The sequence below is a fragment of the Polypterus senegalus genome, chromosome 17 (assembly GCF_016835505.1).
Source record: "Polypterus senegalus isolate Bchr_013 chromosome 17, ASM1683550v1, whole genome shotgun sequence".
In the NCBI taxonomy this organism is placed as follows: Eukaryota; Metazoa; Chordata; class Cladistia; order Polypteriformes; family Polypteridae; genus Polypterus; species Polypterus senegalus.
Genome location: NC_053170.1, coordinates 89,822,645 through 89,894,733, shown reverse-complemented (window position 1 = coordinate 89,894,733; position 72,089 = coordinate 89,822,645). Strand labels below are relative to the sequence as shown.

The 72,089-nt window shown below is 44.0% G+C and overlaps 1 long non-coding RNA gene across 1 annotated transcript; it reads left to right on the top strand.

The window, feature by feature from the left end:
* The first annotated feature begins 44,792 nt into the window (after positions 1 to 44,792).
* Positions 44,793 to 68,173, top strand: LOC120517828. The gene is made up of 3 exons (XR_005631112.1): positions 44,793 to 44,861; positions 67,307 to 67,526; positions 67,655 to 68,173. It is a non-coding gene; the product is annotated as an uncharacterized LOC120517828 (long non-coding RNA).
* Positions 68,174 to 72,089: the final 3,916 nt, after the last annotated feature.

The following is a 72,089-nucleotide window of genomic DNA, read 5'->3' as shown; positions in this document are numbered from 1 at the left end:
GGGTACCACGGAGGGGCCTGGGTGCAGCAGGGACTGGGGAGCCCTACTCCTTGGGTTCTACTGCCTTACTTAAAAGTGCTTTCAGACGACATGTGTGTAATACCGGAAATACTTTCAGGTGATAGATAAATGGAGCTCCTGCCTCAGAGTCATGAGGAAACTGGACGAAGCTTGTGAGGTGGAGTGGAGGAGGCAGTGACCGAGAGATGAAGAGCATATATGTGACAGAGAAGAGGAAAAGCGTTGCTGTGTGCTGCTTTTTGCTGTACTTATGCTTCATGGTGGGAAAGGCTTACTTGCAGAAACGTTTCCCACAATTAAAGACTCTTTTGCCTTTTAACTTGTGCCCGAGACTACTTGTGTTGGATGTTTGGTGAGCTGGAGTGCCCCCTGTCGCCCACAATCTATTTAACTGGATGTGTGCATGCCATTCTTGTGCGTGTGCCTGTGGTACTCCCTGAATGGATCCCTCCTCGCCATATCATGTGATTCAGAACCGATACCTTGGCTAAGCAGAGGAATGGGTTAGAGTTGAGTGACCTTCCCCTGCTTGACTAAACTATCGAGTACCCGGGACACCCCCCACAACACTGCTTGCTGAAGCGATTGAGTCTCCTGCTGATCCGGTGGTCTGTGTGCTGCACTGTTAGTAATGTGATCAACTCTCTATTAAGGAGCTACATCACCAAGAGACCTGTAGGGGTCTTAATCTGCCCACTGAGCCACTAAAGCCAAATTGACCAATCAGACTAAAGCCAAACCAGCCAATCAGATTGCCCCAAAGGACACACACACACCCACACACACACACAGATAGTAGCTTTTGATCAAACTGTATAGTACATTGCACCTCCACTGTGTGTTCATAATGGAGAAAATGACTGTCACTCTCCAATTGGGAGTTGTATTTTGTCAAGTGGTGAGACGCAGGGAAAAAGACCACTGTGACATTCATATAAGGGGAGACAAACATTGTGCCTATTACTAGGGAAATAAGTGGGGGTTAGAGGAAGTATGGTAATATTATGGGGGCAAGCAAGTGCAAAAAAGATAAAGAGATATGCGTCCAGAGGTCTGCACATTGACAGTCACTGGTAATGATCTTCTCCAAACCAGGCTGACCACCACAAGTCCATTTCAAAACATATAAAGATTTATGAACTTTGTCTACATGTAACCGGTCCCCAAAAACACCAAGCACCTCATAGTGGGGTGAAATGCTCTGACTGACTCCCCAAGTCCCCTCAGGTGGGGTAGTAGAAGAAGAAAAAAAAAATCCCTAATAAAATAAAGTCCCCTCCTTTATGTCTAATTGTTCATTAAGGCTTTCGCCATCTAAATTGCATTTGTGCAGTCTGCCTCGCTCGTCTCATTAAAACCATCCTGCCTTCCCTAAGACGAGTGATCGAGGGGAGCGGATTAGGCACAAGCAGGCCTGCAGGAGTTAAATTCTGCTTTTCGGAGATTTGTTTCTTACGAGTCGGGTAATGTGGCGTGATGCAAAGCTGAGGAGTTTATAACGATTTTAATTAGAAAAGGTACTGTTGGAGGGCCTCAGCCTATTTTATGGAAATGCTCGAACTCCAGGAGGCCTGGAGCCAATTAAACGCAGGCTGATTAAACCCCCGCAGCCCCGGCCCAGCAAAATCCCTTCTTTATTTTCACGAGGCGCACAGAGGAATCTCACAGAGAGAGAATCGGGCGCCATTTACTGTTAGCCTCCCTGAGGAGTGACACTGTATACGCCGTGTAGCTTGGCAAGCCGCACATCAAGGATGCCATCAGCTCAGCTCGGCTTGGCTCGGCTCAGCAACAGCCAGCATGGAAGGCCATACAAGTGAAACGAGAGGCAGGAGAAATTCCAACCAGCAGCCCCGAAGTTTCGAGAACATAGAGACCATTTCATGAAAATCAGGGGGCATAACCTTGAATGGTCTTCAATAGCGTGGTGTCCATCAAGACTGGTGTTCCATCAAGCATATACAACCTGGACGTAAGCTTTTGCTCTCCCAAACTAATCAGATGTCCATATCTTCATGATGGCAATCAGATCTAAAACAGAGGGATAATTTCCAGTCTAACTTATTAGTTTTTTTCTCTTGCTATATGGTTGCGAGACATGGACGTTGTCCAGTGACCTGAGAAGAAGACTGGACTCCTTTGGTACTGTGTCTTTTTGAAGAATCCTTGGGTACTGCTGGTTTGACTTTGTGTTGCTCATGCAGTCCTGAATGAGGCACATGACCTGCACTGTGAGGGAGCGTCAGTTACGGCACTACGGCCATGGGGCACGGTTCCCATAGGGTGATCTGGCTCACAGGATCCTCATTGTTGGACCAGGCCAAGGGGACATCCATGTAACACCTGGCTGTGGTACATAATGGGTCATTTCCAGAGAGAGGGACTGGACCGCGTGTCTGCCTGGTGGGCTGCTAACCAGGACGCCGAACAGCTTTGTTGTGAACTTATGTGCTGTAGCATTGCCTATTCCCCAACCTGACCTATCCTTGTTTCACCGGAGCCATCCTGACACTTCTGCCAAATTACCCGTTATAGAGCGAAGGTGGAAAGTGATGGGTGAGTCATCCTTAACAAGTTTACTCCAGCCTCCAGCTACGCCTTTTGGTGGTAGACACACGATTTTTGGATTCATTCATTCCTGGCAAGACATCCTTGGGTTATCGGTAGGATTTCAAGGCTTTCCCAGGCTACCTAAGAGATTCAACTCCTCCAATGTGCCCAAAGGTCCCCTCACAGTGGATGCTGCCATGTAAACGTTTAGTGAAAGGTAACTGTCAATCCTATTTATAGGATGTGGAAGGAAACCTGATTCTTCAGAGAAAACTCCATGTGAGAAGAAGAGATCTGGAGACAAGGGGGGTTTGAAGGGGTGAAGAAAAGGCAGAGTGAAGGAGAGGAAGCTTACGAGCTAAAGAAGAAAAGAAGCTTATGCAGAATAATGTAAAGGATGACTGGAATGGATTGGGCGTAATTACTGGACATAAGCAATCCACGACTCAGGTGCTAGAAGAGGATGTGAACCAAGTGAACGCTGTGAACATATTTTTAATAGATTTTCCCACCCATTGCCACCTTCTTCCTATGACCAGCCTCCCCACATCATCCCTACTGCTTCAATAACTCCCACCACACCAACTGAAATGGCCAGTGAGGAGTCCACCCCGACCATCAGTATAGATTGTCCATAACTGATGACCAAGTGAGGAGACAACTGAGGAGGCAACACACAGGATAAGGTACAAAGCCAAATGGAGTCAATCCTGGAGTTCTTATGGCCCATGCTGACCAACTTAGTGGTGTCCTCTGTCACCTGCTCAGTTTGTCGTTAAGGCTGCAAAAAAGTGTAGAAAACATAAAGAAGGCAACTCATGACTACAGACTAGCGGCACTTACATCTCACATCATCAAGACCTTTGAGTGGCTGGTCCTGAACTATGAGTCCTCATGTGGTAGACCACCTGGACCCACTGCAGTTGGCCTATCGGACAAAAATTGGAGGGGAGGATTAAACTACCTGTCTGCTGCACAAGGCTGGACAAATCCGGCAGCACTATGAAGATGTTTTTTGGTTTCTCATGTGCCTTCAACACCATCCAGCCATCCCTGTTAAGTTAAGGGGTAAACTCGGAGATAAGAAGGTGAATGAGCCTGTGGTGCCCTGAATGATGGACCATCTGTTGGGCAGAGCATAGATTGTGAGACCCAAGGACTGTAAGAGCAACACTGGAGCACCACCAAGAACAGGACTGCCTGCTTTAATCTTCATTTTTAACACCTCTGACTATAAATATAAGACCATTTCAGGTCATTAGATGATTCTGCACTTATGGGGTGCATTGATAAGGAGGATGAGACAGAGGAGGAGTCAGGGTGAGAACTCTGAGAATTGTCTGCAACTAAACATCAGCAAAACCAAGAAACTGTTTATTGACACTCACCACACCAACGAGTCTCTACGCCTGGTTGCTATTCAAGAAGTAGATGTAGAGGTGGTCGACTCCTACAAGTGTTTGGGGGTCCATGTCAATAACAGGCTGGACTGACCTCATAACACACAAGAACGATAGAAGAAAAGGTAGAGCAGAGATACTTAGGAGTCTGCAGTTCTGTAATTGGGTAGTGATGTCCTTCACATCTTCTACAACTCTGTGATGGCCAGTGTGGTGTGCTGGGCTAGTAACATCACCTCAAGAGCGGCCCACTGAATCAACAAGCTAATTAAAAGGGCAGGCTCAGTTATGGGATGCCCACTGGACCTGCTGGAGGTGGTGGTGGAGGAGACAATGAAGACAAAACTAAGTGCCATTATGAACAATGCGGTACATCCTCTCTGTAACACACTGGCGGGGGAGTGGGGGTGTTGGGAGTTTAGATGGGTGACAGAGATGTACTTTACCTCGTGCAGCATTAGTTCACGTAACCAAGTATCCCTGTTTCATTAATGCACAAAACTGACAGAGCCATTCACAACGCTCCACTCACTCTCCAGCTCACAAGCATCAGCACAACATCAGCCAAATTACATTTGACAGATGTTACGCCATGACCTTACACTTTGTCTTTATAAACCCATCTGCATGTTGCCTGCATTATAATGAGAAGGTTGTATTGATTTAAGCCCCTAAATCGTTTTCCGAGGTTGCTTTCTGTGGGTCCTCCTCACCCACCAGCATTTATAATTCACGTTCCTTTTTGTAGCTATTTGTACTTCTTCAGGTCATATCATAAAAAATGCTGAATTTAAATCAAGGAACGTTCTGCTCAAATTGTATCATGCACTCGGAAGACCACATCTGGAGTGTCGTGTGCAGTTCTGGCCACAAGAAAGACAAAGCAGCACTTGAAACTGCGAGGAGGAGAACAGCCAGATGCATCATGGGACTTAAGGACATGTCCTACTCTGACAGACACAGAGATTTAAACCTGTTTGGTTTCAAGCAGTGAAGACCACATGGGGACCTCACCCATGGATTTAAAATCCTCAAAAGCATTGATAAAGGCGGCAACATTCTGTCAGCCTCAGGGTGCACCACAGTGGAAAATGAAGGGGAAGTGCGCTGAAAACTGAAGCCAGGAAGCACTTCTTTACACACTTTGGAATAAACTACCGAGACATGAAGTCGAAGCGGCAGCCTTGGCAACCTTTAAGAAGATGTTGGAGGAGAGAAAGTAAGAGAGCTGAGCTATTAGCTAAACAAACGGGCTTGATGGGCCAAAAGGTCTCCTCTCGTTTGTCAAATGTCTTATGTTCTTCTTAATAAACCGCTCGTCCAGATTGGACTGCCCAGGTGTCTGCAGTTGACTTGTCTTCCACACTGCAGTAAAGAACGTTGGGTCCGCTCTGCCCTCCATTGAAGACATCTTTGTGAAGCGTTGTTTCTGCTCCTCGCACTGTTTCCTTGTCCTGCTTCTGGCAGAAGGTGCCACAGCATCTGCCGCAGTTCTACCAGGTTCTTCAACAGCTTGGCTGTCCGGACTCTGAATTCGGTGCTCCCCTCCTGCGGTCAAATCTGTCCCTATAGGGAATTCATATGCAGTACATTTGTTACACTTGTCACTACTGTTGATTCGTATTATTGTTTTACTGTTCATTACTATCTATTTCAAATTATTATATACCTATTATTTATTTTTTAGCTCTTTATCTATTACAATATAGTGTTTTACCTATCTTGCACTTGTCCTGTGTTCCTGTATATGTTGCACCGTGTTATTTCATGGCACTGCATTCTGCAATATGGCATGTGGATGGTACAACAATCAAGCCACCCGCCTTGAATTTTAGTGCCAACAATAAATTTCACAACTTTACCAGCTGTATCAGAATGCACGTCAGGTCATTTTCTAGCCTGCTTAATGGAGACCAATATCACACTGTTTTGGGGGTCCTGAAGCCTTTCCCAGGTAGCATAGGATACAAGGCTGGAAGAAACTCTGTGGACTGGATGCCAGTCCATAGCAGGGCGAACACACACACCAAATCCACAACTGGCATCGCCGGTATTCCTAATCTGCATTTCTCCAGATAGTGGGCGGAAACCCACACAGACATGGGGAGAACATGTAAACTCCATGTAGGAAGGACCCGGGAGCAGTGACGGGTGTTTAAAAGCGTTTAAAATATTTATAATTATTTTATATGAAATATTTACAATGAAACATACTTAATTTGAACTTTTTTGTTTAAGGCTAGCCTACATACTACTGTAACAACCATTTAATTGTCACCTGACGCCTTTATCCCAGGCGACTTACATTTATGACACAATCGGTTCCATTTCTTTCAGTTTTCCAATTAGAGCGCAGACCGGTCAGGTGACTTGCTGAGGGTCACACGATATGGATCTGAACCCACTACCTCAAGGTCTAAAGTCAAAAGCCTTAGCCGCTACACCACGCTGTCTGCCTTTTGGCTTACACTCTATTATAATTATTTTTTTGTAAATCCTTCTTATACTGTAGACACCCAGAATGTTTAAGCAATGTGGACTAAAGCCGCTTCGTGGATCCTGAAGCTTCATTAATTTCATAGCAGATTCGCTCCAGCCCGGGACGCGAACTCCGGTCCCCCTCACTGCGAGGCAGCACCGCTGTCCTAAAAATCCATCCATCCATTTTCCAACCCTGCTGAATCCAAACACAGGGTCACGGGGGTCTGCTGGAGCCAATCCCAGCCAACACAGGGCACAAGGCAGGAACCAACCCACCGCAGGACACACACCTACACACCAAGCACACATTAGGGCCAATTCAGAATCGCCAATCCACCTAACCGGCATGTCTTTGGACTGTGGGAGGAAACCGGAGCGCCCGGAGGAAACTCACGCACCGGGAGAACATGCAAACTCCACGCAGGGAGGACCCGGGAAGCGAACCCACAGGTCTCCTAACTGCGAGGCAACAGCGCTACTCACTGCGCCACCGTGCCGCCCTCCTAAAAATCCCATCGTTAATATAAATTAGAGACATTACCGGTCCTGGCTTTGATTCCACCTGAGAATCCCAGCATTACCCCACGAAGGGTATTCTGGTATTTGTACTCTTTGTCTCCAGCCAGTCTGAAACCCATCTCCTGGAGCTCTGAGGTAGCCACCGTGCCATCCAGCCATGACGAATCCATCCCCCTTTAAGGACGAGACGCTCGCACAGCCGATTGTGACTCTCCTAGCTGCTTCCACGATCGTCAGATCGCGATCCGTCAGGCCGTAGCCTGATAAGCAGCCCTCCAGCTCCCTCCCGGCTGTGGACGTCTTCAGGTATCAACGTGATGTCGAGGATGCTGATCCGTGATTATCCGTACTGCAAGTTGCCTTGGGCGCCTTTCCGAGTTCACGTTTCATTTGTGACGTTCTCTTGAATTAAGCGTTGCATGGCTCACGTATGCATGTGGCTGTCAAGCGCGCGTGCTACCTGAAGATCGTTTCATTTCTATTTTTTTTTTCTTCTTCTTTCTTCTATGAAGCTTCCAGCTGGCAGGTCCTTCCTACTTCTTGCCATGCATTCTTTTTAGTCAGAAGCCGCGGAATTTCCTCACCCGAAGCCCAGAGCCCACCTTCCTTCACGTCAATTAAACTAAACAAACGTTCGCTGCTGCCGAGGGGCTTCTCCGTGCAGCGTCAACATTCTGGCAAAAGGAGAAAAAAAGTGCCTGCAGTTGGCAAAAAAAAAAAAAAGCGAGGTCTCGGGGGCGCGCGAGCCCCACTGCTTGGGCTGCACACCTGGCAAGCGCGCTGTGTGGAGGGTCTGCGGCGCCGCGGAGACGTGAAGAGCCGCTGACACGGGGTGGGGGACAGCGGCGCTCTAATCGCGTCTCTGTGACTAAACGGGATAAGCGGGCGCGCTGGTAAGAGGCTCACGGTCTCCGCAGATTCCCCGCACTGATCTTTTCTAAATGATTTTATTGCTGTCAAAACATTTGTACTGGGATTAAACGAAAGCACTGTGGGATGCAGTTTGGAATAAATTAGAAATTTATAAAAAATAGTCCTTCTGGGCTGCTGCTGCTGCTGTTGAAAAAAAGCTGATTAATGACTTTTTTCCCTTCCTCTTTTTGATTTAACTGTATTTTATTTTTCAAATATTGCACACAGATGGGGAAAACAAGCCTAGAATTTAAAAGAAAAAAAAAAACATGCAAACTCCACTTAGCGGCATTTCACACACGTTTCGTACCTGCACCAAGCAAACTTCCAGCCCGTCAGGATTGCAAATGTGACACCCGAAGCCCACGCGACTGCTGTTCCACAAATAAAGCTGCCATCTTTCACCCGCTCTCGCACTGCCTGAGATCCAAATCTGTTACCTGTCACCCGCTCCCACTGTCCTCAAATAGAAAGCCATTATCTGAAACCCACTGTACTCCTGTCTCCAGAATAATCCATTATGTCACCTCCTCTAGTACTATTTCCAAGCGAATAACTCATCATGTCACCAGCTCGAGTATTGTTTCCAAAAAAAAAATCCATTATGCCACCTGCTAAATTACTGATAGCAGATCGTATATCTGTCAGTAGCTTTGCTTTTGTTGCCAATAAAAATCTGCTATATGCCCCTCACTCTACTGTCTTTAAACAGAAATCTGTCATCTGTCACACGCTGTATAGTACAGCTGGGGAAAAAAAAGTTTGTCACCCAAGACAGTACAGCCTCCAACTACAATTCACTCACCACTTTTGTCCCTGACAGTCTCTACTGTAGTGTCCTCTCCAATAAATATCTGTCACCCTCTCTAACTCCATCACCTGCTATTATGCTGTCTACAATAAAACTATGTCACCCTCTGCAGTACTGTTGCCAGTGACAATCCATTATGTCACCTGCACCAGCACTCTCCCCAAAAATAAATCTATTAGGACACCTGCCTCCCATAAAACCCCGTTTCATCACCCTCGGTACCGTCCCTAACATAATTCTTTTATAGCACTCACTCTGTTTTCTCCAATAAAATTCTATGATGTTACTAGCACCAGGACAGTCCCCAAAATAAATCAATTGTGACATCTGCTCCCGTAATGTCGCTAATAAAAGTCCTCAATGTTACCCATTATTGTACTGGCTTAGAATAAAAGTGTATTACTTGCGTGAATGCTGTCTGCAATAAAAATCCAATATGTCACCTGCACCAGCACCGTGCCCAAAATAAATCTGTGACGACACCTGCTGTAGCATTGCCTCCAATGAAATTCCATTTTGCGACTTGTTCCTTAATATATACAGGATTTTAAAAGTATGGAGGCCTCTTCAGTTTCTGCACATTTTACCGTCTTCTAGATTTCATTTATAAATGAATGAATTTGTCATTCCTGTCCATCAATCCAAGCTCATAACCCATAATGACAAACTGAAATCTATCATCTCTATAAGCATTCAGACCCTTTGCTGTAGCACTCCAGCTTGTGCTCAGGTGCCTCCCGTCTGCTTTAATCCTCCATGAGATGTTTCTAGAACTTAATTGGAGTACAATCGGGGGCAAACTGAATTGACTGGACATCGTTTAGAAAGGCACATGTGGACCTGTGCATAGAAAGTCCACAATTCACACAGCAGCCTAACCATAAAGTTCAAGGAACTCTTGGTGGACCTCAGACTGTGGTGAGGTACAAATCAGTTCAAGGAGATCAAACCGTGTCTAAATCTTTGCGTGTTCCCAGGAGCACAGAGGCCTCAATAGTAATGAAATGGAAGACGTTTGGAACCACCAGGACTCTTTGTAAAGTTGGCCATCCAACCAAACTGAGTAAGCAGGCAAGGAGAGCCTTGGTCAGGGAGGTGACCAAAAACCCAAGTGTCACTCCAACAGAGCATCAAAAGTCCTCTGCCGAGCTGGACAAACCTGTCAGAAGGTCGACCATCTCAGCAGCACTCCATCAATCAAGTGTTTATGGTGCAGCAGCTAGATGGAAGACACTCTTCAGTATGATTCACTTAAAGGACTCTGAGAGCTTAAGGAAAAAAAAAAGATTGTCTGGTCTGACGATACAAAAATTGAACTCTTTGGGCAGAACTCTCGGCATTATGTTTAACGAAGACCTGGCAATATTCCATCACCTGCCTAACACCAGCCCTATGGTGGATCATGGTGGTGCCAGCATTATGTTATGGTGATGCTGGGGCAGGAGGACTGGTCAGAACTGAAGAAAAGATGAATGACAGAGAGGTGTTTGAAGGCAATCGGTGTGGTTGCCAGTGTGCATGGGACCACAGACTGGGTGATGGTTCACCTTCCAGCATGACAATGACCTGACACTTAGAGCTATGACAACGCTGGAGTGGCTTTGGGACAGAGGGGCCCACCCAAAGCCCAGACTTAATCCCCATTGAACATGTGTGGAGAGACCTGAAGATGGCAGTTTATGGACATTTCCCATCCAATCTAATAGAGCTTGAGAGGATCTGCTGGTAAGAATGGGATAAACTGCCCAAATCTAGGGGTGCCAAATCTATAGAGACTTACCAAGAAGACTTGACGCCAGAATTGCTGCCAATGGGTCTTCTACAAATCACTAATTTAAGTGTATGAATATTTCTATCAATGAAAGATTTCAGTTTTTGATTTTTAATAAATTTGCGAACCTTTCTGATAACACATTTTCACTTTGACATTTAGGGTTATTGAACGTGGATTGATGGGCAAAAATGGCCAATGTATCCAATTAAAATAAACTCTGCAATACAACACAAGAAAGTGTGCAGAAAGTGATAAGGCCCAAACATTGTCTGAATCCACCGTTCCCCTATTTATAGCATTCGCTCTGTTGTCTCCAATAACAATCTATGATGCTACTAGCACCAGTATTGTCCCCAAAGTCAATCAATTGTGACATCTGCTCTAGTAAATGTCCTTAATAAAAGTCCACACTGTTACAGTCCACACTATTGCACCGGCTTACAATAAAACTGTATTACTGTCTGTCTCCAACAAAAATCTGTTATGTCACCTGCACTAGCACTGTCCCCCAAAATAAATCTGTGATGACACCTGTTCTAGCATTGCCTCGAAACAAATCTGCTATGTCACCATCAGTACTGTCACCAAAATAACTCCCGTATGGCACCCTTTCTTACATCATCTCCAATTTATTTTACCTTCGCCAGTACCATCGTCTAAGAGACTTGACTATAATATCCCCTCTAATGCCGTTACCAATGCCAGTCGACAATGTCACCCCCCTCTACAGTAAAACTTTGTCACCCGCTGTAGCACTGTCCACAAAGCGTTCTGATAAAAGCAGCAGAAATAATTTGAACAGAGGAGCAGAAGATGAAACGTACGTCAGGAAACAAGTTAAGCTCCTCAGCCAAGGATTCAAGTCGATCTTTCATGAAATCAGAAGAAAACACTGAATTGTAGTCAAAATAACTGGCAACAAAATCAGCCTGCCCAGATAAGGCTATACTGGAGACAGCCAGCCCCAACTACTACCTGCAGGCCTTGGCCTACACAGTTTCAAAATGGGGAACTGGCTGGAAAAATTCAAAAATACTTCTTGATGGTTGCAGCGTAAGCGATGGCTGCCTGATGGAATGTGAGCCCACCTATGAAGGAGTACCGTCAGGTACGTGAATTTTTTTTCCTTAGGTAGACCAGACCTGGTTTGCAATTCCCATCAACTTTCAACCCGGCAACTGTTTCTCCTGCCTATCGTTGCTGAAAAAGGTCCCCAAAAGTTGTCCCTTAGAGTGCTTTTTCACCACAACAATGCTCCAGCACACACAATGCACATAACAGAGGAAACATTACAAGAATGGAACTTTGAACTGTTGCCCTACCCTCCCTACTTCTTTCTGTGTCCTGCGTTGTTGCCATTTTGACACAGATCGATGCCATTATTGATGAGGTGGTGAAGTGGTGTGACTTGAAAAGTTTCATTTTTTTTACCCCCCTCCCAAAGCAACCAAAAGTTGGAACACTGGTGGTAGAAGTGCCCTTAGGGAGACAACCCTGAAAAAAATTCTAAAATGGCATTATGGAGTGACACTTCCATCTCAAGTATGCTCATTTCCCCATTAGATTCTCCTTGTACAGAAAAAAGGTGAGGGTAACCATAAACCTCTGGCATGCTGAGACATCCCAAAACAAAAGTATCTTTAGAGTTGGACTGGAGGTACATTTCGACTTGCCTTCATATCCTTCTCCTTGCTGCACTGCTATGGCTCCTTTATTGGTAGCAATTTCCATGCCGACATAACAGAAGTGTCCAATTTATAACATGGCGGTCACTTGGGGAACAACAGCATCAATGAAAATTTGAGTCTACCGGACGTGTTTGGCGCTTTGCTTTATGGCAGTGGCCACTAGATGGGTTATGGACTTAATCTTTTAATCTTGTGGGAGCTTCACACGTAAGGCCACGTCACTCTATGTAGCAACAAGTCGTGTCTGACGGCTGTGAGATTTAATAGTTTGAAAAAGAAGAGACCTTGAGAACCGTTGAGAAGTATTTGGATGAGGTATTGGGTAGGTTAGCTATTAGCTAAACAAACGAGTTTGATTTACTGAATGGTCTCCAAATTTCTTACTCAAAACTAACCGGAATCTGTACCTGGCGTGCAGTCGAGACTTGATTGTGAATTTCGCCACTAGGTATAGCATACCAACAGAATTCTGTGGCAGTCTGCCTAGTGGCGTTGTTCTGTATTGTTCATACGGCATTCTGTGTCTGTGTTTCCTGGTGCTTATTAAACGTGTTCTACGATTTTTGTGATAGGTGATCATAAAGATCAGCGAGTCTGCGTTAAATTGTGTTTTCTCGTAGGGAAAACAGCTGCTGAAACTGTAGTGATGCTTGAAATTGCTTTTAAAGAGGAAGCATTAAGTAAAACACAAGTCTACGAGTGGTGTTCGCGTTTCAAACAGGGGGAAATGTCACTTGATCTTTGGTCCGTGAAACTTTTTCTTTTCCCCGCATATGAAAAAAAGAACTCAAAGGAAAGCGTTTTTGTGCCGTGGAGGAAGTCAAAGAAAAACCACTGCAGGCACTGGACAACGTTCCTCTTCAGCAATTGTAAAAATGTTTCCAGTTGGGACAAGTGCATTCATTCACATGGAGAATACTTTGAAGGAGACTAAAGTTTCAGCAAGTAAAAACTATTAAAGGAATTTTTTCCCCCCAATTCCAGCTATTTTTGGGTACCCCCTCGTATTCATATGTGTTAATACTGCAGGAGATTGTGTCAAAAATAATGGCCAAGTGAGCTCCAGATGCTTAATGTGTTCATTTTTTGACACACTGGTGGTACATTTTGACTTGCCCTCATATCCTTCTTGCTGCACTGCTTTGGCTCCTTTATTGGCATCAATTTCCATGCCAACATAACAGAAGTGTCCTTTGGGGAACAACATCATCAATGAAAACTTGACGTGGTTGGCAGTGGCCATTGACTGAGTTTTCATTTTCCAGAACTTCATCGGAGCAGAATCACACTGAAATGATGAGTCATAGCAACTGTAAGGTCGCGTCACACTACGCGACTTTGAGTCGTGTCTGACGGCAGCAAGATTTAATAATTTGAAGAAGTAGAAGACCTTGAGGACCTTTAAGAAGAATCTGAATGTGATGTTGGGACAGCTGAGCGGTTTTCTAGACAGACAAGCTCGATGGACTAAATGGTCTCCTCTCGTTTGTCAAATTTCTTATGTTCTTAGGTTCAAATCCAGGCTGCTGCTGCTCCACTCTGCCGCCCGGTTTCTTCTGAACGTATGCCTCTTTCACAGAACTGAGATTTTGAGCGTTATGGTTCTTAAAATTTGAAAGGTGATTTGATTAGAGATTTTTGTTCCACAGTTTGGCGGGGTCTGATAATTCATCCTTCTCACTCTCACCTTTTCCCACCCCATTGTGGTAGTTTCATGGCGTTCTTCTCTGCAGTTCAAATCTTCACCTCCTTCTGATCGCCCAAGCTCTCTTTGTAGGCACCAACAGATTCCCCCTTTTTGAATCCTCCCGCCTGTCCCTCATGCGTCCTCTACAGATGCCGTCAGCCTAAACTTTAATGTCTGCGTGACTTCAAACGTCACATTTTGTTGCCCTCTGCACCCTGCTGGACTCCTAAACTGCCAACCATAAAGGACAAGTTGGACTTTGAGTTTTCAATGTGCTTACCGTGCTGATGAGCAAAGCCGTTAAAAGCAAGAGACCCCGAGTGTAAGAAATCGTTCAATTCTAAGACAAGCGGCACCTTGGAGGTAAAGTCTTCAAAAACGGGCAGACTTCTAATCAGCTCTTGCTGGAAGCAGATAAAAATGGAGTGCAGGCCCACTTTTCTCAGAATCTATATTACCCTTTCCATTTATCAACGCCTCATTGTCACTTTTTAATCATTTTCAATTTAAAAAAAAAATTGATTCTAAGGTCCTTAATTATTATGTAAATTCAGTGTTTCTTGTAGCTCCTTTTCCCTTTTTACCACAGTGAATGCATTGTGGGTGCCGGTGAGTGTTGGGAAGAAAAAAGGAGGATCACAATCTCGGCCGGTTTTGTTCTCCATACAATAAGGATTTAAACCCTCATTAACCCAACTAATTGGAGGCCGGGACACATGCGGAATTATTGTAGCATGACCTACATTCTGAGGGCCTTCAGGACACATGCTTGCGAATGCTAATAAGGAATCCCGTCCAGGCTGGACGGTAGACGCACCTTAGCCGGCGACGTGCCAGAGCTCCCCTCGTGGAGTCCGACTTGTCGTCTGCTCGCGAGTCGAGATTTCCAACGGGATTCATTCCAATTGTACAGACTGTTGATTTTGGCTCGTTTGAATCGGGAGAAGAGGAAATATCCATCACACAGTTCAGCGAGCGCTATTGTGGAGTGGAACGGTGGTTACAGATAGCGACTAACCACTCCAGGACGTTATGGTGTATCCTGCCTGGCTAATTTATTCACTTTGAATATCATTTTATAATGTCATGATCTGGATCTGGTTCGAAATTATGACAGCCTTTTCCTTGGCCTCTAAAAATAATGGAGATATTGTTTCGGGAGGTCTTAGTAGTTTAGGAATTGAATGGACATATCGTTTTTTTTGATTTAGTACATTTTTTTTTTTGGATGCTATTTATGAAATGCGTCTTCCTGCTGTGCTGTTTCGTTTTTATTGTGTGTACGGCTTGCCATGCAGGATTGCCAGGCTGGTCAGGCTGACTGGGATTGCGTGAGGTCATTACCGCGATGGCACTGGAACAATTGTGATGAGAACAGGCCATTCAGACCAACACGCTCATCCATCGTATTCTCCAAAATAACCTCGAGATTAGAAGGTTCCTACTGTTCACCATACTGCTTGTCCAAGCTTGTGGATTCGTCAATATCATTAAAACTAACTTACTCCATCATCATTCCAGATGAGGGGACAACAACTGCCCTTCATACAAGAGTTTGAATATCTCTGGATTTTGTTCATGAGTGACGGAAAAAGAGAGCCTGAGATCGGCAAGTGGATTGAAGCGGTGGCAGTAGTTCGGCTGGTGTTGTACCGGTCCATGGTGGAGAAGTGGGAGCAGAGTCGAACGATAAACCTCTCAGTTTACCAGTCATTCTACACCCCTGCCCAGATTTATGGTCAAGAGCTGTGAGTAATGAGCAAGAGAATGAGAATCACGAGTACAATCAGCAGATTTGCAGTTTCTGGGATGACTCATTGTGACTTCAGAAGAGGTCATCCACCTGAAGCTAAGCAGGCTTGGGCCTGGCCAGTACTTGGATGGTAGACCATCTTAGGAGAAGCTGCTGGAAGAGGTATTGTTGAGGCCAGCAGGGGGCTCTTACCCTGTGGTTTGAATGTGGATGGCAATGCCCCAGTACAGTAATGGGGACACTGTGCTGTAAAAACTGAGGTCCTAACTCTTTGTGGTCATTAACGATCCCTGGGTATCCTTCATAAAGAGTTGTGTGTATCCCAATGTCCTGGCTAAATGGCCCACCATGACTTAGTCATTCTGGCCTTTTAATTATTCCTGGTCTCTAATTGTCTCTCTCTCTCTCACCCCTTCACCACCTAACAGCTAATGTGTGGTGAGCATATTGGCACAAAATATCTGCTGTCGCATCATCCAGGTGGATGCCACACATTAGTGGTGGGTGAAGTGGCTCTCCCGTAACTGCAGGACTTTGATTAGTGAGAAACGCGCTATATAAATGTAAAGAATTATTATTTTTTAATTATGGTGAGAAGCTCAAAAATTCAGGAGAACTTCAGAGTAGAGCTGCTGCCTGGCATGTCATAATTACCGTGATGGAACTCGAATAATTATGATCAGAAAAGGTTATTGAGTCCAACAAGCTTGTATTCTCCAAAATAACATGAAGTTGCGATATGAATGTTCCTAAAGTCCTATACGATCCTCCTCACTGGTGGTCAAAGGTCATAGAGAAAACTACCTTGGGTCATGGTTGTCTCTCAGAATAGAGTGGATAAGTCAGTCCAGATGAGGAGGAAAATAACAACTTAGCGGAAGAATTTAAGAATCTCAGGATGTTGTTCACGAGTAACAGAAAAAGGGAGAGTGGTATCAAAAAAGTGGATTGGAGAAGCAGCAGGTGTTCTGAGGGTGTTGTACTGTGTGGTCAAGTTGTGGCCGAATCTAAAGACAAAACTCTCAGTTTGCCAGTCAACCTATATTCCGGTCCTCACCTATCGTCACAAGCTGTGGGTAATGGCAGAAAGAATGAGATCACAAGTACAATGCTGCAGAACTGAGATTTCTGGGCTGACACATTGCAATATGGTGAGAAGCTCAACAGTTTAGGAGAGCCTCAAAGTACAGAGTCGCTGTTTCTCTGAATTGAGAGGAGCCTGTTGAAGTGCTTTAGACTCGTAATAAGGATGGCTTCCCCCTATAGCTGCTCTGGTCACATCCTGGTGGACAGAGACCCTCTGGACACACTGGAGGGATTATATCTCACAATAGAGGATACCTGGGAGCTCTTCAGGAAAAGCTGGGATCTCAAGCTTGGAATAGAAAAGTCTGAGATGATCTGAAACTGAGATCGGAGGAGTTCTTCTGTTCGATTCCTGTTTACTTTCCCGATGTCCATTTACAAGCCCTAGTATGATTTTGATACTTTTGGGCTATTTTGTCATTTTTTCTATAACCCATTTTGATTTAAATCCTTTAGGCTTATATGATGTTCCTGGGGCATCCCAGATTGTAGGATCACACATGCTGCAGTTAAGAAAGACCTCACAGGCCCCCCCAATCCCAATAATTTTCTCATTCCACATTCTTCATTAAAGTCAATTACAGGGGCCCACTTTGGGGTTATGTTGGGTGAAACCCAAAGACCCTCCCATTCTGTGGCGATTAGCACATCTGGCTAAAACAACACACTCCATCACTGTGCGCTTAGTTACAGGGCCCCTAAACTGTGGAGTGGTCTGCCCTGCTACTATAAGAAATGCCCCTTTAGTCTCAGCTTTCAAATCCTGGCTGAAGACTCACTACTTCAGTTTAGCACACCCTGACTAGAGCTGCTGATTAATTGTATAGACTGTATCTCTGTTGTTAGTCATCAGCACTTAAACTTACAGTAAGTAATATAATAATTATAATTTGTTACTAACTCTCACCTATTCTGTTTTTCTTCTCAGTACTCAAATGTGGCATTTGGTGCCACTGCCCACTAGCCAGGTTGTTCTGCCTGCCTAAGGTAAACTCATCTCTGATGGAGGATCGCAGGAAATGTCGGGAAGAGGGGTCTTTTCATCGGATTGGCTGGCCCATCACCGACTCAGCTGTGGAATTGCCAATAGGGGGAGGCAGCTTGATGGCCGAGGTCTCCAGGACTCCGAACAAATCCAAATCGGATTATGGGACATCATCTACTGTTAAATTCGGCTCGGTACTTGTAATATTTTTTATGCCCTATTATACTGAGGATGACTTGTGTTCTGTTCTGTGTATTTTATTGTATTGACCCCCTTTTTTACGACATCCACTGCACGCCCAGCCTATCTGGAACCTATCTCTTTGAACCGCCTTTCCCAAGGTTTCTTCTATTTTTTTCCCCTACTAGGGTTTTTTGAGGAGTTTCTTCTTGTCTTCTTAGAGAGTCAAGACTGGGGGGCTGTCAAAAGGCAGGGCCTGTTAAAGCCCATTGCAGCACTTCTTGTGTGATTCTGGGCTATGTAAAAATAAATTGTATTGTATTGTAAATGTGGCTTCCCTTTCTACCATGCCCAGTATAATACCCCTTTCATGGTCAACCACTAGCCTAGCAAGCAGATGAGTGGTACGCTTTTTCACTATTTTCTGTTCAATCCTTGGACCTACATTTGAAACAGTAAACCTGCCAGCCGCCAAGAGACCCTGGTTTTTCAGTCTTCTTGGACCTTTCTCCTGGTCAGTTTCCTGTTGTCATGCTTCTTTCCTACTTAAGTCCAAGATACACAATTTACAAAACTGAAGCTGCCATCTTCTATTACTCCTAACCATTACTACACCCCTAAGCACTGAAGTGTACTGAAATGAGCACAGATGGCATTTAGATGGACCACCTCCAGACACTTGGGGACTCACCCTTAGCAGTACGATAGTCTTCATCCACCCTCATCATTGCTGACCCCATGGTGCTATTCTCTGTCCATCACAGTCAATTGCTATGGCTTCTCACTTCAACTCCCTGACAACGGCCCACCACAACCTGAAGGGTATCATCATGAGCCTTGGGGGAAGGGGGGGGTCACGCACTACGTCTTCTCCCCCCCAATGCATTACATTCTCAGCGTCCCATGACTGCAGACATAATGTGCGGCTTTTCCATTCACTGTGGCTCGTCACTCGAAGGCTTTCTTTGTAATTCTCCTGCTTCATTCACGGGCTCTCAGTGCCATCAATGGCTTTAATATCAAGCTACTCTGCGCTCTGGCATCATTAGAAGAGCTCTTTGTTCCTGTGCTGTTCCTGTTAGAAAGGGTAATGCACCTTTGGTGTTTGCAGTGAGCTGTGCACTGTTGTCACACACAATCTGCTCCGATCCCAAGGACAGCACTATTAAGGACTGAAGTGTTGCCGAGTAATCAAGGACTCCATTCTGCAACATCTCCACAATAAAGGTAAATTGGCACCTGCATTTTACGCCGAGGTGGAGGAAACAGGACGACTACAGAATAAAACAATCCACTGGCATTTGGTAATTCATTCAATGCATTTTTACTGTGGGTGGCAAACCGGTTATTGTTCATGCCAGTCTGCTCCAATGACTTGGATTCCATTGGTCAGCTGGCTGCTGAGAGGTTTGCATGTCCTCTTCACCCACATACCCTAGGTTGTGCATGAGGGTTCCACACAATGGAGTGGCATCCCATCCAATGTTGATGCCTGCCTGGTGCCTAATCCTGTCAAGACAGGCAGCAGTTCCCATTAACCTTGTCAAATGGAAGGATGGCTAACAGGTACCACATGAAACTCACAAGAAAATGATCAAGCACCTCAACTGTCAAGGCTTCATGTTTCCAGTTGTTACTCTTTAGCCAGAGTTGATATTATTTGAGTTTTGGTTGCTCTGCTTAATGCTTAATTATTATTTCAGCACAGTTTTTTTATCATTTTGTATTGTGATTATGGCAAAAGTTCTGACACTTTTTGTGTTTTATGGTTGGAGCCCCAGGAGGCAGGGCCACCCAGAGAACAACAATTATTTCTATAGCACCATTTCATACACTGCGGTGGGCTGGGGCCCTACCCGGGATTTGTTCTTGCCTCCAGCAGACCCCCCGTGACCCTGTGTTAGGATATAGCGGTTTGGATAATGACGGACTGCCTGACTGACCTATTCATACAGGCGATGTAGTTCAAAGTGCTTTACAAGATGACAAAAAGAAAGTTATATGAAACGAAAAGCAAATTAGATTAGGTAATAATGTTTCTTTATATATAATACGCTAAAGTAGCTGTCCATTTGTCTGTCCAGGATTCTAAGTCACCTGTAGCTCCCAAACCATTTGACCTATTGACCTGAAATTTGGTACACATGTACTACGTGAAGGATACTGACCGTTTTCGGAGTAATTATTCACCTCCAAGGTTATTACTCTTTTTATTTTATTTTATTGTAGAACTAGCAAAATACCCGCGCTTCGCAGCGGCGAAGTACTGCCTTAAAATTTTTATTAAGAAGAAAATTAAACCTTTTTAAACTGAGGGAAAATATACCAATAATTATTTAAGGATCTCTTTGTATACCACATTGTGAGTTCAGCCCTCCGGTTGTAATATGACCAAGCTGTTCACTGAGCTTACTCTTGAGCATGTAACGTACAGTCGGCCATGTGAACAGTAATCTTGTTTCAAATCTCACAACTTGGATTGCTGCTGTCGTAATCGGTTTGAGTTTCCTGGTTTGTTTCAATTACGACAGTATTTGTAGGACTTGTGTTAAAGTGACATTCGGCATCTGTCAAGCGTTGTAAGTATACAACCAGTTTCATCGATAACTTCACATCCAGCTTTAGAGAGTTTAAACATTCATAAACATCAAAGTGTCCACTACTGAAATCGTCACCTGTCAATCTAAGATGTTTAAGAGGCATTGGCGGTTGTCCAAAGGTGTAAAATATTTGGCCATTTTGGTACACTTAAAAGCGACAACTAAACAATTCAGCGGCAGCCATCAACTCACATGCAGAACCATAGGTGAAGGGCTTAAGCATTTCACTCTTCTAGTGCTCCTGTGTAGTCTAATTATCTCCTGTACCGTCATCAGTCCACACCTTGAATCTGTCCCAGTCATTCAATACATAAGACACAATGTTTCTCCAGATATCAAGAGTGAGCCTGATATGGCCGTGCAATATGTAACAAAGAGAATGGAAAAGGCAGGTGCCATCTCTGGGCATGGCAACCACTCGGTAAGTGACAGTTCTTTGATCAATGGTGATCACCTCGATAGACATGTTAATGGGGGTTGGAATGATAAAGGAAATGGGTACCTGAACAATGTAAAGTAAGTCTAAAATACCTACACAATAACTATAATCGTAATAAACGAACAATAAAACAGCGGAGAAGCCGTGGATTAAATAAAAAGGCTGTAGTTATCAGCAGGGAGACGTGAATCCCGTGGCGTAGCAAGGAAGGGAATGAAGAGACCGGAGCGACGGACGGATTTATATAGGCAGGCAGCCAACAACGTGCCTCATCCCAACGCCGCCTCACACGGTGACCGAGCTGCAGGCTATGGACGTATATATGTACGTAAGTAGGATTCAGTTAGCGTTGGGAACCCGCGTAACAAATTTCTTGAAGATGGGCCCATAAGTAACAAAGACCATTGAAAAGTTCAATATGGCGGCCGACAGTGGCATCATACCACCAAAATAAGTACGTACATTGGTTTCGGTTAGCGCCGGGAAGCCGCCTACCAAATTTTGTGAAGATGGGGCCATAAATAAAAAGTTCGACATGGCGGACGTTGTCGACCATTATGACCGTTATGCGTAGAATTTCAAAATGAAACCTGCTTAACCTTTGTAAGTAAGCTGTAAGGAATGAGCCTGCCAAACTTCAGCCTTCTACCTACACGGGAAGTTGGAGAATTAGTGACGTTGGAAAGTTCAATATGGCGGCCGACAATGGCGTCATACCACCGAAATAAGTACGTACATCGGTTTCGGTTAGCGCAGGGAAGCCACCTACCAAATTTCGTGAAGATGGGGCCATAAATAAGAAAGTTCAACATGGCGGACGTTGTCGACCGTTATGACCGTTACATGTAAAATTTCGAAATGAAACCTGCTTAACTTTTGTAAGTAAGCTGTAAGGAATGGGTCTGCCAAATTTCAGCCTTCTACCTACACGGGAAGTTGGAGAATTAGTGATGAGTGAGTGAGTCAGTCAGTCAGTCAGTGAGTGAGGGCTTTGCCTTTTATTAGTATAGATCAACTGAGGCAGGCGTACAGGCGCCATTCTCATCCCTACCACCTTCACTGTCACTTCCCCTGCCTCTTCATATCTTAAATAATTCATGAGGCAGATTGAAGTCTTATAGGGTAAGTGCCAGCTTAAGTGAGACATTAAAGAAAATGTACTAAGTAATTGCAACACAAACACTTATTAATCAGTTTTAACGCAAAAAGATGCTGACGAAAGAAGAGAAGAAGCCGGCCGCTAGGGTGGAAAAAAGAAGAGCTGCTCAGGAAGCAGCAAGCACATAGACGTCTGAGCAAATGAATGGTAAACGTACAGAGAAAGAGGATGAAAACTAGAAAGGCTCAGGTCAAGTGTATTCATGCAGTGTGCTGTTACTGGTAAAAGGCAAAAGGTAAGATCAGATGGCCGAGAGAGTCATAAAATGAAAGACCAAAAACCAAGCAAGTTATTAGTCAGGGAATGCCAAAATGGAATCTTTATTTCTTTTTGTTTACGGAAGTGAGCATTTCAGGAAAATGTTATAAAATGTAGTTTCCCGTCGTGAGCCTGCAGATTGCTTTGTACAATTTACGTACACGAAGTATTCTTGTTTTAAAAAATAAATCCCGTTCGATATTATTTTTTTTTTTCTGTAAGTTTCTTTCCAACGAACTCCAATGCCCCGCCCACCTATCCACGGTATCAATACGTCACAAACACGCACGGCAGTACACGCCTCCTGCTTCATTCATTCAGACAAATGTGTCTAACTTAGTTTAACAGCCGACACTAAAAATACACACCGCCATACTGCACACAAACCCAAGAAATGACGTGAAATATTCAGAAATATAACAGTCTTAATGTGAATGGAGGATAATGAAACTGCCCTTCCACATTTTTAATGCGTTTAGCAGGTCACCACCGGCTCACCACCCCCAACAGACCGCTTATCCAGCTCCCCATATTTCACCCACATTAGCCCATCGGCTCACCATAAATTAGCCCTTCCACATTCAGGCGTATTGAACAACATTCTGGAACTTCTAACACCAGTGGGCTGCACCGGTGATGATTTAGAGGTGTCATATTAAAGGGGGAGGGTTGATACTTAACTGATCACTTGTACCCATCCATTTCCCAACCCGGAAACGGAACGGAACTGATTGTATCCCAGCTTCTTGGATGAAGATGTCAGACAAACACTACTAATACTCCGAGCTTACTGGATGCTCACTGCACAGCACTGTTGGTTTTTGAGAGCTGTGCATATTTACAGTATATGTATAGAGAACTGTGTGTGTACTAGAACACAAAAGTAATGGCTTGGGAATATAAAGGTTAATAAAATGAACGACATGGGTGCAGATAACAAAGAGCTAAATGACAGGGTATAATAGAGAAGTAAGCACCCAGCTTTTAGAGCAGATGATTCTCAGAACTTCAAATCGTGGCTTTCATGGCTAAAATAAAAGTAAATCACCGCACCCAAACCCCCGTTGTCTTTTAAGCCGCTGACATTACTTCTTGTGTTTAGGGTCCTTGTGATAAAAAGGGCTGGCACCTTGGATTTGCGGGTATCAGGGTCTTAGCCCCCATTTTGATTTGAAATAGGTTCTTCTTGGCACTTAGAATGCTTTCGTAAAAGTAAATTAAATGGGTGGGGGTTGTCGTGTGCGTTCTTGATAATGAGTTATAATTTATAACGTAATAATAACCTTTATATATAATGAATCAAAAGGATCAGGAACTTGGGCGGCACGTTGGCGCAGCGGGTAGCGCTGCTGCCTCGCAGTTAGGAGACCCGGGTTCCCCCTGCGTGGAGTTTGCATGTCTCCCCCTGTCTGCGTGGGTTTCCTCCGGGTGCTCTGGTTTCCTCCCACAGTCCAAAGACATGCAGGTTAGGTGCGTTGGCGGTCCTAAATTGTCCCTAGTGTTTGCTTGGTGTGTGTGAGTGCGCCCTGTGGTGGGCTGGCGCCCTGCCCGGGGTTTGTTTCCTGCCTTGCGCCATGTGTTGGCTGGGATTGGCTCCAGCAGGACCCCGTGACCGTGTAGTTATAGGAGTCTTTTTGTTTTTGACGGCAACATTCGTCACCCGTGAAAGGCACTATATAAAACAAGTCTACTGAAACGAATGTACGCTCCCCGCTGTCTTTCATTTTATATAAAAATTCATTTCACTGATTGATGCCCTGCACTTCTTTCTTCTAACCTGACAACAGGCAGATTTGCCTTTACTCCGTGAAGTTTAACCCCGTGGGTCTAATGAAAGGAACATCACAGCAGCTCCATGCTAGCTTGGGTCCCAGGCAATTCTATCAGCCGCTCCTTTGGAGGCTTCGCTTTGGTGACGTGTATGCTTGATTTTGTTTTTTTTTTTTTTGTCTTCATGCTCTTTGTGTCCTTAAACAATATGTAAGTTTAGAAAGACATTTGAAAAATAAGGGAACTACAACAACCTAGCGGAGGCGAGGACGGTAATTTGCTGATTTTATTACAGGACCTGAGGGATGCACAGCCTTCACCCAGCACGCCTAAACCCACACACAGAGACACCGATAAGCAATAAATAATAAAGTATATATTCAAAAAACACAGAAGACAATATATATATATATATATATATATATATAAAACAAAAAACGCATACGCAGAAGACCTCCTCTGACGGCGATCATTATTTACATTCATGAAACCGAACGAAACACCTGACAATACTCAATAAACATTAACGATAAAGACAACATTAACGATAAAATCATAAAATCCACCTCCGTCAAGTACAGCATAACGGGTGCAGATGACGAAGGTGTGTAGAATGAAAACCCTCCTCTGAAGGAAATGTCAAGGTTTTTCCTACCAGGTTCAAGTTCCAGCGTGAAGTTTTGGCGACATTGGGAGCGTCCCAGACGAAATTCCAATAGACGAGCAGGCATAGGACAGCACATAGTACATTAAGAAAAAAATGTAATCCACTCGGTGTGTGTGTGTAATACGTAGAAGCAAATACAGACAGCTGATCGCGATTTCCTCGGCGTCTTGTTGGCTCCCTTTTAAAGAACCCGCGCGATCATTTTTTTCTACCCAGCAACCTCTGCGCCTTCCGAAACATTGGCGCAAAACTCCCAGGGCGGCTGGGAATTGTAGGCAACTTTAAGTAACGCAACTACAAAAATATATTTTAAAAATAGTTCGTGTGACCATCGGGTGCAGCGCTTATCGCGGAGTGTTAAAATGATAGCGATGAACGCACGGAGAGACGACAGCATTGTTTGTCCGCAGACTTATAACTTCTATATGGGAGCAAAAGAACATCTTTGTGTCTCAGAGCAACTGACCAGCGTACAGTAATCAAACATCTTAGACTAGCAATGTAAAATAAACGGGGGACCAGTTCAGCATCCATGCGTATCCCTCCCACATAATATCTGGTATTTCTGAAATGTTATTTTATTTAAGAGCTTTTCTAAACATTGTGTATAATTCCATTTGTGATGCTGTCTGTGCTTATTATTTTTCTCAGTGCAAAAAGAAAAGACTATCATTCTCAACTGATATCATGGAGACAGACTGGCCAAACCAATTAATGCCAATGTATCTCTTTAAGAGATTAAGTCACCCACCTGTATAAATTGGCCCAGGAGCAGTTTTAAGGCAGGTGTGTGAGGAGTGTAACGTTGAATCGGGTGGTTGTAGTAAGGAAGTGAAATCTGTGCCTTAACTGTTTGGTTTTACGGTAGGGTTTTATTATTTTTAAAGGGTTTTGTAGAGGGAATTTTAAGTATTTTGTATAGGTGTATATTAAGAGTCAAGATGTTGTAACTAATTTTAAGTTTTGTTTTGTTTTTTAGATAGGCCTACAAGGGAGCGTGTCACGTTTTTCCTTTACTCTTTTCACAATATTTTGTTAGATTAACGTGCCTTGTGTTATTGTTGTACTGTTTGTTCATAGATTTCTTTTTATTATTCATCATTTCACTAGTGTTTTTGGTTTGTGGGGTTTTCACGCATGTTATGAAGTTAATTTGTATTCATACAAGTCTTGACGAGTTATATTGTATCTAGCTATTTGCCTGTAATAAAAATTATGACTCTATAAGGGCATGAGTATTTGTTATAAATGCCGGGCTTGTGCTACAGAAATCTGGCGTAGTTGGTTTTTTATACTACCTAACAATTATTTGCTTCAAAATGTATTTTAATGAATGTTTATTAACACCTAACTGACTGCATTGGCATAGGTCATTCAGAGATTCATTCAAGTTCAAACTGAATTATTACCTGAGAATGAGGCCCATGATTCTTGTTCATTTGCTGAGAATGAGGCCCATGAGTCTTGTTCGTTTCATTTTTTTTTCAATTTTTTTTATTTTTTTTTTTAATTTTTGTACAAGTCAGGATTGGTAGTTAGAGAGAAGGTAACAATGTGACAAGCACTAAAGAGTCATCTGGGGAACGCTTGAAGATTTCAGGTAGTACTCTTGGACAGCAGACGTGGTGTTTTTGTAATGGAGGACCTGAAGCAACAACTCCAGGTGTTAATGGAGAGACCGGCAAAAGAGAAAATTGAAAAAGATGCTTTGCTGCAAGAAAATGAGAGACTGTCGGGTTTGGCTCAGGGAGGTTTCATGGAACCTGGTAAAGAGAAAGTGGTGGTGAAGTACACCGTTCCTCAATGTGGCGTTGATTTAGAAATATTCACCTGTGGATGGAGATGTTCAGATCTTGTGACAGAGAAGGCCATGAAATGAGAATGATACTAAAATTGGAGGAATGGCAGACACTGATGAGGCAACAATATAAGAAGACCTGGAAAAGCTCCAGAGCTGGGAGAACACCTGCAAAATGCAGTTTTAATGTAGAAAAGTGCAACATGTGGGCAAAAGGAATGTTGATTATGAACACAAGATGGGAGACACAAACCTACAGGAAGAGACCTCCGAAAAGGATTGAGTTTTATGTTGATACAGGGGCGGCACGGTGGCGCAGTGGTAGCGCTGCTGCCTCGCAGTTAGGAGACTCGGGTTCCTCCCTGCGTGGAGTTTGCATGCTCTCCCTGTGTCTGCGTGGATTTCCTCCGGGCGCTCCGGTTTCCTCCCACAATCCAAAGACATGCAGGTTAGGTGGATCGGCGATTCTAAATTGGCCCTTGTGTGTGCCCTGCGGTGGGTTGGCACCCTGCCCAGGATAGGTTCCTGCCTTGTGCCCTGTGTTGGCTGGGATTGGCAGCAGCAGACCCCCGTGACCCTGTGTTTGGACTCGGCGAGTTGGAAAATGGATGGCTGGATGTTGATACAGTGTTGTCATTGTCTGAGCAATGAGCAGAAGCGTTTTAAAAAGGTATATTGTAAAAAGTGTTGATTATGAATCAAGTAATGTAATGCTGAGTCTATATAATGCACTAGTGTGTGACAAACTGTGCAAGGAGTCTGTGGCGGTGTGTCATTTGATTTTATAAAAACAGTGCAGCTCAGGCTTGTAAATGTGGGTGCATGCTGCTGGAAAGCCATGGGGCATTCAGTAAAGCAGTGGTTCTCAACCTGTGGGGGCCCCCCTAGGGGGGCGCGAAGATGTGATAAAAAGAAAACCAGAATCAAAAATATGAAAAAAAAAACATCTGTTCAAACCAAAACAAATTAACTTTCTGATACTAGAACAATAAATATAGAGTTAGATACTGTAAATATCCATTAAAAGTAGTTATAATAAAATATGCATTGTCACACACGTGCGCATGGGAGGCAGCTAAAAGGCTTGAGTGAAGGCAGTTCTGAGGCATGCTGGGACGTGGCAGAGTGCACTGACTCTTTCTTCTTTCCTGTAGACCATTCCCGGGAGATTCCACTTGGCTCTCTTGACGTCACTTCTGGGACCGAACCAATGGAAATAGACCTTACCAGCTCCGGCCCCTCTGATGTCACGTCCGGGCTTGATCCAATGATTGATTGAACACGTGCCCGATCCTTATGACCTCACTTCCTGTCTTCCCCTTTAAAAGCCTGCCCTGTTTCCCTTTTCCCTCAGTCTTGTTTTGGACTCGGTTGTATGCACTTCAGTGCTCTGTATTTCTATAAAAGAACGACTTTGAAGCCAGGATACCAGATTATACGGGTGGCCGCCCCAAACCTTTATCTGAGTATGTCTCATTCTTGTGACAGCATCTACATTTCAAAAAAATGTTTGGGTGGGGGGGCGTAATTAAAACTGTTATCAAAACTCGGATCGCAAATATTTAAAGGTTGAGAAACGCTGCAGTAAAGAAATTGGCTGATTGCTCAGTGGTTGCTGAGACAAAAACTCGGGTGTGGAAGGAGTTTGGGGAGGCCATGGAGAACGACTTTCAGACGACTTCGAGGAGATTCTGCTCCACCATCTGGCGTCTCAGGAGGGGAAAACGGTGCGTGTCCACAAGTCAACACTGTGTATGGTGGGGATGGCGCACTGCTGACCTCGACTCGGGACGTTGTGGGTCAGTGGGAGGAGTACTTCAAAGACCTCCTCAGTCCCACTACTATGCCTTCCGATGAGAAAGTAGAGCCTGAGGACTCTGAGGTGGGCTCTCCCATCTCTGGGACTGTGGTCACCGAGGTGGTCAAAAAACTCCTTGGTGGCAGGGCCTTGGGGGTGGATAAGATACGCCCGGAGTTCCTCAAGGCTCTGGATGTTGTAGGACTGTCTTGGTTGACACGTCTCTGCAACATCGCAGGGACAGTGCCTCTGGATTGGCAGAGTGGGGTGGTGGTCCCCCTCTTTAAGAAAGGGGACCGGAGGGTGTGTTCCAGCTACAGAGGGATCACACTGCTCAGCCTCCCTGGAAAAGTCTATTTGGGGGTTCTGGAGAGGAGGGTCCATCAGATAGTCGAACCGCTGATTCAGGAGGAACAGTGTGGTTTTCGTCCTGGTCGTGGAACAGTGGACCAGCTCTAAACCCTTGGCAGGGTCCTGGAGGGTGCATGGGAATTTGCCCAACCAGTTTACATGTGTTTTGTGGATTTGGAAAAGGCGTTCAAGCATGTCCCTCGGGGAATCCTGTGGGGGATGTTCCAAGAGTATGGGGTACCGGACCCCCTGATGAGGGCTGTTCGGTCCCCGTACAACCAGTGTCAGAGCTTGGTCTGCATTGCCGGCAGTAAGTCAAACCCGTTTCCGGTGAGAGTTGGACTCCACCAGGGCTGCCCATTGTCACTGATTCTGTTCATAATTTTTATGGACAGAATTTCTAGGGGCAGCCAGGGCATTGAAGGGGTCCGGTTTGGTGGACTCAGGATTGGGTCACTGCTTTTTGCAGATGTTGTCCTGTTTGCTTCATCAGGCCATGATCTTCAGCTCTTTCTGGATCTGTTCACAGCTGAGTGTGAAGTGGTTGGGATGGGAATCAGCACCTCCAAATCCGAGACCATGGTCCTCAGCCGGAAAAGGGTGGAGTACCCTCTCAGGGTTGGAGGGGAGATCCTGCCCCAAGTGGAGGAGTTCAAGTATCTCGGGGTCTTGTTCATGAGTGAAGGAAGAATGGAGTGGGAGATTGACAGGCGGATCGATCGGTGTGGCATCCACAGTGATGCGGGCTCTGCATCGGTCTGTCGTGGTGAAAAAGGAGCTGAGCCGTAAGGCAAAGCTCTCAATTTACCAGTCGATCTACGCTCCTACCCTCACCTATGGTCATGAGCTATGGGTAGTGACCGAAAGAACGAGATCACGAATACAAGCGGCTGAAATGAGTTTCCTTCGCAGGGTGTCTGGGCTTTCCCTTAAAGATAGGGTGAGAAGCTCAGTCATCCGGGAGGGTGCTCAGAGTAGAGCCGCTGCTCCTCCGCATTAAGACGAGTCAGATGAGGTGGCTCGGACATCTGATCCGGATGCCTCCTGGACACCTCCCTGGTGAGGTGTTTCAGGCACGTTTAACCATAAGAAGGCCCCAGGGAAGACCCAAGACACACTGGAGGGACTATGTCTCCCGGCTGGCCTCGGAATGCCTCGGGATTCCCCTGGAAGAGCTAGAAGAAGTGGCTGGGGAGTGGGAAGTCTGGGCATCTCTCCTCAAGCTGTTTCCCCCGCGAACCGACCTCGGATAAGCGGAAGATGATGCATGGATGGAAGGATGATTGCTTGTGCACGTGCAAACACAACCAGCTCAGCCATTCCACATCAATTCCCAGAAGGTCATTAAGACAAACACCTACACCTATAAAATGGAATCAGAGCAGGACAGATGGACGAAACTGACAATAGAGAGAAAAAGAAAGGAAATCAAAAGAATGGGAATCACTGGCCTCATTCTCAGGTAATGATTTTTTCATGAATGAAACGAACAAGACTCATGGGCCTCATTCTCGGCAAATGAACAAGACTCATGGGCCTCATTCTCAGGTAATAATTCAGTTTGAACTTGAATGAATCTCTGAATGACATATGCCAATGCAGTCAGTGAGGTGTTAATAAACATGCATTAAAATACATTTTAAAGCAAATAATTGTTAGGTAGTATAAAAATATCCATCCATCCATTTTCTAACCTGCTGAATCCGAACACAGGGTCACGGGGGTCTGCTGGAGCCAATCCCAGCCAACACAGGGCAGGAACCAATCCCGGGCAGGGTGCCAACCCACTGCAGGACACACACAAACACCAAGGCCAGTTTAGAATCGCCAATCCACCTAACCTGCATGTCTTTGGACTGTGGGAGGAAACACACGCAGACACGGGGAGAACATGCAAACTCCACGCAGGGAGGACCCGGGAAGTGAACCCAAGTCTCCTAACTGCGAGGCAGCAGCACTACCACTGCGCCACCGTGCCGCCCAGTATAAAAATATTTGTTTAAGATTTCATTTTGTGTGACTAATTTATTGAATGTAAAAAGACACATAAAAATATTACTTTAATATTATGTTTATAGATCTTCATTGTTGGGGACCCGAGTGGCTGGATCAGGCCAAGGGGTTGCCCACGTAACACCTGGCTGCGGCAGATAGAGGGTCATTTCCGGAGGGTGGGACTGGACCGTGTGTCTGACTGGGGGTTTGCCAACTGGGATCCCGAGTTGTTTCATCGTGTGGTGGGTGCGGCAACACACTGTACCAGTACATACTCCCCAACTTGACTTGACTTAAAATAATTTGAATAATAAATTTTTACAAATTCTGACTCTGTGACTTTCTCTCCGTCCATTGACTGTGGACCCCCCCAGAGGTTTATTTTCTCCAGGGATGCTGCTGATTAGAGTTTTTGTTTTCCTCTTCCCCCCAGTGTCAATGGGCTATTATTCAACTATTAATTCATGAAGAGATATTGTTGGTTTCCATGTACGTTAGTCAGTTTCTGCTTTGTTTTCTGTGTGTTTCTGTGTACTGATTCTGTATTTGGTTATTTGTAAAATCAATACTTGCATTTACCTGAGAACTTGTCGCAGTGCTCTGTGCCTGCCCTCACTGCAGTGTGCTATACAAAAATAAACTGAATTGAACCAGTCTCTCTCTCTCTCTCTCACACACACACACACTCTTTACAGCTTCTCAGGATGGCTCCGCCCCTTCTGACAGTGTGTGTCTGTCTGTTTCTCTCTCTTCCTGATCCAAGTAGACCTCACCAGAATTTTCATGTGCACCCCCCTTGTTTTCACATCACACACCCAGGTGACTTGGGGCAGGCCTCTTCAAACTCCTTTAAAAAGCTCTTGAACTGAAAATTCAGATTGTGTAACGGTACCTGAAAACTTCACATCAGTCAGACTACCAGCTGGGCAGTTTTCTAGTGGAGTTTGAATGTTCTCCCCGTGTTCTTGCAGGCTGGCTTGGAGCTTCCGGACATCTGCTCAAAGTCCAAATAAACTCACTAACTGCTGGCAATAAACTGGTTAGGTGTGGGTGGCAAACCGATGGTCAGTCCAGGGTTGTGCCCACCGCAGTCAATACTGAAGATGTGCCCTGAACAAAGAGGCTTGGGAACGGGACAGGCGGATCTGGAATCACAATCTTCAGAAAAATTTGACATTTCATGAATGGTATTACGTCAATGACCACTTAATTGACTTCAAGAAAAAATAATTTTATTAAAAAAATAAACATTTAAGTGAGTGATCATGTGGTTAAGTGTTCATTTGGTTAAAAAAAAAAAAACTCACAAGAACAGTAGCTGCTCTCACCTTACTGGCACACTTTAAATAAATAAACATGTTTATTTAAGGAAAGGGACAGAGAAAACATGACCAAAAAACATGACGGAAAAACATGATGGAAGCAGGCTCTGCAACAACACCGAAAAGATGCAAATGGTGTACAACATGCAAAAAGAAAGAAATGGCTGGGAAGAAGGGTACCGTCTGAACGACAACTTCTCGGAGGCGTTTATTTACCAAAATAAATGAAAACATGAGATGTGATGCGGGAAGGACGCTGTCATCCACAATAACAGACTGGGTCATTTGTCATCACTTTGACGAAACACATTTACTCTGCTCTGAATTCATTTATGACACATTGCGCAAGAAAAAAAAAATGCACGTATCCATCAAAAAAGCATTTAAACCAGTTCAGATAGCTAGCTGGCTAGAATAGACGTGAAAGGCACTAAATGAGAGATAGTTATATAGATACATAGATTTTAGTTTTATCATAGTAGGCAGGATAGACAGATAGATGAAAGGCACTATAGGATAGCTAAATAGATTTTAATTTTAGTGTATGTAGGCAGGATAGATAGATTTTAGTTTTGGCGTAGTAGGCAGGATATATAGATAGTTTTAAATTTTAGTGTAGTAGGCAGGATAGATAGATTTTAGTTTTGGTGTAGTAGGCAGGATAGATAGATAGATAGATTTTAATTTTAGTGTAGTAGGCAGGATAGATAGATATTACATAAATAATGTAACAGCAAGTGGGACTCTGAAATGGGGTGAGTGGATCGTCAAATGCCTTGTAAACCCAAGTAATGAAAGAACAGAGGTGAGACTGCCTATCAGAGCCATGGATTCCCCCAGTGCACTAGGTGGCAGCGTCTCATTTTTGGATCACCTATGTACAAACCTGTAGGACAGCCTGAGAATTGTAGTCATGTGGGGCAATGCTAAGGGATGCCAGAGGGGGCTACCAGGAAATGCTTGTGGCACTGAACGTAATCCCGGGTGCTGCATAAAGGGAGTCATGTAACCTCAGAGGACCAGGGGCTTGTCGCAATGGATCAAGTATTTGATGAATAAAAAAACTCCAGGGCTTCAGGGATGGCAGTGAGGGGCTGCATCCACCATTGTTGTGGTCCTTGTGACCAAGTACCGCTGTAAAGCTGTATGTGTGAGAGGAGCAGGTAGCCTGTGAATGACAAGTCACTTTCACCATTATTTACCTAAAAGCTATACAAATCTAAGCTCCTCTTTAATTGATTACTATTATTATTATTATTATTATTATTATTTACTTGACACTTTTATCCAAGGTAACTCTCAACATTTAAAATGCAATTGGTTGTGTTTCTTTTTGTTTTTCCTATTGGGACATAGGCAGATGAAGGGACTCCCTCGTGGTCACTTGGTGTCAGTAGTAGGATTTAGAACATCAAAGTCTAAAGCCGTATTCACTGCACAACAATTTACTTTATTTTTATTCAGATTTTTTTCTCAAAAGGAAGAGTACACATTAGCCATTATAAAACTGTAACAGGAAACACCATGCAATATTTACATACATTTTTTGCACAGATAACTATGTACAATAAATAGTAACAAAAGAATCCATATAAACTTTTGATGCATTCAACATAAATTACACTAAAAAAAGATCCTGTATTAGAAGGGAAACAGAGCATGTCCTTAGGGTATGTAGGTGACAATGGCAGGAACAAGAACAACATGTGCACAAATTCATTTCGCAATGTTCCTCCTAAAAGTGAGGCTGGGGTGGGTAGGATGTGTGGCAGTTCATGGAATTTTGGAAAAAGAAACTAATTGGCAATAGCGGACCACTCTCGGCACAGCACAACTAATTTCACCCAGTCGGGGGCAACAGGCTGAGCACTCAGGAGACGCCTGAGTCTTTGGGATGCCCTCCACCCTTAAACCACACGTGAATCAGAAATCAGAAGGCTGTTGGAATAAAAGATGACAACTCTTCATTTAACCTTAATTGCAGCAAGTTTAAAGGAACACTCCACCCAAAAATGATATTTTTCTTTACGTTATTTACCCCCAGTACTTTGTGGTGAAAGCTGAGACAATTTTTAAGCTCATATTCTCAAGAACGAGAGAAAACAGTTTATCATAAAATGGAACGTAATGGCAACCTGCTCTGTCCAACAGCAAACAATGTGAAAAATGGACAAAAATTCTCACATTACTCGTGTCGCATAATCCACATATCCATAATGCATTGAAATGCTCAAAATGTATGCTTTATTTCTTTTTTTGTAAACTAAACTGTTGTTAATACTTATGGAAAAACTGAAAGTAAACAGGAAAGGTGCAATCCCAAAATTGTGTTGTTCTTGTCTTCAATTCGAACCTCAGAATTATGGGAATGTGCCTTTCCTGTTTAAGTGCTATGCTGCATTTACCAGAAATGAGTATCTACTGTATAATAAGTCTTTACTGTCTCTGTGTATATACACACAGTATATATATATATATATATATATATATATATATATACAAACACTCACACACAGTATATATATATATATATATATATATATATATACATACATATACATATATATATATATATATATATATATATATATATATACATATATATATATATATATATATATATATATACATATATATATATACATATATATATATATATATATATATATATATATATATATATATATATATATATACATACATATATACATATATATATATATATACATACATATATATATATATATACATACATAAATAGGGTGGTCCAGATATAATTATGCAATTTTCATTACGCTATAACTTATTAAGTTTATTACATAGAAAATCACCCGAAAAATCCTGGACCATCGAGAAATGTGCAAACTGAAGACATGAAGAATCGTCTTCACACTGAACTGGAATTGTCCCTGCATAAATCAAAGTCATCCAGACGATCTGGATCTGCATTATTTTATATATATATATATATATATATATATATATATATATATATATATATATATATTTTGCAGCTGGAGATTGCAGGGTTGAAAGCTCAGGAATAAAAAGTACTTTATGATACGTGTTTCATTTTCTCCCTTTGTGGATCTCCAGCTGCAAATATGCAAACCATATCACAGACCTGCTCTTCCATATATATATATATATATATATATATATATATATATATATATATATATATATATATATATACATACTGCGGTGGGTTGGCACCCTGCCCGGGATTGGTTCCTGCCTTGTGCCCTGTGTTGGCTGGGATTGGCTCCAGCAGACCCCCGTGACCCTGTGTTCGGATTCAGCGGGTTGGAAAATGGATGGATGGATATATATATATATATATCATACACATACATACACATATATACATATATATTTATACACACACACACACACACACATATATCCCCTCTGAGTAATCCAATTGGTCAGTTTGGCTGCGGAGGCTCAGTGTTACAGATAATGATGGAATTGCTGATTGTGTTGAGAATTTTTTTTATAATTTTATACAAAAAAAGGAGGTAAAATGGAGCATTTCAACAACAAAAAAGTAAATAATAGTGCTGAGTGACTTTGGGTCACTAAATACTAACAAGCTGCCATCCAATTTGCCTTCAAAAGATGGGAAGTATGCTCAAGAATACAAATGATGGTTTCACAGGAGGTAATGGGGGCCCATCTACCACTGGTAGTAGTCAAAAGTGGACAGGAGGCGAGCAAAACGCCTCAAAACGACACAGTTAGAGAAACAGGCTTTATGGGCATATGATCGAGAGGGGAAAATTTGTTTTAATAAACACGGATACTGAAGAAAGGAGTAGGAGGAATGCTGAGAGTCGCCTTCATAGACAGTGTCCTGACTTGGCCGTAAAACAGATAATTAATTTTTTGAGAAAAACAGGAGACGTAACCAAAAGGCAAACAAATGAAAATAAAAATAAACCAAAGCGACCAAAACCTAAACAAGAAGAAAAATTCAAAGTCAAATAACACGCTATAAGTCAAAAAACAGGCAAAACATGAAAAGTAAACACACGAGAAGTCAAATAAAAATGAGGATTTCATCAGCCAATTGGTTGAGGCTCAGAGCAAAAGGCCAGACCTTTTATGTTGTTTGCATATTAAGTCAAGGTCACGACCCTGGAGACCACGCCCTTAGAAACACGGGACGTGACCCTGACAACGGTACACAATATGGCTTCTCTTAAAGGAAAAGGCTACAAAACATCAATATTCAGCCTAAATCATGACAGATGGGAAGAATTTGTGAGAATACGAATGATGGTTTCACAGCAGGTAATGGGGGCCCATCTACCACGGGTGGTAGTCAAAAAGTGGATGAGAGGCGAGCAACGCGCCTCAAAATGACACAATCTATGATGCAGGCTTTACGGGAATGCAATTGAGAGGGAGCGCAGAGCCAGAGAAATTGAGATACACGAGGATACTGAGGAAAGGTGTGGAACGAACACTGAGGTTATACATATAAGGGCAGGATTAATCAAATTCATTTGACAGGTCAGCATGCCTAGTTAATAATATTGTAGCAAAAGATGCATGCGTTTTGCACATTGTGGGCCTTCAGCTGGATAACGAACATGCGGACTACGTGACAATAGTAATGTGAGAATTTCATTCATTTTACGCGGACATTTTTCACATCATTTGTCGTTGGACAGAACAGGTTGTCATCACTTTCCATTACTTCATAAACTGTATGAAAACATGAGCTTTAAAAATTGTCGCTGCCATCAACTGCAGGTTACGTCCACACTACTACATTTACATTTAAAAAAACTAAAACGTTGGAAAAATGAGAAGGGCGACCAGTCAGGGAATGAGCCGTCGTAATGAGTCACGAGCCAGTCACGGAAGGGGCTGCAATACAAGCACGAACCAATCAGAGAGCGACCCGGAAAAAATGCATTTACGTTCATCTACACCAAAACGCCAACGTTATGATTTTCGGAAGTTCTGGAGAGCGCTTTTTTTTTTTAAATCTTCATTTTCAAGGGTTGAAAAACGGCGGGGTAGTGTAGACGAAAAGCAAAAATGTAGGCGCATTTAAATGATAAAGGAATTCGTGTGGGCGGAGCCATAAACTTCATGGGGGGGAGTAACATTTAAAAACTGTATTATCTGTGGATGGGCTGTTGCTTTAATGCAATTCAGCGAAGTGTCTCGACCGAAATGAAATAAAACGACCAAGCCTGTCTGCCCAACCTATTTTTATTCGGACATATTTCCTCCGACATCAGCACCCGGCGAAAGTGCCTTGAGATGGTTTAGGATACCCCTGGCCCCCTCTCTGTGGTGTTAACCCCGATCAATTTTACCTCATTGTATGAAAACGCATGGCATCCCAAAGCCCCGATCCCTTTTCAATTTTATATACACGAAAGAACGCCCGCAAAACTCCAAGAGGGGGGCTAAGACCCTAACGCCTGATTCCGCCAGGATAGGCAGTAAGAGAAGCTGGGTGGGAGTTGGTGATCCCCTAAGACCAACCCTCCCCACCCCCCTTCAAGGCCCTGCGTTTCACAAACCACCAAACAAGCAAGTGGCAGCATGAATTAAAAGAGCGGCCACAACTCTAATGAGGACTGACAGCTACACGGCCCTTTACAAACGAACAAAATGCCGGAGAATAAAGCAATCCGAGCCTCGTCATTATTAAATTGTTTCCCGTTGCACAAAGTGGGTTTTAAATTACCTGCAATGCACATGGTAGACATAATTTTATTAACACAAAAGTAAAAAAGCAATTTGCATCAAGATGACAGTAATAGGACATTCAGCGCACCCCCGGTCTCTCCGTGTGCGCGCGCGCGCGCCTGTTTTTTTTTTTGCTAAATTGATAGTAAATAATCTAATTTGCCAAATTGTGGCTTAAATATATTGCGAAGTTGAGAATTTGTAACTTTCACAAGGGGGCTGGGGGTGCCTGTTTTAAACAGTCAAGGCAATGGAATGGGCGCCGAATGAATGAAAAAAGGGGGGGCAATGAAAGCTGACAACAGAAGGGCTGCTGCGGGAAATGTCAAATCCTGCTTAAATGCGAACAAATTTCGAGCGCTCGAGCTATTCAAACAAGCTGTCAATGGCCGCTCTTTCATATGCGCTAAAGTCGACACTCGCTAAAATACTAATTATCCCAAATGGGTGTTATGAACTTCTCCTTGCGTGTTTAAAGTTTCAACAAGACTGGGCTTTATTAAATGTGGCCGCGGAGTAAACAGGCCGTCCTGGAACACTTGGAAAATAATTGAGAAATAAAATAAAATAAAATAAAGCAGTGTGTAAATCAGTAGGCTGACACTGAAGTGCGCGCTCACGTCATGTGTGGATACGGACACGCTGGGGGGGCAGAACATAAATATGCAAAACATGTGGGGGTCTTCTATCTATTCATTCGCGCTAATTATTTCAAACGTGTTGCTTACGTACACAAGGACAGGGGAAGGGGGGCCCACACCGCGCACTCTTAAAGCCCCCCGATTTTGTGATGTCTCCGAGCCAGGAGCGGGCGGCAGACGACCCCCCCCTCCCCCATTTGTTAATTAATCTGAATTTCTGATTCATATTACACAAGACATTTGTTAAGGGGGGTCGAGGTCGAGGTCATAAATGCGCCCTGTGCCCTCTTCCTCCGCACAGACGCACAGCCCGTCGCCACAGATTTAAAAAAAAAAAGAAAGAAAACCGGGGGGGGCAAATACAATAAAAACCTGTTTGTAATTGTGGTCGAGATATTTTCCTTTCAATAAACCTGAAAACAACTTGGTGTTTATCCCCCATTAAGCATCCGTCCAGGAAACGGGGAAACTCCGAAAGAGTTGCGTATACAGAGCAGCCTTTATTCTACACGCGTGACGGACAAATGGACGGTGTTTGGAAAAGGAAAAAAAAAAAAAAAAAAGAAGAAGAAGAAGGCAGATAGAGCCGACAGAAATCCAGCAAGGGAAAGGGAACACAGTTGTCACCCCGTAGGTTTTATCATCCAGCCATCCATCCATTTGCTGTTTGCTTTGATGCCAGCCTAACCGGGAATGAAAGAAACGGGCGAATTTTTATAGCAAACAGTAGCACTAAAAGAAAGAGAGAACGTCCATTAGAGCGTCACGGGGTGCGCCATCGGTAACTCCGGCATCAGACACAGCTGTGGACGGGCTTCAGGTCTATGTGATGATGAGGATGATGATGATGATGATGAGCCAGGTCTCTAAAGTAGGTTTCTGTTGTGCAGCCCTACAGACTAAACCAGGAGAAACACGGACAAAACAGAAAGCAGGAAAAGATCCGTCACATGTATTATTATTGATAGTAATGCTAATAATAAATTGTTCTTCTCCTTACTGTTGTTATCCAGACGTTTACTAAAGTACATGACATTTGTGCAAATCTAAAGCCCACCCCCATTCGGTCAAACAGACACAAGGAAGTAATGCCAGTCCACCACTTCATTATTATCATTATTAACATCTTTATTATTATCATGATAATGATGATGAAGACGATTTCTAAAGTACATTTCATCTGTGAGACTGACTAACAGGATCACGCACAAAACAGGAACCAGAAAAGGATACCAGTCTAGTTCATTATTCTTTTTTATTATTCATATTTTTATGATGAAAATTATGATTATTATTGCTATTACTATTATAAAGTCTTTTTTAAGTACATTTCGACTGTGCAGCCCTACGGCCTATCCTAACAGGATCACGCACAAAACAGGAACCAGGAAAGGATACCAGTCCATCACTTCATTATTATTACGAAAATTAATATTATTATTATTATCATCGATTATTTTTATTACTATTAATAATACTTTTTAAAAGTATATTTCTGTCGTGCAAACCTATAGACTAGCCCAAAAAGATCGCGCACAATGCAGAACCACGGAAATCATACCAGTCCACCTTCTTCATATTATTATTTTTAACTTATTTCATTTTTAATTTTGTTATTCATTACTTCCTACAGAGCGTCGTGAGGATCCTGGTCAATCCTGGCAGCGCAGAACACGAGTAAACCCTAAATGTTAAACCAGCCTTCTCCATTATTATTATTGTTGTATATATTTTTATAATAATAATTATCATAACAATAATAATTATTTTTGTTATTATTATGATATATATGTTACACAAGTATGTGCTTCATTTGATTCCTAAACAGAAAACATTTCTGAAATTTTACAGAAAAGAAGGCGGGATCACTAAATTAAGGTTGACGTATGTGGTATTATTATTATTTTTATTTTTTGTTTTGATAGGTTGCTCTTGATTTCACTACGTGAAGGACATTTTTCAATATCCACGTTTCAAATTAATACACAAAATACATTATTCGCACTAAAACACACTTATTTTAGCATATAATAACAATCTTACAACTACTAATATTAATATTAATAATAATAACAGTGCTACTAATAACGTGACAGAGAGCCCCAGTGGTCTCCCCCTGCTCGGCCCTGCGCTCGGCGGGTGTCACAACTGCAGGCTGAGAGCTCTGAAGAAGACTCCACAACTAGGGGGCTCCGGGTCCTAACACAGCAGAGGGTCTCTGGGGGGGGCGAAAAAAAAAGTGACATGACCTGTGAAGGCTGCTCGTTTTACTTCATTGCCCCAAAAGCCGTTGTGCGGCGCAATTCGAACAAATGACAACATCGGCATCTTATGTGGAAATCGAGGAGGGGGTGTGAAGGGAGAGTCCAGACGACGTACAAAGTTGTTTCATCCCCACGATCATAAAAGTAAAACCGCCACAAAGGCGCCTCATAAGATGTCAATTAAATAATCGCCTTGCGTAAACTTTATGAACTAACTCGGTTTTTATGGGTCGCACTGCGCTTGATTTCCACGAATGCGACTTTAGGTCTGCTTTTGCGTGGACTTTACCTACAGTACCGCCCTTGGCGAGCTCGGCTCCTCGAGGGTCGCACATATGTCGTCGGCCAGTGGGCTCCAGTCGAACAGATCGTGTGTTCTGCTTTACCGGCTCCAATCTGCTCGTGTGCGCGACCACCTTCACATCATCAGTCGGGCTAAAATCCTACCTCAAGAAAACAAAAAAGGACAGAAAACACACAGAGACATATTCACTTTGCTTTGTGAATTTACACGAGCATCCAGTAAAAGAACACGAAAGAAACGGGGCATTAAATCAGGCCACAAAACGAAAAACACGGGAGGGGAAGCCGCGAGGCCTTTTGTACGCAGTAGAAGGCGATGTGGGGGCTTCTGTGCTGGCCGGACACGGTCACTGGCCCGGAGGGAGCGCACTGCTTTATGCCGTCGGGGTGTCCGCTCGGCGTCTTCACGTTTAAGAGCCGAGAGTCCGTCCACAAGGTGGAAAGTGCGCCGCACAACAACGGGAAAGAACTTGTCTGAAACAAGTTTAAAAATGCAAGTGTGAACAAGTGCGTGCATTTTAATAGCCGCTGCACATGAAAACGAGGCGTTTATCTAATGGACGTGTCGTGAATTAAAAAATTGGAATAAAGCGAAATCAGTGACAGCATTTCATTCCATCTGTGATTGTTAACGTATAAGACAACAATGAAGAGGAGCCGCAAATATTTGTACATTTTCCGCATACGCCAAGGCATAAAACATTTTATAAAAGCCAAACTTCAAAAATGCCCTTGCTCAGTTTTTCAAAAATATTTGAGTGAAAAAAAAAAATCTTTTTTTTTTTTTTTTTAAATAATTCACAAATTTAGTCTTCAACAAAAACTTTGGGGAGCCCGCAAGCCTTCATATTCCAATCTGCAATCAAGTTGCCATAAAAAGAGTAGCAAAATGTCTCTGCGGGCCTTTTACGTAATTATAAACAATTCAGTTCCTTTAAATTATATAACTTACTGTTATATAGCGCCTTTCATGTCCATCTCGTTTCTATTTATCTATCAAAATCTATTTGAACACACATACTGTATGCCATTGAAAAGTCGTCTTTTTTTTAGTTTAGAGAGCTTCGGAGACTTGTGTGCATACAGTATAATATTCAGAAGAAAGCGGAAAAAGTTTATAATTTAGAAACTGCACACATTTTAAATTTAATTTATGCAAAAATATTCAACTGCTGCACCTTCTTTCATAACTTCTCATTTTTTATTGCAATTCATTTCTTTTATGTTGCATAGCTATCTATTATATAGTGCCTTTTATATCTATTTATTGTATGGTGGATTTCATATCTATTTATTTACACATATGCCATATTTTATTAAATCTTTTAAATAGTCTCGGTGACTTATATACCTACTCTAGTTTATTTAGAGAGAAAGGAAAATGTAACTTATAAATTGTACACATCTTATTTTTTATAGAAGCTATTACTGAACAAAACCACATTTCATTTTTTAAAGTTGTATTCATCTTTCTGTGTACTATATAGTGTCTTTATTGTGAATTTCCCCTTGGGATTAATAAAGTATCTATCTATCTATATAGTGCCTTTCATATCTATCTTTAGTGTTTTCCATATCTATATACACACATATGCCACTGAAAAGGCCTTATTTTATTAAACAACTGCTACAATGTTCACACATACAGTATTTATATTTCATTTTAGAACAGGAATAATGTAACTTAAATATTGTGCATATTTTAAATTTGCTTTAATCACAACTATTAATGAAAAAATGAATCTGTTATATAGTGGCTTTCCTATCTATCTATTTGCACACGTATGCCACTGAATTTATTTCATAGTTGAAATCGTTCCAGAGACTTTTGTGCCAATTATTTAGAAGAAAGAGGAAACAGTAACTCAGAAATTGTTTATATTTTAAAACTTCTTTGCACAAAACAATTACTGAACCAAAATGCAATACAGATTTTTTACCCTGCATATCTGTCTGTGTATTTTATAGTGCCTTTCATATCTCTCTTTTCTATAGTGCCGTTCATTTTTGATCTAATCGTTTGCCATTGAAAAGGCTTTCTTTTACAGTTAAAGTAGCTTGTAAGACTTTTGCGCCTGCAGGAGTTATATTGTTTAGAAGAAAGAAGAAAAAAGGTAACTTAGAAGTTTTACGTATTTCAACTCTGCTTTATGCAAAAACAAATAAGCAAAAATGTAATTCAGATCTTTAAGGTGGAAATCTCTTTATACCTTTCATAGCTATAGTGCGTTTCATATTTATCGATTTTTTACATATACTGTATGTATGTTTTTTTTATAGTTAAGAGCTTTTAAGACTTGCCTCTACAGTAGTTATATTTCAAATTTCTTTTATGCAGATTAAGTAAAAACGCAATTCTGTTACGTTGCATAACCGTCACTGTAGTATATAGTGCCTTTCATCGCTATCTATATGCATACGTGCGTCATTGAAAAGATCCTCTTTTATTAATATTTTAAAGAGTTCCTGAGACGAGTGTGCCTGCTGTAGTTAAAAGGGGAAAAAAGGCAATCAGAATGGGTGCACATTTTCGATGTTCTTTATGCAGAACGATTACTGAGCAAAACCGCAGCATCCCGACTTGCTCTGAGCGCCTCTGTGATTGCGGAGAAGTTCGTTTCAGCGCCCCGGCGGCTCGTCTTCCTGGGCCGTTTGATGGCTTTCGTGAGCGGCTGTGTGGCTCAGGGATTCTTGTATTCCCAGGACTACAGTACAATCTGACCGATTAGAGAGGCCGATTATAACTTTTTTTTTCTTTTTTGAAAACTTTACGAGAAAACGAGTCGCTGGCGCATCTTTAAAAAGCCGACAACTCCTCGCGTGCTGTTCCGTGATAGACTCCGCGCTCTACCGTTTCTGTTTGGCCTCCTCCATCTGAACTTCTCTGCATTTGAAACAGACTGGGTGTTCATGGCTGCCGCTTCCACACTGCTACTTTGGAATTTTCATACAATGTGGAAGGCGAAAAAAAAAAATCCCCGTTATAAACTGCAGCCGCACGCCACAGCTGCCATTTTCTGTCACTTGTGTTTGTTTCGCCGTTTTGTGTTTGGAGGCGGCTGACGCTAAATTGTTCAGATTACAGACTAAATGATAATTTTGCAGAAAGTGTCAATTAATTAAAACTGTCTTGCTCGCATGTATTGGTGGCTTTGTCGTTTTTTATCCAAAATAAATTGCACATTTTTATTGTTTTTATGTAAAAAAGAAAAAGCTAACTTTACAAATCTAAAAAATAGCGGTCATAAAAAGTCTATTTTAAAGCGATCCAAACGTCTGTCACAAATGACTTTTAATGCAGTGTCCAGGGTGCCAAAATGAAACACAATCTCATAATGAGGAAATGAACATCAGCATTCCGTTTGTATAAAACACTCATCGGCTCTCCACACGTGAAAAAATACAGAATTATGAAAGAGGGGGATTTGCGAGCACCGTTTAATAACCCCGTGGCCAAGAGCCATTAACCTTTATTTAAAAATAAATTAAGGCTACTATTTGCGAACATTCACGGTTTGATCTATTGGCATTAACGCTGGAGTAATATCATCGCGCCGACCAGATTATTCCAAATAATTCTGACGATAAAAATCTAAAACGCAGTGACACGAATATCAATACCCTCGCGATCGAATTGGGAGTGAGAAAATCTACCAACGATTCGAGGAAGAAAAATAAAAACAAAATCAAAAAGACTTGCAAAGATGCTCTGTATATAGAGAAGTGATTTAAACACGCGCTCTACAATGAATAAATAATCCAAAACACTGAGATCTGTCTGTCGATGGGGGGATAAAGAACAAGTAACCCTCAGAATGGTATATTAATGTTCAGTAGCCTTCTATTACAGCATAAAACGAATCCAGGAAAACAAAGAGGGCCGTTCACCGAGGGGAAAAAGAAACCCCCGCGTGACGACTGGAGATGAAAACAGGTAAGTGACAGAAAAAAGGCCTGCAATTGTATATTTGATTACAGTAATATTTTACCGTGACCGAAATAACTGCCTTTCTCATTACATTTATTTTAACACACATATAATGGAAAGTAGCAGCACAGACTCAATTATTCAGAGCGGACGGGTGCTCATTTACTTGAAATGTCCAATTCGAAATAATGACGCGTAGATATAAAGGAAGCGAATTGTGACGCTTTAAAGAATAACTGCGATTAATACGAGAGCAAAACATCGAAACACACACATACATACATATATAGACATACACATAGGTACACATACACAAGGGTGCTGAAAACTAAAGTCAAACATGATCTGCAGTTCGACATGGTGATGAATTGGCACACCGTAGACACGTACACGCCGGATTCGGGCGTTTTAAAAAACGTCTCAACGTGTGTTGGTTTTCTATTAGGAATCGCCTTTCCATTTTATTTTTCTGCCAAGCTTTTTGACGTTGTAAAATCCCAGAGGCAAAAAAAAAGAGAAAAGGGTGGTCTCAACAGTCTACGCGCCTTCAACGTTCTTTCTATGCGGAGCGCACCGACCCTTCCATTGAAGGCAGCCAGCCCAGCGAGTGCACGTGCGCGTGGGAACACTCCGACACAAAGCCATCTCGTTTTTTTATGTGTCTTTATTTGTTACAATTTAGACAGACCCGACAGAACTGCGCGTCTTTATACCTTCCAAGTTTGTTAAAGTGCGTCTGTAGTTGTGCGAAATGGAAGTACGACGCCGTTGCAGTGAGCCTTGACCATGCACGGCAGGGGCGTTTCAAGTGCGGGTTCAACACTAGCGATGTGTCGGTGCCATATAACGAGTTTTAGATTATTGATAATCGCCATTAGGATATGTTATATCAAACTATAATAGGGTTTGTATTTTATTTCTGGTACCCATTCAACACCATTAAGGAACGGAAAATAATGTTTATGTAAGAAGTACGCAGCATGACAGTCAACGTAAATGTAACTGAGATGTTTCGCGTGAACGTTTCCGATCTGTACGCCGCACTATGAATATTTCATATACAAACCTACTTGCACCAGCATACAGATACTGTATGGAATATACACAGCCATACATACAATGGCATTCATTTCAATTGTATGCTCAACGGAATGAATATTTAATTCACACACACGCATATAAAGTACACACATACATTATATACTGTCACTAGAAGAAGATGCACCATAAAATTAAAAACTCGAGCAGGTTGCACGTTTGTGCTAATATGCCCACCATTACACCACAGCTTGCATTCGCTCACCACTAACACGTCGTGCTCTCAAAGACGAACGTGAAAGTGCTTTCAGAATCTCCACTCTTGTAGTCAGAGCATCATCGATTGACAAAAAGAGGAGAAAGAGTTCTAAGCGATTTGAAGCGCCTGTAAATCTGAGGGCCTAACACGAGGCGTGCGCGTAAGCTTTTTATTTGGGGTGCAAGCGTTCCAAATATGAATCTTGTGCTGTTGAGTGAGTGGTCCTGGGAATAATTAATTAACAATAATAACAACAGTATATAGCGTCTTTCCCATGCACAAAACGCTTCACGGACATTCAAAATGAACAACGACGGCATACACACACACACACAATCGCATAAAACACACAAAAAGAGAATCAATCCTGGGGGGTGTATTTCAGTTACCAAAAATGATTTTGGAACAAAACTATAAACGAGGGAAACACAACGGCGGGCAGTATAGCGGAGTGGCCTTGGACTTCAAATCTCACTCCTGACGCTGCGTGGCCATGAGCAAGTCACTTCTCCTCCTTCTCAAATGGTGCAAGTCACTTTGGATAAAGGCGTCAGCGAAATAATTGAGTAATAATACTTAATTCCACCAAACTGGCAAAAGCCGGAGCTCCCAGTGTATACGCGTTGTATGTGCCACAGGATGAAATCAAAGAAACGGCGAATCTGGTTTCTTGAGGTTATATTTAAATCATTTTTTTTTATTTTGTTTACATCTTAATAACTATTTTTTTCTCTCCCAGAAAAAGAGTATACTCAGTGGATACAATTGAAGGCAAATATTTTTCACACGTACGCCGAACACGTGCACGCCATGCTTTTATTTCCTAAGCCCGCTTCTGATCATTGTGTTTCAATATTTTTTTTTTACCGCTCCTTATCTAAACATTATTCACAAGAAAATGACTTAGAAACCAATGTACACAAGACGCTGTAATTATGAGGCTAATGGTTTCAATTGAGCTGACGATCATATCTTTTTTGCGGCGATTTATCAAAAGAGAGATTTAGCCGAGCGTGACTCATTTTTCATTGAAGTCTACGGCGTAAAGAGCAGCCCCCCGTTTCTTAGCTTTCTGGCACACATCCACTTTTCTTTCTCTCTTTTTTTTGCGTTTTACGTGTCTAACATAACGCTCTTAACTTCATCTGTAAACGCAGTCTCGCTGGAAATGGAACGCTTATCATAAAATATAAAGAGGAGTTTCATATTTTTGGTCACAACGCTATTACTTTGATTAACTTCCATTGAGTTTAATGTGCAAACGCGCAAGAGAAAATGACAGCCGAGGTTAGAATTTAACAACCCAGTGACAATAAATGCGGAATGAGTGAAAAATCACCGATGCCCATTTTCTTTACATTTCACAACCCGGTGATTTTTTTTTTTTTTTGGCATTATTCCAGTCACATTCTTTTTTTCAGCGTGCTGTGATTTCCCTAGGCGTGTAACGCACGTGCGCACGTCTTGTCCGGAAAGGGGAGTGGGATTTACGCTTATGGATGGATTTCCTTCCAATGCTAAGATGCCTAATTACACATTCGGGTTGAACATTTTTTTTTTTTTTTGCTCAGGATAAACAAGCGCGGTTATCGAATACGTACGTGACTCACGTGGGCCGACAGACCGAGGTGGGCCTTTTTTTGGGATCCCCTCAGCGCGCACATTGAAATCCTGTTAGGAAAAAAAAACAACAAAAAAAAACAAAAGTGAAAGCAAAACGGTCTCTCGTCCTCCGATCGAAGCCTTGCGTTTTCGGAACGGCCTCTGAGTCCATGTTCCTCCGATGGTGCTACTGGCCGCCGCGCTCATTTCTGCTCACATTCAAACCGGATTACTCGCGTACAGTTCCAGGCAATGGCGGCTCGACAATGCGCCGGTTCAGTGTTTCTTCCCCTCCCCCAGAAATGTAAAAAACAAATCGGGGTGGGGTGCACAGCGAAGCTGAACCGCGAATGCATTTTGAAAGTCGCGCCTTCTCCTCTGTCTGCTCGCCAGAACGAAGAAGCCCGGAGGCTTTGCCAGCCACAAGAAGGACAACTGCAAGTCGCGAGGAGCGGGCATTCCTAGTCATCTGCAGCGGAGGGTGATGAGGTGTCTAAATACCCCCACCCCCCATCTTTTCTGTCCTGTAGTGAATTGTTGATCGGGGGCTGCACGCGATCACCGGAGTATCCGCTGAGCCCCTGCGGCTCCGCTCGATTGTCCCGTGCAGTCCGCCTTTCCTTTTTCTTTCTCTCGACTTTTGCATCGTCTTTGCTTCTTCCAGGCGTCAGAGTTTCTCTCTCTTGCGGGAAAGCCTGGAGAGTGGAGGAGATGAGACGGGAAAAAAAAGAGGGGAAGGGGGTGGCGTGGTCTGCGTGCTCTGGGTGGGGGGTTTTCTGCATTGGGGGGAGGGGAATGGGGCACCCCGAGAAGAGCCGCCTGTGGGAGGGAGATGAAGCTATGGAAGAGCCCAGCCCCCCTCCTTCTTCTCCTCCCCATCCCCGGAATCCCAATCCATCTTCACCACCACCCCCCCACCAACCCGCGCACACACTTTTAGCCATCACACAAGCGTCTAGAAAGATGAAGCAGGAGCAAAGCACGGGAATCCCTCAAAGCACCTCCTCTCAAGCGCGAGGGGGGCTGCTAGGAAAACAACAGCGGCGAACAAAAAAAAAAAGAAAATACCGCAAGCGCCGCGGAGGAAGCTCTGATCTAAGAGAGAGAGCAGGGCCATACGAATACCTGTAATCTGCAAACTCGTATTATTATACATCCAGACATCTTAAGACCCCGATTATCACAATGAACCGTTTGGAAAAGCCGCAGCCCATCCCAACAGCCCCGAGCGCAAGAAAGGAACCAACTCTGGACGGAACTCCCAAAGAGACAATCCGCCTTTCCGCAATCGAGCCAGTCCAGAGTCGAGCTTATTTTAGGTTAATTTGACCTCGAGTGAGAAAGTACAGCACCTTACCCCGTTATTATAGGTAACATGGTGGCACAGCAGTTAGTTAGGCAATCTGCTCTTCCTTCCGTATACCGAAGAACTCTACAGACCCCATCACTTTCTGCACACTTTATTGTGCTGTAGATTTTATTTTAAATGTATAAAGTTGACATGTGTGCCCATCAATAATAACCCATAATGACAAAGTGTTCAGTAAGGTTTACAGATTTATTAAAACATCAAAACCTCTCACTCATAAGCATATGCAGACCCTTAATTCAGTACTTTTTAGAAGCCCCTTAATCAACCTCCTTGACCTCAGAACCCAAGAACCAACCAACCAAATAGTCACCAAGAAGTCTCAAAAACTCTTTAGGAAATTGTACAAAAAAAAATAATGAACACCAATTGCAAGAGATTTACGGCAAATACTTGGAGCAAAACTAAACTGACACTCTTTTGTTCTTCATTGTTTCATTGTGCGATGGACCCTGCGAAGGACTGGCATACTGATACGGTAACGGCAGCCATGTCACCTGCACTTCCGAAGAGGTCACCCACCTGAAGCTCAGCATATGTTTGGGCCAGGCCAGTACTTGAATGTGAGACTAACCAGAAAAAAATTTGGGCTGCAGCTGGAAGAGGTGTTGCCGAGGCCAGCAGGGGGCTCTTATCCTGTGGTCTGAATGTGCACCCCAAGGTCCCAGTGCAGTGACGGGGACACCGAACTGTGAAGATGGCGTCGTCCTTCAGATGAGATTCTGACTCTCTGTGACCATAAAAGATATCCTGGGCAACCTTTGTAAAGCGCAGGGTGTATCCCGATGTCCAAACTAAATTGCCCACCACGCCCTGGATATTCTGGCCCCCTAATCATCCACTGTCTCTATTTGTCTCTCTCTCTCGCACTACTTCACCACCTAACAGCTTATGTGTGGTGAGGTATTGGCACAGAAATGGCTGCCATCACGTCAGGTGCTACACATTAGTGGTGGCTGAAGTGGCTCACCACTCAATGAAGCACTTTGAGTAGTGACAAAGGCGCTATATATATGTAAATAATAATAATTGTACTTCTTATGTTATACCCAGTGCTGCTGTGATGATTACTGGTTTGCTGTGATCCCAAACTGAGCAGAATAAATTCACCCCTCAGCATATGCAAAGTGCAGGGTTACATGTACACTTGTGACCAGTGATGGCAGTGCCCCCACACTACTGTTTGCTCCTCCTCACCTTTCATTCTTACTTTTACATGACATGCTAGCTGAGCACATTAGCTCGGGGCACCGCCATACGCTAACATGTGATCGGAGAGTGGGCGAGTGGTGGTGTCGGGGGGTGCTGACCTGCTCTGAGCGCTGCGTATCACTTTTATTCAATTCTTTTAACTTGATTGCACGCTATACACATACTAAAGCTCTACCTCAGTTGTTACCAGACGCCCAGAGCCCAGGCATTCACAATGTTACACCAACGTCTTTGTGAGAAAAAGCAATACTTCTACAATATAATGCTGCATTTTTAATTTTTTTTTGGAGTGGTGGGAATGATCTTCTATAGTAACGCAGTAACTGTTGTGAGATAAAAAGTTCCTAAGTACAAAAGTCCCAATGTCATGATCAGCCTCCATTTTGCTGATCCATCCATCCATTATCCAACCTGCCACATCCTGAATACAGGGTCACGGGGGTCTGCTGGAGCCAATCCCAGCCAACACAGGGTGCAAGGCAGGAAACAAACCCCGGGCAGGGCGCCAGCCCACCACAGCCAATTTACTGATTTTTAAGAAATTCTCCTTGATTTCAGAAAGTTATTTTGACCTTATTCTAGGGGTCTTAGGTGTCGAGGAGTCTTGTGGTCTTATTTATTTTTGTGCCTGATGAACTTTTAACACTATTTAATTAGAAGGAACTTTCTCACCCAATGCCATTTTGATTAGCTTATGGGAGCTGCCATTTTGAGGGGTTTTGCTTGTGGTTTCTATGCTGTTGCTAGGCAAGGTCAACAGGAAGTCTAAGGCTCATAACATATCCGGGTCAAGCATATAAAGGTCATATTGGGCACTTCGTAGCTGTCCTTGATTGGACTCTACTCCAACCAAAAAGCTATTTATTATTATTATTATTATTGTCTTTCTGTCTTTGTATATGAAGGTGAGCAAGCAAAGTAAGAATTTCATTACATGGTTTTAACGTGTTTTTACTGTATATATGATAATAAACTTCTTGTATCATTATTATTTATTATTATCCATCCATTATCCAACTCGCTATATCCTAACACAGGGGTCTGCTTTAGCCAATCCCAGATAGCACAGGGCGCAAGGCAGGAAACAAACCCCAAGCAGGGCACCAGCCCACTGCAGGGCACACACACCAAGCACAATTTAGGATCGCCAATGCACCTAACTGGCATGTCTTTGGACTGTGGGAGGAAACCCAAGCAGACACGGGGAGAACATACAAACTCCACGCTGGGAGGACCCAGGAAGTGAACCCAGGTCTCCTTACTGTGAGGCAGCAGCGCTACCCACTGCGCCACCGTGCCACCCTATTTATTATTATTATTATTATATTTCTGATTAATAAATTCAGGTTAGTGAATTTTGTCTATGATTTAAGATTAACGTTTTCGCTCTGGTTACGTGAATGTTTATTAGTTTTCAAATTTTTGCACTTTTTCTTGGCTATGGTTTTTGTTAAACGTATTGACGGTTAGTTGTTAGTTTTTTGTCTTCTGAGTTACGACACTCTGCTTGTTTCTTTTCCTTTTCAAAACTTCATTCTTTTGCTGTCCTGTGCAGTCAGCCCACCCAATAATTACTCAAAGTGCTCACTAGATGGGGCAACACCGGCTACCATACAAAGAATCTTTATAAAATAAAAAAGATTTATTTTCACAAAATGCTTTGTAATAATCTAATTCGTAAAGCACACAAAAGGCACAAACGCAATCCACAAAGCAAAGTAAAATAAACAGAGTGTGGGTTCAAAGTGTCCAGAAAAGTACAAGAGGAAGCGTAAGCGCGCTCACCTCACCACGCGTGCATTCACAATGAACCGCAAGGGACTGTGGGTTTTCCTCAGCCTTTGAAGGTTAAGAGCAGTGCCTTGATGGTGATGGACAGGTGGTCCTGCTTCTTGGCAAACCACCCACAACACACACGGGATATGAAAGAAGATACACAGGTGCATAGAAACTAAACGACCAACAATATTAACATAAGCAAAAGAACTGAAAACGAATAAGAATGGCATAAAAATGGCATTTGATCCCCAGCCTGGGGAGGAACCCTGGCTGACACACAACAGTAATGCATATCTCTTTTATTTTTAAGTAATGCAGGTATTTTTACTTCAGTAAAATAAGTATTGTATTTGGCTACACGTTACTTCAAACAGTAATCTGACTACGTAACACCCGTTACTTTTATTCCGTTGCCCCAGCACTGCTGAGGGATGCCCGCCCTTAGCCACACAAGGCTAACATGGGAGAAAAACCCGGGGAGAATGTGCCAAAGGTGCTCATATAGAGGCCCTTCCAGGCTCATCAGACGTAAGCAGTACCACCCTGAGACACCAGGGGGCGCAATCTCTGACGCTTCTCTTATACACCCACTGCTTGGAGGAGCCGCCCAATGAGGGCAACTGACTCCGCCCCTTTCCAGTCCATAAAAGCAGTGAAGGAGGCGTCTCATTTGGGAGACGAGCCACCTGCCCGACAGAGCTCTGACCCCCGAAGCCTGACCGCTATCTTGAAGCTTCTCACTGCAGCCAACAACTGAGCAGAGCTTTTTGTTCGCCATTGCGCCATCGTGCGCCTGTTATTTTGATTCTACCTGTGATTTCAAGTAAATAGGGTGACCCAGCTGCACACCCCGACGTTTCATTTGTACTCTTGCGTTTATCACGGTCGACGACAGGCTCGCGTCTCTGAGGCTGTGCGACAACATATGGCAGCCTCCGTGCCACCATGGCACCCATATTTATTATCATGATGATTATTATTATTATTAGAATTGATTATGAATGCAGGCAGTGGCTTTCTCTTATTTGATTTCTCTCGATAAATACACCAACAATTGTCATAATTATTAATCAACCATTGATTTTCCGTAGGCTGCTTTGTGTGAATTAAGCATTTCCAATGATAATATTAATTTTCATTCTTGGCCAACGCATCACATAAGTATTATTGCTCTTATTTGCTGTTTGTGACTGACGCTGACAAATGAAGATAATGATGATGATTGTTATTGTTCATTCTCTCGGGCGTCTGGTGATGGCTTTTATGCAACTCAACAGCCTTCCATCAGCTATTGTCCTCATGCTGATGGAGCTCTAAGGTCAGGGGTTTTTGGTTGAGCCCATAACAGCAGAGTGATTAGCAACATTTGACTGGAATAGGTAATGAGTCCGCATTGGGGTGGAGGGCTAGATTAGGGACGGGCGTTCGTTTTACAGCTGGGAGGTCTGGGAAATCGCTTGGTTTTAATGTTCAATTAAGAGGAGAGGCAAGAAAGATCAGAAGCGCATCAGGGGAATCGGACAAAAAGCAAATCTCCCATCAGCGCTGATGTAACGTGGCGCGCTCCACACAAAAGGGGAAGGCCGAGCTCCACTTTAGGTGACAGTTACAAAATATCTGGATTTTTTTTTTTTTTGTCCAAACCAGAAATGTAATAACTATTTGAGGAAATAATCACATTCTTTGAAAGCAGCGGTCTCGTTTCTTGATGTTCAACGATGGCAGGCTTTCATCCGAGTTCTTCTTACTTACTGACAAGTATCACGCCATTAGGAAGATAGTGAGCAGGTGCCCAGCATATGGCGGACATCACTTTACAGCGCGCTTGGTTTCACTGTGATTCACTTCAGAGAAGGCCGTGGAGAGATCTTCTACTGAGCACCTTTCCATCCGCTCATCCCTCTGTCCTTCCATTTTCCGTGTTGTTTGTTCTCTTCACTGCTAGTGTAGCAAACTGCAGGCCAGACTCTCTCTCTCTCTCTCTCTCTCTCTCTCTCTCTCACTCTCTCTCTCTGGCGCCTTTCCAGGCCAGCTGCGAGATAAAAGTGTGACCTTGACGTGGTGGAGCAGCTCACGTTTGCTCCCAAGGGAGCCTTGATGCTACGTCGTGCTTCCTTGATAAACAAGTCTGATGTGAACGGCCAGGCCAAGAGCGATCCAAGTGTGACCCCCATGTGTCAGCATTGCAGTATTCGGTATTATAAATAATGATAAACTGTAAACATCTAGAAGCCTTAATGCTGTAATCACTCTAATCAGGCCTCCTTTGGTGGGGGCTGACGGTTCTGCGTCTTTAAATACCTGACCGTGAACATATTGAGTGCCGCAAATGGATCACAGTCGTGAATACAAAGCCTGTAAACATACAGTATCAGGATGCAAGTCTTGTAACACAAACGCCACTCGCCGGGGACCCTCACTATGGTCACCACTGAGGTTGAACGGACTGAACGTGCAGTAGATACGGTGACTTTAAAAAAGTACCCAGACCCCTGCACTTTGCAGTTCAATGTGTTTATTCCCACATCAGGCGACACTCAATTCCCCTGGAAAGGCAAAGCGAAAACTGACACTGACATAGCACATCGACACCAGTGTGCAGACCCTTTGCTTTGTCTCAGGTGCATCCCATTCTGTTGATGACATCAAATGTGTCATTAAGGAGATCGGCCAAGAGTAGGCTGTCCACAACAACCGAGATGATGAGGAGGTCACTGAAGGAGTGGCAAGCTGCAGTAGTTCTCATCGGAGAGGCTATGCATCAGCTGGTGCTTCAGCCTTATGTGAGAACACATCACAGCAGAAGAAAGAGGGTGGACACTGCAAGAAACCTGCACCTTGGGAGAAGACCTGTTTCCAGTAAAAGAACGAGCACAAAACATAAAACCAAAGCTACACAGGAATGGCTTCAAAACAATGATGTGAATGTCCTGGAGTGACCAAGTCAGAGTCCAGATCTCAATCGAAATTGTGAGTTTGTGGCTGGACTTGACTAAGGATTCTCAGAGCTGGAGCGGTCTGACAAAGATGGAGGACCTGAGAGACACCTGATCACACCGACTTGAAGAGGCCAATACTTATGAGCTCAATTATTGTGTGTTTAGAGATCTGTTTTTTTTACTTTGACATGAGAGAGTCTTTTCTCATTGCTCAGGTTGAGAGCGCAAACTAATTACAATGCGCTGCTGCACCCACCACACGACGAACCATCCAAATTGGGACCCCGAGTGCAGTCACTGCTCAGTGTCAAAAAAAATCCACTGGGATTCAATGTTGTGTAACGCACCGTACCGTACTTTTGATGCCTTATTTCTACACCGGGACCCGTGACAGTTGAAGACACCCAGGGTCACTAGTGGAGAAGATTGACCTTTATGGTTAAGTAGCAAAAGCCAACAAGCTCTGCTGACTAATGTGAGGTGTAGCGGTTAATGCTTTGGACTTAAAACTCTGAGGTTGTGAATCCATATTCCACTGCTGACACCAAGTGACCACTTTACCTGCCTGTTCTCCAGTTGTATCTCAATGATGGAAATTGTCAGCCAAATAATAATACATTTATTTTTGTCATTCATGTTAGTAAGAGAGATGACCCAGGTTCGCTTCCCGGGTACTACCTGCGTGGAGTTTCTTTTTTCTCCACATGTCTGCATGGGTTTCCTTCAGGTGCTCCGGTGTCCTCCCACAGTCCAAAGACATGCAGGTTAAGTGCAGTGGCGATTCTAAATTGTCCCTAGTGTGTGCTTGGTGTGTGCTTGGTGTGTGTGTGTGTGCCCTGCGGTGGGCTGGCGCCCTGCCCGGGGTTTGTTTCCTGCCTTGCACCCTGTGTTAGCTGGGATTGGCACCAGCAAACCCCGTGACCCTTTAGTTAGGATATAACAGGTTGGATAATGGATGGATGGATGGATGGATGTTAGTAAGAGGATATATCTATTGTCACTTTCTAGCCTGATTAATCCAGATTGGGGTTGCAGACAGGAGCCTATCCCAGCTAGCACTGGGCGCAAGGCAGGAACAATACCTGGACAAGGCACCAGTCCATCGCAGGGTGTCTACCAAGGCCAATGTGGCAACACCAATTCACCTAACCGGTGGGCAGAAGTCCATGCAGACACGGGGAGAACATGCAAACTCCACACTGGGGGACCTGGGAAGTGAATTCATACTGCAAAGCAGCAGTGCTACCACTGCACCCTAAATCTAACGTGAACATTCTACAGTATATCAAGGTGTTTAGCCCAGTGTCATGATAAACTGGTTACAATTACTCTTTATATTACACCCTACGACACGTTTCTGTTTTCAGTGAGAAACAAAGAACGGAGCTCAGACTGAAAGACTGGCTTCGCTCACTGGCACCTTGAGGGTTCGTGGCGAGTTTAGAAGCAGCCGCCATTTTGAGTGCAGACAAACGCCTTAGTCACTCGGCCACATGGCCTACACGTTTATGAGACGTTTGCGTTAATGACAGACATACTTTGCAAGTTAACCTCATGTGAATGTGAATGTGCACCAACCGGACCAGGAGACTCACCGCTGCCCATTTCAGGTTTGGTTCCAGTGAGTGATTTAGTCAATGGCCACTATAAATGGAGTACAGTCCAAACCTTACATTTTGCGCCTTTCATGATGAACACCATCCAAAAACATTCTCTGCAATGGCGGTACATTTGATCAACGACAATTGTGAATTGGACATAATCCAGATTTTACAAACAGTGTCATGTCTTGATGAACACCATTTCACGATGTGAGCCAAGGTAAACAATTACCAGCATTCATAGTACACACCATTCATACAATGTGAAGACTTTCTATCAATACAACTAATCGATACTAATCGATTACCACGATAAACTATCAACGATCCAAATTTCATAATGGGGCCTAACTCCCTATTGTGCCTGCCCACTAAAAAAAAATAGCACCCATAGCCCACCACTGTCTCCTTTAGGCTGTGTTCCATTTGAACCAGGAACACCCGCACAAGTCCAGTTTCCACAGGAGAGCCTCACTGAACCCTGAGCTTAAAATCCAAGATGGCTGCTCCACACATCAACAGAAGTGAAAGCTTTATACCGTTCTTTAGCGCTTCTATCTCATTCAATCAGCCGTACACACAGAACTGTCCGACTTCTATCCATGGACATGTTGCTCCGACGGTGTGTCGGCATACCGCGTAATGTGCTGTCCAGTAGTTGCACAACAAAGATTTTCCTGGAGGCGTTTCGTATTGGTTTTTCCAAATGTTTCACTGGAACACGGTCAACTCAGGTGTGACATCATTCCCAGCTCCGACTTCCGAAGTAAATGGAACGTAGCATTAGTTTAACATTTTTTTTTTATTTTGCGCCATTTTTTTTAGAAGTGTCTTCTCCACACAAAAGTGGAGCAGACCCTCACAGCTGCTGGTGTGCACTGGGATTGAATTCTTTATTGTGCTTTGACCAGGGCTGCTCCATGTCAAGGGGTGAACGGGACACCCATTGTTAGAACCATGAAGAAGTCGATTAATCAGTTCGACTCTGTGGCTTTTTTTTTTAACAGATTGCTGAAAACAAGAGATGGTGGCTTTTCTCCTTTTGGTTGTTTTTCATATAAATCTCATGACTTTTCCCCCTTTTGTTTTCCACGATGCAGGCCGTCTCTTACAAAAGTCTGGCATTACAGCATTGTTAACAGTCGGTCGTGAACTGCGAGTCCCTGACTGATTCAATGTTTTGCATTCTGTGCTCATGGAGGTGGAGAGGTGGCAGCTCTAAAATGGAAGTGACCCCGCAGTGACTTCTGTGGGACCCCCACATGAGAGGTAAAGGATTCGGTATTGTGGTGACTCTCCTAAATAGTGGCACAGAGAGCGCAACAGGAAGGGGTTTCCCTGTGAGTTCAGGTCAGGACCCCCTCCCACCCCACCTCCATCAGCATACTACACAGTTTTGCTTGTCTCCGTTTTTCGTACTGTCTGACATTTTCATGTTATTTGTCTGAGAAACTTAACATCCTCAATCCCGTTTAATCTAATTCAGGGGTGTGGCAGCATTCAGTGAAGGGCCACGGTCGCCCCTCCATTGGGTGCCAGTCACATCACACATGACCTTCATTCATTCATTTATTCCAAAACCAGCTTGATATAATTCAGGCTCGCAGGGGGCCGGAGCCTGTCCTGTCAGAAGTGAAGACAAGGCAGGAAATGATCCTGGACAGCCCTCTGACACAGCCACATGTACAGACCCCTCGTCTATTTGAAAATGTGCACAATTCTCTAGGCTTATAAATGGAAGCGAGTCACCGGAAACAGAATAAATGAAATGTAATCTATTGCTGGGTGGCACAGTGGTTAGCATTGCTGCGTCACAGACTCCAAAGCCTGGGTTTGACACTTTGGCCCTAGCGCCATCTGTGTGAAGTCTGCATGTTCTCCTTTGGGTCTGCAAGGTGCTCTGCCTTACCACCCATGCAAGTTAAGAAGATTGGTCACACCCCCCACCCCAACAACCAGATGCCTTTTCAAATGGGCCCTGTCTGTCACTGTTGGGTGTGTGCCCTGGCTTATGTTCATTTTCCATTTTTTATGCCTTGTTTTATTTTTTTGTATTTTTGTTAATATTTTCTGTTTATTTATTATTTAGTATTCATGTATTGTGTTTCTCTGCTCGGTTATGTTGCTTATCCTTTGTTTCAGCCATATAGTGTGCAACATGTATGTGTGTATTGTGAGCACGGGTCCGAACACCATCAGACACACACCACCACTTTACAAAACACATGTTTATTACAAGAATAAAGTCCTTACAACACACAGTGCTCCCAGCACCAATCACCCTCAATACGGGCCTTTCTCCCAATGTTCGTGGGCCGCTTTTCTTCCTCCTGTCCCTGGAGCTTCGTCCTGCTCCAGCTCCTGACTCTAGCTCCACGACTGTAGTAAGGCGGCCCCTTTTATAGTCACCCGGATGTGCTCCAGGTGCTTGATGACGTTCTTCTGGCAGCACTTCCTAGTGATGCACTCCGGGTGTTGCTGGAAGGATCTTCACCCACCTATCCAGGTGTGGCAGAAGTGCAGAGCTCCTGGGGTTTAGGAGACTTGGGGTGCCCCCTGGCGGAAGCCACAGCCCCCACAGGTTTGTGCCTCCTTGCTCCTTATCCGTGGTCCCCTGCTTATCCAGGGCGGTTGACCCCTCGTGGCTCAGGGGACGTACTGACTGCCTCACCGTCCTTCCAGGCATCCCGGCTGGGTCTGGCCCCCACCCTCCTGTAACACTGCCCCATCACCAGTGGAGACCTGTCGGGCGTAGTGGCCCATCCCGCGAGGGCACGTCTCCCATGAAGCGGGTCTAAATTGCACTCGTCCAGGGCCCGGTCCTGCAAAACATAAAGCAGACACAGGGGCAGAGACGTTGCCCTGACGCCACTGCCTGGCATCCTCCTTAAAGCCAATTGGCCAATGCTCCCCCCTTCGCCCGGCACCCTGGCAGCCAAAGCCTCGGCACCCGCTCCGCGGCCTCCATGCCCCCATCCTCGGGTTGTCCAATGGGACCGCTCTATCTATCTATCTATCTATCTATCTATCTATCTATCTATCTATCTATCTATCTATCTATCTATCTATCTTATCCTGCCTACTATACTAAAATTAAAATCTATCTATCTATCTATCTATCTATCTATCTATCTATCTATCTATCTATCTATCTATCTATCTATCTATCTTATTGTATAGCACATTTCACTCTATCTATCTATCTATCTATCTATCTATCTATCTATCTATCTATCTATCTATCTATCTATCTATTTATCCTGCCTACTATACTAAAATTAAAATCTATCTATCTATCTATCTATCTATCTATCTATCTATCTATCTATCTATCTATCTATCTATCTATCTATATAAATGTAAGTCTGAATGATTCACTCGGCCTTAATGCCAATGATCTGCTCTGGCTCATAGGCTTAACACTTTCATACTCAGTCATCCACTTTGAACCCCCCAAATGCAGTTTAGGGTAACAGGATGAGAATCAAATCCCTGCAGCATTGTGTGCAAGGCAGGAGCCCTGGAGAGTGATTGCCAATCCACTGCAAAGCACATTCGTGCACACACTCGTGTTAAATTTATAAAATAAAAGCACTAAACCGACAACATGCAAGAGCCTTTTAGCAAAGTAATTACAAAATGAAAGTAAAGCAATTTACATACAAATGGATAGAAAGTTTAAAAAAGAAACATCCAGGGAATTATACTTCAGAGAGGAGGATATTACAGAGGCAGAAAATGATACAACCCTGATTAGAGAAGCCCTCAGGGAGAGGGGGGATCTTTAACCTTGATAGGAATGTGAAGACATAAATTTGCAACAATGACTATTTAATACAGAAAGGCGCTATACTAGAAAGGCTGACATTTTAGAACTGGACAGGGGCACCTGCCCATTGCAGAACTCCACACAAGGGAGGACCTGGAAAACACACAAGGAGAACATGCAGACTCCACATAAAGTGACTGAGCCACCATTTGACCATTGAAGCTGTGTGGAAGCCCCCCTGAACACTGTGGGAGGTAAGGCCGGAGTAAGACCCCCACAGGCCCCTAAATGAATAGAGCATCTCAGCAGAGAGTTTAAACAATGCAACCGCGGACCCCTGCCGTTTAATGCACATGGAGACTCTGCTCCACTCGAGTGGTTGAAGCGGAGGGTAGGGGTTCTCCGATGATGATTTTGACAGGCAGACACGCAATTGTTCTACCGAGCCCCCACAACAAAGGAGGAATATTGTGAGTGGTGAAAAGGCTCCTTTAAGGGCTGCACCCAGAATACCCTGATGGTAGACCTGCCCATGGTGAAAGCTCAACCATATGCCACATAAACAAAGTTGGTTTGACATGAGGTGTTCAAAAAGGACTCTATGGGCTTCTCTCTGTGTTCAGGTTCCATCTGTTTCTGAGAAATCTGTCAAGAGTCTTGGGAAGATCTTTGATAACCCTCTGGACCCATCAAGGGCACAAGCCAGGAGATGAAGGTATGGTTGGCAGCAATGGATAAGTCAGGTGTACTGTGGAAATTCAAGACACGGATGTACCAACATGGTGTACTCCTGAAGATTTTGTGGCCTCTGATGGTTTATGAAGCCCCAATGTCAACAGCTGAGGACATTGAGAGAAGAATCAACCACCAACTATGCCAGTTACCACAAACCTGAGCAGCATTGCTCAGTATGGGAATAAGAATAAACGGAGGCTCCCCATGAGTAGTGGCAATGAGGAGTGCATGGTGACCCAGTGAGAGAGGCTGCAATATGGTGGGGTCTAGTGACCCTAAAGTGTCCAAGGCCAGCATTGAGGTGAGGACAGGAAGGAAGTGGAAGGCACAGGATACAGAGACACAGCTACACTACAGCTTTCGGCCAGGACCAGTGGCATCTGAATGGGCATGGATCGGGTGCTATGATGAAGCCCAAGGCAAAGACAGGTGGGAACTAATACAAGAGGAAGTGAGTGTGCAGGGCAAGGAGCTGCAAGGAATTCAAGTGGGGGGGAAATACAACAGCAGGGCACATGAACGACATGGGAATAAGCAATGGGTCGTAAGACCTCCTGGTCCAGGCTGTGGCATGCTGAGCCCTTCCCCATCACGTTCTTGATTCAGTCTTTCTGTGATTTCCTGCCCAGTCTTCTGATGGGGTAAGGTTGTCAGTCCAGAATGTTCCTTGTGTCAGAGTAGAGGGACAGTCGAGTGCATCCTGAACAGCTGACCGGCAGCACTGGTGAGAGACACTATCAATGGCATGATGACCAGCTGCTTAACATAAAGCATCTGTAGTGCCAAAGACCAGATGAAGACCCTCAGACCAGTGAGGCAGAGGATTGCCTTGGTCAGAACTGGAGAGAAGCCCAAATCTTACCCAAGGGCAGCAATGGGGCTCCTGGGAACAGTGCCTGACCGGCACTTGAAGGTAAACTTCAAGGTAGGCTCCCATTCCCCGACAACATTTCAGAGACCACCCTGATGCTTGACATTATTGTCTTATTCTGAAGAACATTCGAGCATGGTTGTCAGGCGGGAACTCACAGTTCCTTAGAAGAAGAGGATGGAGGAAGCCCATGAGCTCAAAGGAGCCAAGCACTGGTGGAAGAGGGTGACGGACATGGTGTGTGCCCACAGAGGTGGGCTACAGCATTGTTTCTGCATGAGGTCTACAGTCTTCTAGACATGGCAGGTGTACACCACCAAGATCCATCATGGAGGCAGCAGAAAAAGTCTCCAGATGGCTGTAGATTAAGAAACCCAAGTGGGCCCTAGCCTAGAGCTGATCACTCCTGGTTGAGTGGCCCAGACAAGAGTATTGAATTTTGAAAGACCCGAATCATCCGCTGACCCCAAGAACATCACTGATGAAGTGTCCAAGGGCACCAATAGATGTGTGTTGTAACCGGCTTGCCTTCCGTCCATCATTTTGTTGTTTTTTTTTTCTTTTTTTTTCATGGAATGTTCTAGAAATTTGCCAGATATTTTTCCCATTCAAGCACTTTAGGCTGAAACACATCAACGTTGGTGTAAAAGGCATACGTCACATCGATTACTTTTATCATGCTGATTTTTTCCATCTTCATTTTTCTTTTTTTTTCCTTTTTTATCATTCTCACCACTGCTGTGCCGGCGTGCAATGTGCAGTGAAGCAACTGGAGGCAGGCGGAGTGGCATCATGGGTAAAATGATCAGCCGAGTAAGCGCGACACGTGACGGCCGAGCCTGATGGTAATTCAGTGCCGCGCAGTGGCAAGAGCCGAATGGACTCATGTGCGCATCGTTCCAACGCCTCCCCCCCCAATTCTGCGTTAACCCACGCAAATGTGCGCCCGCCATTACCGCCACATAATTAGACTCGTTGCCATGCAGGTTCCTTGGGCCGTGAAATGAGGCTTGGCCGAAGGATTATGAAAACCCGAGTGTGGTTTTTTATCGAAGAGCCTTGCCACCCACCAGCTACATCTCAGGATTCAATATGAAAGCCATAAAACTGAGTGCTTTTCTCAGTGTGAGAGTGTTTTTGCAACTCTTCCATTACTTCTCAATTGCCTCGATTTTAGCGGCGGCCAAAGAGTTACTTTGTGTCTGCTCATGCGTGCCAAAGCTCTGATGTCTCCCAGATATCCGTGTAATCCATGAAGCAGGACCTCCAGACACAGGCTTATCAGGATGTGAGGATCCCGCTAGCAAAAAGGATCATCATGGAGGACGAGATAGGCTGTGTGGCCTAGTGGGTGAAGCTTCAGAGGGTAAGAGACGCACTGGCATTGACCCTGAGCGAGTCACCTCTCGGCCATATTGCCAAATACGGATACAGCACTGCAGTATCTGTGAACAGGGCAAGCTTAAGGGTACATTACACCCATAGGCCGTGTTGGCTTCAAGCCCCCAAAAAGAGACATCCAAAGTGAGAAGCCCTTTTAGATCTTGAGTCAAAATTGAAATAACTGAAGAGAGAGGTCGGAGGGTTCCCCATTGGAGATTGGCACCTTTTTACGATCGCATATGAAATCACCAAGCAAGGTGTGGGTCCTCCATGGATATCAGTGCCCTCGTAATCACATACGAAATCAATGACTTGGGGGGATTGCACTTTGGAGATCAGCACCTTTCGCCGAGTGGGTGGAGGGACATCTTTGGAAATCGTGGAAATCAGTGCCCTCCGAATCACATATGAAATCACAAATTGGGTGAGGGGGGTTACCTTTGGCAATCTGTGCCCTCGTGATCACATATGAAATCAATGAGCGGGGAAGACCTCCTTTGGAGACTTGTACCTTTGTGATTGTATATGAAATCGAGGAGAGGGTGGGTCGACTTCCCCGGGGGTGGGGGGGTCCCTTTGAGATCAGTGCCCCCGCAATCACATATGAAATTGATAAGACGGGGGGTTCACTTTTCGGCAATGGCTGGCATTGCCCCAAAAATGGATATAATACTACAGTATCTGTAAACAGGGCCGGCTCGAGGGTACATCACGTCCATAGGCCACGTTGGTTGCAAACGCCCAAAAAGAGACATCCAAAGAAAGGAACCCTTTTAGATCCTCAAAGTCTTGAGCCATAATTGAAATTAATGAAGGGAAAGGGTGGAAGGTTCCTCCACTGGAGATCGGCACCTTTTCACAATTGCATATGAAATCTCCGAGTGAGGTGTGGGTCCTCCATGGATATCTGTGCCCTCTTAATCACATATGAAACCGAAGAGTGGGTGAGGGTGGTTACCTTTGGCAATCGGTGCCCTCGTGATTGCATATGAAATCAACGAGCTGGGGATATCCCCTTTGGAGAGCTGTACCTTTGTGATTGCATATGAAATCGAGGAGTGGGGGGGTGCGTCCCCCTTGGAGATCGGTGCCCCCGCAATCACATATGAAATTAACGAGACCAGGGGTTCACTTTTTGGCAATGGCTCACATTACCTGTAAACCTTCTACATATTGTACTTCCGAATGAGCATTCATTGGTTGTTAGACTCCTGCATACACAGCCCACCACCACTATGACTAATAAGGGAAACAAACCTTCTTGATTTTACCCTAACCAGTCTCAGTTGTTGGGTACATCACACTAGATGACCAATCTTCATGGGAATGCACCACCAGAGGCCTCCAAATGACTAAGATTACATAAATGAAGGCTACGGCTGAAAATCCCTGGAAAGTTCGTCTACTGTGACATGAACTTAAAATACGCACTATGAAAAGATTGGAAGTTTTATGGTGTGAGGTGCAAATGAGGGAGAGAAGAACCAAAGAAGTGTTAGGGTGCCAGCCAGGCTGCCCCATTTACTGCTAAAGACAGAGATGCCGTTTTCCGGGAGCCCTCAAATTTGATGTTGTCCTGCCTGGGTTTATTTGAACAGGACGTGGCTTAAGTGCCCTCATTGGGCAGCTGCTCATAACTACAGAGGAGAAAATAGAGGACATTGTCAGGACTGGTGCCCCCTCTTGGCCTGGCAGGGTATTGCATATCTTTGTCTGCGCCTGGAAGGTGATCCTCAGACATCGCCTGCATGACAATGGGAATCTGAACAACTTACGTTATGTATGGGAAAGACCAATTTACCAACCAAAAGCTCTGGAGATAAGGTGTGCCAGCTGTGTGGGTTTTCAAGAGTGCCACCAACATTCAAGTGACAGCCCTGCCTGATCCCAGCAGTCCTCATTCATCACAGAATCCGAAGTCACCTATCAGTGAAGCTGAATGAAGAACTCCCCCTCCCCCCCACCACCACCCGCCAGCCCATGTGAGCTCCGCACTGAAGACACCCAACTGGGTTTCAAGAGGTGCCAATGCTACCCGCTGCGCCAACCTGTTGCCCAGGTGCTAAAAAATCTCAGACTGAATTTGTGGTAATGAGTACCTAAATTACATGCACATGATCAAATTTTGATTTTACACTAAATTGTTCTCATAAAATGCGTAATCACATTTGCAGTAAGGACTGTTTGCACTTCATGGCAGAATTTTAATGAGCTGCTGCTGTACCCAAAGTTAAATTGTCAATAATTCATTCACTACTAAAAAGCTTTAAAAATACACTTGGAGATTACAATGCATTAAACACTTTGCTTAATCACATTCATAAGTTAAAATTATGCATTCTGTACTAAATAGATTTACTAATTTATAACCATAATTTACCTGGTAGTCCATTAAGCATGAAATTACTCTAATTTTAAGGCACATTTTAATTAATTAATTTTTATTTTTTATAGCATGGGGTGGCACAGTGGTCTGTGCCGCTGCCTCACAAGTCCAGGTTCAAATCCTGTGCTCGATGGCTGACCTTCTCGGGTTTGGATGTCCCCCTCGTGTCTGCATTGCTTTCTTTGTTAGGGTACAATGGCTTTCCTCCTTCATCCTAAAGAAGTGCATGTTGGGAGAATGGCCAGTTCTAAAGTGGACCTGTGTGTGTGTGTGAGTGCCTGGCGATAGGCCGGCACCCAAATCAGAGTTGCTTCCTGCTGCCATAGGGTATCTGGCCCCCTGCCATCCAGAATGGAATGCTGGGTCATCCTGGCATTGCCAACTTACAGTGCTGGTTACTCAGTTCAGGGCACATGCACCATTTATGTGTTCTCTCATTTTTGTTTTTTTTTTACATAGTTTTTCTTATGCCATGCCTCCCCCACTCTTTCAAGTGTGAGAGGAATCCCACTATGGATCAAACACCCACTTTGTGCCCATTGCTTCTGGGGTGGCCTAATTGCCTTTAAACAGATGCTAGCGATAAGACGGAGGGATGGGTTCACAATATGTCCTACTAGGTGGTTTAAATACAATTCCTGATCTCATTTACAATCAGCTGACTAACGCTGTGGTGTCCCCTGTCACCTGTTCATTTTGCCCCTAAGGCTTCAGAAAGTGCCACTGCACCAGTAAACGTCCTGCATTGTTCGTGTTCCAAAGAAGTCAGGAGCCTGTCCACCTAATGACCGCAGATCAGTGCCACTTACATCTCACATCATGAAGACCTCTGAGAGGCTGGTCCTGGACTTTATGTATCCTCTGGTGGTAGACCACCTGGACAAATAGAAGGTGGCTCCAATTATCTGTCTGCCCTACAAGGCTGAACAAAGTTGGCCGCACTGTTGGTTGATGATTTGTCCAGTGCCGTCCCTGTTATGGGGTCAGCTCAGAGATATGCTGGTGGATGAGCATGCAATGTCCTCAATGATGGACTATCTGGTGGGCGGGCAGGCCACAGTTTGTGAAACCCAAGAACTGTGTGAGCAACACTGGAGCACCACCAGGAACAGGCCTGTCCGCTTTACTCTCCGTTTATACACTTCTGACTCTAAATATAACAGCAGCTCAGATCATTTGCAGAAATTCTCAGATGTTTCTTCACGTATGGGGTGTACTGATAAGGGGGATGAGAGAAAGGAGAGGAGTCAGGGGGAGAACTCTGAGAATTGTCTGCAACTTAACATCAACAAAATGAAGGAACTGCTTATTGAGTTTCACCACACCGATGAGCCTCTATGTCTGGTCGCTATTCAGGGAGTGGATGTAGAGGTGGTCCACTCCTACAAATACTTGGGGTTGTCACACACGAGCGCTTAGGAGGCAGCCAACAAACCCTAAGGTGAGTGATACTATGAGGGACAAGGGGTTGATTGAACGTACTAGCGCCTTTCTCTCTGTATCAACAGGAATAAAGTAGACAAATAACTTACAATCCATACATCAGGTTACTCAAAATGACCTCCATTCCACAATCCCGGCTCCGTTTCCCAGGAATGACATCACTTCTGACCCTTCCGAATAACGTCACTTCCGGCTCCGCCATAGTAACGTTACTTCCAGCCCCATTATGATGACGTCACTTTTGGCTCCGCCATGATGACATTGCTTCCGTTCCTCTGCTGTGATGTAATTTCCTGTACATCTCATTTCCTGTATCACACATAGGTGGAAGTTGTATGGACCAAGTGAAGGTAATTCCACGCCAGGCCAGGGGGTGGCAGGGTGCACTAAATCTTCTCCTGTTATCTCTACAGATCAGCCGCAGGAAAACCTACAGTATCTGACTCATCCATGAAGACGTCACTTCCAGCTCTGGTGCCACGACTGACATCATTTTCGGTTCTGCCGCCTTGATTGACGTCACTTCCGTTTCCCCTATGTCACATCTGTTCTGATTATTTAAAACCACCATTTTTGCAACTCAACTTCAGTCTTGTGAACATCTCTGTTCCTTTCAAAGCCTTTTGCAGCCAGGGATATTACACGGGTAGCTGCCCCAAACCTTTTTAAGTGTGTCGAGTCTGATCATTTTAGACCTGCCACCATTTTGTCTATATTAACCCACTGTACACAATGCTACGCTGTCAAATGCCAAGTTTTTGATCAAATTTGGCTATCTTGCAATTCTTTCTGTCTGGACATTATACGGGGTAATTCCGCAACTCTTTATTAGACTTTGTGGAATTCTTTGACGTATCACAGGGTCCACATCAATGACATGCTGGACTGGACTCATAACACAGAGGAACTACAGAAGAAAGGGAAGAGCGGGCTCTTCTTCCTTAGGGGACTGCGTTCATTTAATGTGAGTAGTGACGACCTTCACATCTTCTACAACTCTGTAACGGCCAGTGTGGTCTGCTGGGCCGGTAACATCACTTCGGGAGAGCAACACTGAAGCAACAAGCTAATTAAAACTCAGTTATGGGGCACATTTTGGTATTGGCGGTGAAGGAGAGAATGAAGGCAAAACTGACGGCCATTATGAACAGCGCTGCACGTTCTCTCTGTGACACACCAACACTGAGGACTTTCAGCCAACCAGACATTCAGCAGAAACATGACTGGGGGTCCTTTATACCAATGGCAATATGTCCCCCATAGCCTGATGCTGCCACCATCCACATGTGCAGAGGGTACAGACCAATAAATACCTGGGAGTGCAGCTGGATGACAAATTGGACTGGACTGCCAATACTGATGCTCTGTGGAAGACTATACTTCCTTAGAAGGTTGGCGTCCTTCAACATCTGCAATAAGATGCTGGAGATGTTCTACCAGAGGGTTGTGGCGAGTGCCCTCTTCTACGCGGTGGTGTGCTGGGGAGGCAGCATAAAGAAGAAGGACGTCTCATGCCTGGACAAACTTGTTAAGAAGGCAGGCTCTATTGTAGGCATGGAGCTGGACAGTTTGACATCCGTGGCAGAACGACTGGCGCTGAGCAGAATCCTGTCAATCATGGAGAATCCACTGCATCCACTGAACAGGATCATCTCCAGACAGAGGAGCAGCTTCAGCGACAGACTGCTGTCACCATCCTGCTCCACTGACAGACTGAGGAGACCCCACACTATGAGACTCTTCAAGTAAATGGAGTAAATGCTAACATTATTCAAAGTTATTGTCTGTTTCTACATACATTTTCTTTAATTTAATATTGTTTATCAGTATGCTGCTGTTGGATTACGTGAATTTCCCCTTGGGATTAATAAAGTATCTATCTATCTATCTATCTATCCATCTGTCTATCTATCTATCTATTATATAGTGTCTTACCTATCTATCTATCTATCTATCTATCTATCTATCTATCTATCTATCTATCTATCCTGCCTACTACACCAAAATTAAAATCTATCTATCTATCTATCTATCTATCTATCTATCTATCTATCTATCTATCTATCTATCTATCTATCTATCTATGCTTCACGTAAGGATGGCATTAGGTAGGCGATGGAGTGGTGCCTGGTCTCCTCCAGACATATAGTACTGCTTGGAGTTCTCCATCATGTAACATTTTTAATAACCTTAACTAAATTAATGAGAAATATCAGATTTCTTTTGTTCTCTTAAGACGGTTCCTACAATATAATTTATATGATATTACAAATGATAACACAATTCCTTCATGCCTTACAGTAATAGTGGGGATACATGGCCCCTTCATGGCAGCAGCAAGCACAAAGCAGGTGCCAGCCTTCAACAGAGCAGCAGTCCACCAGGGGGCACACACCATTCCATGCTCTCTCAAGCCTCAACAATTCAGGGTGGTCCTAACATTGATGTCTCTGAAGAATCCCAGCCCACTCAAACAGGGGTGACGACAGTAGAGACCCAAAATTGAAGCTGTAAGCGGTAGCCGCTGTGCCACCTTAATGCTTCTTTTATTAAGACTGCCCATTTATTTTAAGACCACACCTGTACATAAACCACAGGAGCAGGTCAGCATTGGAGGTCCTGTACCGGCCCACCTTAACTCGCTGTATATCTAATAAAGACAATTAGCAGCTTGAACATAAGTCACGTCTCGGTTAAGACCTCCTAACACAATGAGGCCTCCTTCTGTAATCCCGAGTAATGCCGTTATTTTAGGAAACAAGTGCATTTGATGGCAAATCATTGCAATCATCTGTAAATGACAGACATTATCTCTGAAGGCTGGTGTTTTAGTGGAATACTCCATTTTTGGATCCAGAGGAGTAGACCAAACGCCAGCAGCTTTTGTAGCAGTGACAAGCAGGTGGGGACCTGTTGTCAGTTTTATTCTTTTTGGGAAATTATGGACAAGGGGTCCACACACTGGTAGCGTAGCTCAGGCTTCGTGAAGGCAAAATTATTGGGATGAGTTCTTGCATTTTCCGTCGTATCTCACATTGGTACAAACTGGCAGGAATTCCTCAGGGCAGCTGTAACCTTCAGGAAGACTGTGAGTACGTATTGTGAAATATTATTATTATTATTACTAAATATGAACGCCAGTTGGGTTTTCTGAACCCCACTTGCTGTGTGTGACATACAGAGAAGCGTCTCCCTCGTCAGCTCCCTACGGAGTTTGGCAGTTTGATTAGAAAGGCGCGTTTCCCATTTTTTTTTCCCACCTCCCCCCACCACCAACCTCCTTCCAATGTGCCTTTAATCAAAGTGGCAGGGAAAACAAAGCAATTTACCCAAACTGGGGCAATTTTCTTAAATTAGATAGGAGTTTATCATGAAAGTCTGCATGTTTCCCAGAGCCCCTGATAAAGTCCAGGAGCTGAAGCCAATTTGTGGCGAAGTCAAATTGATTTCTTGATACAGAGAGGGGGAAAGAGCGCTGTGTCGGTCTACAAAACGGAAAGAAAAACAGTGAGACGTTCAATCTGCAAGAAACGCAGCGGACAAGACTGATTGTGATATAATTAGGGCCAATCCAGACAAGTGGCCTTCAGATGCGGGTTCTCAACCTTTCTCACCACCCCGTCAACTTCACAGCAGCATCCACAAGTGGGAGTGCTTTGGGTTTGCACCATTTCTAAGGATAATTTTAACATCTAGTGACATACCAAAAATGATATTGAAAAATGGGTTCTTATTATTTACAAAGTATCATGAAAATGTATATTTTTCTATTAGAAGCAGGCTACCCCACACTGTTCATAAATGTCCCCATGTGGAAGTGATAATATATTTGCTTTGGTAGAACAAAAGACATTTGACAAAAACAAGAGGAGACCGTTCAGTCCATCGAGCTCCTTTGTTTCGCCAGGCCGTTCCAGTGTCTCATCCAGATACTCCTAAAAGGTGGTCAAGATTTCTCCTTCACCTCCGTATCTCGGTACTTTGGTCCAGCGAGTTGCGTGAACCGCTGTCATACAAGCTCAATTCTCATGCCGTTTGAAACAGTACCAGGCAATGTACATCATGTTCGTGATCACAGAAGTAAAAAATGCAAGCAACTTCTGTAGAGATGGATGGAAGAGGAAATGAGTTATCTTCTTCTTCTTCGTCTTCTTCTCCTTTCGCTACTTCTTCTTCTCCTTCTTCTTTTCCCACTTCTGTGTTGGGTCGATGGGCGTGTTCAACCTTCTCCAAACAGCTCGGTCCTGCACCTTCTCACCCGTCAAGCCCTTTTCCCTTCAGATTTTCTATTCCTTTATCCATTGGGCGTCAGGGAGCCCAAACCCCCAAACACGAACACACAGTGAAGGTTGGTTTATTCACCTTCCAACCAGTAACAAAAGCACAAAACAGGTTTTCCTTCTCCACAATTCAGATTACTACAATTTCTCTCACCACCACACTGCCCTCCTCCAGTCAAGTGTTGCCTCTCTACCTCCCAGCTCCGACTCGACTGGATATTATTTATTGCAGACCTGGGAGTGCTTCCGGTGCCAGGGCGATCGCCCCATCGAAGTACTTTCGGGTCACATGGATGTCCATCACAGTAGGGAACTTGTCTCCCTGCAGCACCCTCTTGCAGTACCCCGTGAGCCCAGCAGTGCTGCCCTGCCAGACTACATTTCCCAGAATGCCCTCTTGACTTCCCACTGGGTACCGATAATCCCAGTTATATCTTTTCTTTTTAATGGGCTGTCCGTCCACCCTTTCCGGTCCTCCCTTCCAGGTCTGCTCCCTCTCCTGGCCGGGATGCTCATCCAGCCCATGTGGCATCTACACCATCCACCTCCGCCGTGGCCTCCTCTGCTT